The 71810-nt window shown below is 37.3% G+C and overlaps 9 protein-coding genes and 1 pseudogene across 10 annotated transcripts in view; 3 read left to right on the plus strand and 7 right to left on the minus strand.

Annotated features, from left to right (window-relative positions):
* LOC121762960 (serine/threonine-protein kinase STY46-like) overlaps window positions 1-817 on the minus strand; it is a 5003-nt gene extending 4186 nt beyond the window's left edge. The window contains exons 1-2 of the mRNA XM_042158987.1: window positions 236-817; window positions 1-89 (exon numbers count right to left, since the gene is read on the minus strand). The exon at window positions 1-89 is cut by the window's left edge and continues 26 nt beyond it. Coding sequence (XP_042014921.1) covers window positions 1-89; window positions 236-432 — 286 coding nt within the window. The 5' untranslated portion in view covers window positions 433-817. The remainder of the gene's footprint in view (window positions 90-235) is intronic.
* Window positions 818-17494: 16677 nt separating this feature from the next.
* LOC121763152 lies at window positions 17495-17629 on the minus strand (annotated as a pseudogene).
* A 2441-nt stretch (window positions 17630-20070) lies between these two features.
* On the plus strand, window positions 20071-22116 carry LOC121760726. Its single transcript, XM_042156352.1, has 2 exons — window positions 20071-20500; window positions 21347-22116. The coding sequence occupies exons 1-2, from the start codon at window positions 20071-20073 to the stop codon at window positions 22114-22116; spliced, it is 1200 nt and encodes a 399-aa protein (XP_042012286.1).
* Window positions 22117-24356: 2240 nt separating this feature from the next.
* Window positions 24357-25799, plus strand: LOC121760288 (acetylserotonin O-methyltransferase-like). The gene is made up of 2 exons (XM_042155944.1): window positions 24357-25166; window positions 25309-25799. The coding sequence occupies exons 1-2, from the start codon at window positions 24429-24431 to the stop codon at window positions 25603-25605; spliced, it is 1035 nt and encodes a 344-aa protein (XP_042011878.1). The 5' UTR covers window positions 24357-24428; the 3' UTR covers window positions 25606-25799.
* A 685-nt stretch (window positions 25800-26484) lies between these two features.
* On the plus strand, window positions 26485-27766 carry LOC121761845 (probable glycosyltransferase At3g07620). Its single transcript, XM_042157531.1, has one exon. The coding sequence runs from the start codon at window positions 26553-26555 to the stop codon at window positions 27588-27590; it is 1038 nt and encodes a 345-aa protein (XP_042013465.1). The 5' UTR covers window positions 26485-26552; the 3' UTR covers window positions 27591-27766.
* Window positions 27767-28280: 514 nt separating this feature from the next.
* Window positions 28281-29180, minus strand: LOC121760727 (GDSL esterase/lipase At5g41890-like). The gene is made up of 4 exons (XM_042156353.1): window positions 29154-29180; window positions 28909-29037; window positions 28593-28811; window positions 28281-28505 (listed from the first exon to the last, which is right to left on the minus strand). Exons 1-4 carry the CDS (start codon window positions 29178-29180, stop codon window positions 28281-28283), a joined length of 600 nt encoding a protein of 199 aa, XP_042012287.1.
* Window positions 29181-32698: 3518 nt separating this feature from the next.
* LOC121761846 (phosphoprotein ECPP44-like) lies at window positions 32699-34716 on the minus strand. Of its 2 annotated transcripts, XM_042157533.1 has the most exons (3): window positions 33685-34716; window positions 33226-33410; window positions 32699-33148 (listed from the first exon to the last, which is right to left on the minus strand). In XM_042157533.1, exons 2-3 carry the CDS (start codon window positions 33295-33297, stop codon window positions 32822-32824), a joined length of 399 nt encoding a protein of 132 aa, XP_042013467.1. In that variant the 5' UTR covers window positions 33298-33410; window positions 33685-34716; the 3' UTR covers window positions 32699-32821. The 2 variants fall into 2 exon arrangements, with proteins under 2 accessions (XP_042013467.1, XP_042013466.1); XM_042157532.1 differs by having other exon boundaries at window positions 33226-34716.
* A 12-nt stretch (window positions 34717-34728) lies between these two features.
* Window positions 34729-35990, minus strand: LOC121761847 (auxin-responsive protein SAUR68-like). The gene has a single exon (XM_042157535.1). The coding sequence runs from the start codon at window positions 35730-35732 to the stop codon at window positions 35316-35318; it is 417 nt and encodes a 138-aa protein (XP_042013469.1). The 5' UTR covers window positions 35733-35990; the 3' UTR covers window positions 34729-35315.
* A 1761-nt stretch (window positions 35991-37751) lies between these two features.
* LOC121760728 lies at window positions 37752-38534 on the minus strand. Its single transcript, XM_042156354.1, has one exon. The coding sequence runs from the start codon at window positions 38532-38534 to the stop codon at window positions 37752-37754; it is 783 nt and encodes a 260-aa protein (XP_042012288.1).
* A 9216-nt stretch (window positions 38535-47750) lies between these two features.
* Window positions 47751-48624, minus strand: LOC121761573. The gene has a single exon (XM_042157210.1). It carries the CDS (start codon window positions 48613-48615, stop codon window positions 47797-47799), a length of 819 nt encoding a protein of 272 aa, XP_042013144.1. The 5' UTR covers window positions 48616-48624; the 3' UTR covers window positions 47751-47796.
* Window positions 48625-71810: the final 23186 nt, after the last annotated feature.

The raw sequence follows: 71810 nt of genomic DNA on the forward strand, positions 1-71810 counted from the left end.
GCCTATTAACAGGATCACGCGCCAGATGCAGGAGCCTCTTGTGAGTCAGAACATCCTCCGCCCTCTCCAAGCTCACATCCATCGCATACCTACGCCATTAATTATAATGACCGAAATTCATGAGTAACAAGGAAGACTCAATAGCTAGACAATATCAATCAACAATTGGGAAAAAAGCAAGCTAAAGTGAATAAAATAGTGATGTTTTTGGTTTTGATGAGAGAGTAAATGTAACCTAGGAGGAAGACGATTGAAATGAGCCCAAAGCTGATGATCGAAATCCATTTCCTGAGCTTCCAAGTGGCCGACTTCCTTAAGCCGGCGCAAAACCTCATTGTAAACCTCCGCCTTTTTGTGCTGAAATCGGCTCGCCGCCGACGGTTTCTGATCCTCTCCCCTACTTCCGCAACTCCCTATATCTTCCATCGCCATGAGGTTTTCGCAATTTCCGAAAACCTCCTCCTTTTGTGGTGTAACCGACTCGACAGCTAACTCGCGATATGCGCAATCAGCTTCGGTTTACGTAGAATGAAATTTTCACCAGCGACGCGGATTTATACGTAGCAGATGCCGATTTGAGACGGCTGCGAACTGGAAATTATTTAACTTCATATTTACCACCAACTGATGGGGAAAAAAATTATTTATTTAAAAGGATTTCATGGATGAGCTATTTATATGTGGGCTTTGAATTGGTTTATTTCTTCATCCATATCTGATATCCGTCTTTCTCTCTCATCAAGTGAATTTTTTTACAAGGGGTTGATTGACGGTGAGTTGTTGACCAATATACCCCCCATCTTCCCGTAATTCTGGAAATCTATAATTAATTTGATCTTTTCTATTTGATGTTATATAGTATTTCTGATATCGGATTGATTATTGTTTAGTAATGGTAATGGTAATGACTCCTCTCCACGTGGAAAACACTCCAACTTTGGACCCATAATCTTTGCATGTGATTTGAGTGTCCTTTATTATGTAGGTGTCGTGTTTTGTACATTTTTGTAGTCTCACTCATTTCCGATCACTTTCTATATAATTGTCCCTATTACTACGATACAATTCACACATAATTAATGTGGACTAAATAAATCATTGCTTTTTCGTACACATTAACTTGCCTTCTCACTTCTCAACCTTTGCCGCATCACACGAATTAGAAAGTGCCCATTTTTATATTTTTATGAGATGGATGGAAATGAAAAGTGTACATATTTTTATTGGTTGAAGAGAGTAAGATGTTTGAAGAATTTACAAGATAGTAATGTTTTAGTAGTTTTAACTTGTGAAAATGTTTGGATAATTTACCTAAAGATGGTGGAATTATTTTATAAAAAGATTATTGCTTATAAGCTTTAGAAAAAAGAAAAAAAAAAGAGTTGTTGAAGTCATTTTTGAGGAGCTTGTTTTCATAGTATTATACTCCATATGCTCGCGATTTAAAATCTTATTTTGTTATTTTGAAAAGTCTATAAGCTTATTTTAACTTAGGTTAGATAGCATGGGAATCAATATGAAATTTGTGTCGTTTACACATACAATATAATAGTGTAGATGAGTTATATGATAACATCTGATATAAATAACATATCTTTAGTGAGAAAAAATGTGGCGCAGCTTTAGTAAGAAATATACTGGAAAATAAATGGCAGCTATTTTGAGAGGCATATTTTAGCTGTTTTATGTTAATAATTGGAAGTATGATGGAATTGAAGACGTGGAATAATCGTTGGCAGTGCTAGCGGCGCCTAGATGTTGCTCACCAACACCAGAATAGGCGCTGGAATATCCGTACTCATCAACCCGTGGATCCCACCTTATTATTCCTTTTTAATTCTTAATTGTTAGTTGACCATTACCCAGTACCCCCAATTTGGGATTGTTTAGGAAATTTAAAATATTTCTAAATTGAGTGATGATTTAGAGACATAATGGCTCCAAGCCATAATACCCTTATATCACTTTGCCATAAGCCAAATTATTATATAGACTATATACCCTTATTTTAAATTATAAAAGGAAAGGCAATTCATTTACTATATCATTTATCTAAAGTAATCAATCGAATTCATATCAAAAGTCAACTCACCATATTACACTCTTTTATCAAAATATACTCAATCAAAACTAACGAGATTGAACAATTGCATAAATCTCAAATATATTAATTTCTCAATCAAAACTAATGAGATTGAACTATTGCATAAATCTCAAATATATTAAATTCTCACTCCATAAATCTTAAAAATGACTACATGCATATACATATTTAATTTCTTAGTATTATCATCCAACGAAATAGTAATAATCATTGGAATTAAATTATTTTATTAGTATTAAATAATTACTAAAATTCTAAGTCATAAAAATGACTACATGTGTATACACACTTAATTTTTAATTGTTATCCTCCAACGAAATAGTAATAATTATTCACATCAAATTATTTTCTTAGTGGTATTAAATAATTATTAAAATTCTAAGTCGTAAAAATGACTACATAAGCATACATACTTAATTTCTTAGTCTTATTATCCAATGGTATAGTAATAGTCATTCACATCAAATTATACTATTAGTATTAAATAATTATTAATATTCTAAGTCTTAAAAATGACGACATGCACATACATACTTAATTTCTTAGTATTATCGTCCAACGGAATAGTTATAGTCATTCGCATCAAATTATTTTATTAGTACTCTATTAAATAATTATTTTTTAAACAAAGTATTAAATAATTATTAAATTCTAAGTTATAAAAACAACTACCATGTACATACACTTCATTTTTAATTGTTATCATCTAACGAAATAATAATAGTCATTCACATCAAATTATTTTATTAGTTGTACTATAAAATAACTATTAAAATTCTTAGTCATAAAAATGACTACATGCGTATACATACTTAATTTCTTAGTGTTATCGTCCAACGAAATAGTAATAGTCATTCACATCTAATTATTTTATTAGTACTAAATAATTATTAAAATTATAATAATTATTAAAATTATAAGTCATAAAAATGACTACATGCATATACATACTTTATTGCTTAGTGTTATTACCCAATGTAATAGTAATAATCATTCGCATCTAATTATCTTATTAGTATTAATAATTATTAAAATTCCAAGTCATAAAAATGACTACATGTGTATATACACTTGATTTCTAATTGTTATCATCCAACGAAATAGTATAATTATTCGCATCAAATTATTTTATTTGTAGTATTAAATAATTATTGAAATTCTAAGTAATAAAAATGACTACATGCACATACATACTTAATTTCTTAGTGTTGTCGTCCAACGGAATAGTTATAGTCATTCGCATCAAATTATTTTATTAATATTAAATAATTATTAAAATTTTAAGTCAAAAAAATGAATACATGCATTTATATACTTATTTTCTTAGTGTTATCGTCAAACGAAATAGTATAGTCATTCACATCAAATTATTTTTATATTAAATAATATTTAAAATTCTAAATTGTAAAATACTAGTAGTATACCTATGTTATATATTGTACTTTTTATCATCTAATGAAAGGATAATAGTCATTGGCATCAAACTGTTTTATTAGTAATTATTAAAATTCGAACTCATAAAAACGACTACATGTGTATATATACTTAATTTTTTAGTGTTATTATCCAATGAAATAGTAGTATTCATTCGCATCCAATTATTTTGTTCTTAAATAATCGTTAAAGTTCTAAATTGTAAAAGACTAGTATATATACGTGCATATGTATATCTATATATATTTAATTGTTATCATTCGACGAAATAGTAATAGTCATTCTCATCAAATTATTTTAATAATATTAAATAATTATTATAATTCTAAATCATAAATATAACTATATATATATATATATATATATATATATATATAGGGATGTGATCATATGATAACCCATATTTATGGTGATAACCTAATAACCTATCATTCTATGGACGAAATATATCATTTTATAAAACAGAATATCATTTTATGGATTAAAAGTATCATTTTATAAAACAGAATATCATTTTATGGATTAAAAGTATCATTTTATGCATGCTGAAAAAATATCATTTTATAGTGTATAGATATCATTTTTAGTAAAAATGATATTTTTGACCCATAAAATGATAGGTTATTAGGTTATCACCATAAATATAATTATCATTCTAACGCACCTATATATATATATATATATATATATATATATATTCTTATTTTCTTAGTGTTATTATGCAAGCGAAATAGTAATAGTCATTCACATCCAATGAAAGTAAGAGTTGTGAATAAAAAAAAGAAATTTCTTTATTGTTAAACATGACTATTAATTTTCTAATAGTTAAAAAAAATATTATCTTGACACCATGCAAGAATTTAATTTCAGTATACAAATTCAAATCATTGTTCCCTAACATTTTGTCCATTAATAAAATAAAAGATGTATAAATTTCAAATCTTAATTTTGATGCTCTAAGAACTCATGCAATTAAATTGATTTGTTACTTTTATAAATATAAATTCCAGATTCAATAATGTTTTGTAAAAATAAAATTAAGATCGAGTATTAAATCTATTAAGTACCTATAAGTTTAGAATTTAAAAAATATTGCATAAAGTATTATTTAAATAAAGGTTAATTCATTATATTAAATTAAATTTAAATAAACTAATATTACGTGATTGAAGTTAGAAAGAATAATTCAAAATTTAGCATTATTGGAGTAATTAAAATTTGGAAATTTATGTACAGTTCCTTAACAAAAAATAGAATTAAAGTCAATACTTTTGTTTGAAGAAATATCTACTGCAAATCTGCAATTGGGATGGAATTTGGAACATTTTGGTAGGGATGAGAGATTGGTGAGAAGATTTGAGTATATATTTGCTTAAATCAAGCCATCCATAAATATACCCACAATTTTCCTAAGCAAGTAATTCTTAAATACAAATAAATGTTTTATATGCATAAGGGTAATATGGTATATATACAAAACATAAATTTAAATAAAAATCTAAAACAATCTAAAATGACTATTTTAACCTCATTATGTCTTAGACATTATGTCTCCAAAACATTTTTCTTCTAAATTATACCAAATGTATTAATCAAATCTGATATTGGTTCAGTTATGGCACTACTATATTTGATTTGGTTATCAAACCTTATTTTACTTAGGTTTGGTTAGCACCTAATTACCATATATCGAAAGGCATGATTTAGGAGTACAAGTTTTTGCTGGAAAATAAACATCGAAGATATTCCCATGGAAGCTAATTACTATTTCTTAAATATTAATTCTTTCATATGTATAAATTAATTTCAATTAAATTAGTTTGCATGTAAACAAAAAAACCCAAAAAAATGTGAATGAATAAGAGAAAATGAAATGAGGAATAAAGGTACTTATTGAGAAAAAGTAAAATTAAAATAAAAAAGTCAAATGTTGTTGGTTTTAAATTTTTGGTTGTACAAATTTTTATAATTAACTTAAATCTGATTTTTTTTAATAATTTTTAAAATGGAAAAAGTCAAATTTCACGTTGAGATTGGCCAACATGCGATAAGCAAGTGTGCTTCATGCATGTACAAGTGTGCAATGTCCACATGCTCAATCACCAAATGTAACATAGTGCTCCGTCGTTGAGCATGCGTGCATAAGCCAAAGAGCAGGGGTTGTGGATGCCCTAAGTAATCTTTACTTTTCCTTATAGAGCACATATTCCTTATGTTAGTCTTTAATTAGATTTGATATTCAAACTGCTAAAAAAAGTTATTGACGTTAAGTGCAGCGCCATAATCACGTTTAAATTGTTGGGTAACTACTAATTTGAGCGCCATTCAATACATTTCTTTAATTAATTAGGGCCTCATCCCAAGATTTCCTACAATCTTAATTAATTATTTCTTATATTATGCCCTAGACATGATACGCATGTTTCACTGTTACCAAAATTTTTAATGTTTTGATTTGTTAAGCATGTAAACCATAAATTAAATCAGGGATCTGAAAGTTATTGCCAAGTATATTTTATGTTATCCTTGATCACCCTAGAGTCGGAAAAAAAAAGTTTGACCTTATTCCAACAATTAAAATAAAGAGAAATTTCAGAATAAGGGTTTAAATTCGCTCATCTTTCGTAATTAGGGATTCAATTCGCTGACCTTTCGTAATTTGGGATCGATGCATGCGTATTCTTCGTAATAAGGAATTTCTGATATTTTAGCTTATTTATGTGCTTTTTAATATTATTTTCCTATAACTATTTATCAATTGTCTAAATTATCCCTTCAAATTTTTAAGAATTGAATGATCCCTTCAGATGTAAAGTCAAAGATCTATGTGATTTTCACAACAAACGTGAGGGAAGTTTTGGCTACTTTAATCCTTTGTCATATTTCTTCACAATAAACTCGATATAAATCCTAAGCGAAAATAAACGAGCTCATTTCATTTTCATTAAATAAAAATGTATTATTAGGTTTGATAAATTCAAACATAAAGTTTATAATGTTTCAAGATCCAACTTTTTTAAACTCAAGTTTTAATAAATAAATATTAAGTTGGTCCCCATTATTTTCTCATATCTTATCGGTGCAAGTCTTAAAAAATTATTTGACTTTGTAAAGGAAATTGAGTGGAAAAAATTAGTGGATTGTGAGACATACTTTTACCTACCATTTTTATATTGAGTTAATAAAATATGAGATCCATTAAAACAAATAGTAAAGTGATATGTGACATTTGTTCAGGAATTAAAAATGAAATATGAGATATTTAATGGGACATAAATAATAATTTTATATGATGTGAAGCTAGAGATTAATTTGATCAAGTAAAATACATGTGTTTGTTGTTGATAGTTTTATTTCAAAAATATTTTGATTCACGACACAAAAGAGTTATGCGAATTTAACTAGAAATGAATTAATTGATGTGAAATGAGAAAAAGAAACAGCACAGTATAAAAACTGACACAGTAGTGGGAAGATGTTTGATATCATTTTTAGGTAAAAATTTGAAGAGGTTAATTTAGACGATTGATAAATGGTTATGGGGAAATAATATTAAAAAAGCACATAAATAAGCTAAAATATCATAAATCCCTTGTTACGAAAAATACGCATGCATCGATCCCAAATTACGAAAGGTCAGTGAATTGAATCCCTAATTACGAAAGGTCAGCGAATTTAAACCCTTATTTCGAAATTTCTCTTAAAATAATACTACTACTATGTTGGCATCGGAAATATTTGAAGTTTTATCTGAGCCATGTTTTATCTGTATTTTTTGTTTAAATTGAATTTCAGCTGTACTATAATCATTGTTGAGCTTGCGAATCAGGTTTGAGAAGTATAGTTAAAACCATAAAAATATAAAACTGTTTACCTTTTATGTCGTATTCCATTTCCGCATTTCGCTTTTATTTTTTCAGGTTTATAGCTAGGTTGCAAGCATTTTTCGTTTTTTATTTCCACAAGTCTTTATGTAAATAAGGAACAAGGGAGGAGTAATTTGTTTTTATCAAATTCTACTATGCCTTTAGATATGAAATAATCTTAAATCTTTGTATTGCTTATCTCATTCTTTAAAGCACCAATAAATCCGTCTGATAAATAGTTAATAGGTCCACAAATGATTACTCTAGGTTTAACAACAAAAAAAATTGTACTTCTATTGAATCTCGGACTTTTTTTTACCCCTACTAATTACTATTTCCTCCATTCATTTATAGTTTGAGTCATTTTTCCATTCTGAAAAATTCCTTTATAGTTGAGTCATTTTCATATTTAGTAAAAATTATGTGACACTTTTTTTTATCACTTTTATTCTATCCTACTTTATTCAATTTCCTATTTTATTTTTTCTACCTTTTTCTCCCAGTGACTTTTTATCTATCTACTTAACACACTAAACATCGTTTTCTTAAATTATGTGCCGAAAATTTAGGCATCAACTATGAGGAAACAGATGGAGTAGATGAATTAGTGATTACTCTGTATAATTGATTTTGTATGACCTCTCACCGACTACAGTTACATGGACAATTACTAAACAGTCAACGCAATTACTACCTTTTATTTTTATGAGAACTTGCATTTACTAAACTAATTTGTGAATTGAGTTATAGAGTTTTGTGTTTGGAAGACGATATATATTCCTCCCTCTGTCCTATAAAATTCTAGACTTTGGGGATGACATGAGTTTTAATATAAAATTGGTAAAGTAAGAAAGATGTAGAAAGAAAAAGCGATAGAGTATTATTAGTAGAGAATGAGATAAACCTCAAAAGAGAGAAAAACTTATTAAAAATGGAAGATGACTATTTTTATTGGACGACCCAATATAAAAAAAGAAAACTATTTTTATAGGATGGAGGAAGAAGTAATATATAAAGTTAATAGAACATAGTAGAGTTATAGTAATTTGTTTAATGTTGAATTTGGTACGTGTAGTCCGCTTGACATTAATTAAAATGATCCAATCCAATGGATTAAACAAGTGGATGAAAGTAAACCAAACATTTTGACTAAGCGTTTGATTAGGATGTGATCTTGGTAGACCCATTGTGTGAAGGTGATTGATTAATTAAGGTAGGTTGGACTTGGAGGATGTGATGTGGCAGCGTGCGTAAATGCAGACGTGTAATTGGCCTTTAGGTTCTCCAAAAGCCAGATTAAATTGCAATATTATCCATATTGAAGATAACATTAAATAGGGAAGAGACATATTTATTGGGGAACGGACATTGAACGTGGGAAATGTCAAGGACTTGAATCCGCTCCTCACTCTCATTGCCCACCTTCACGAGATCCACACTCTCCCGTCTAAACTGATACAGAATAGTCACGACCTTACTTGAACATGATCTGTTCTATAGGGTCGTACCTCTGTAGCCTTAATTTCTAAAAAGAAAAAAAACTAACTGATACAGATAGTCGGAACTCGGAATATGATTCCAAATTTCCCATCAAATCTCACCAAAATCAAGAGTAACACTAGTAGTATTAAAATAGGCAGCGTCTCTTTCCTTGATGTGATTATTAACAAGAGAAGTTCCTAGACTTTATTTTTCCTCGTGCCAAAATGGATTTTGATATAGGGGGTTTTGGTAAAATCACTACCTAGGTCAATAAATGGGCGGTTTGGTTTGGTCATATTCAATAACCGCAATTGATCAAGAAAATGGGCTTCAATCTATGTGTTGTATAGTAGTATCAGTTACCATTCAAGCGTGATCCACAAAAAAAAATTTGTTATTGAATAAAATTGGATTTAAAATGGAGTACAATTCTACTATTTTGTTGTTATTATTATTTGAATAAACATTAATTAATATTACTAATATTTCATTATTATTATTATTTGAATACAACCCCATGTGCTAGCTAGATTCTCTGTGTGGAAATTTTCCTTTTTCTTCTTGTTTTTTCAATGCTCACAGCCCAAATAAAATGTTAGAGTTACAACCCCCGTAGAGCTCATCTACTACTAATATTTATCCATTCTAAATAATAAGGCATAGACATAGTAACATACTCACACATGTATTAACAATTTTTATTTAGACATCTAGTATTCATTAATGCTATTTCACAAGTTGAAATAGGATTCTTGTTTACAATTACATCCAAAAACTAATTTCAACTCATTGACAAAAAACCAATTGAGCGCATGAACCACAACGTGATTCATACATAAATGCTACCAACTCTATACAAAAAACCAATTGTGAATATTTATGGCATTATTCGCATTTTATTCTTAGCTTAATTATCCAATAATTTATTTTATTACGGATGAAATAATGTGCAAGATTTACTGTTCATAATAATGTTAAGATTGGAGTGGATCGGATCAATTTCTCATCTCTAAAAGAGATTAGTCAGCGGGAGGGAGGGAGAGAAAGAGGTATTGATACATTCAACGAACCTGGACATAGTTTCAAATTTATATGAATCTAGACATATGGAGTATAATTACATCTCAATATAACATAACCAAAATGTAACGATTTTCAAAATCTTGCATGTTCAATATCGCCAATTCTTTTTGAAAGTTTGTGTCACATCCACTTAGATATTTGGATTGCATTTTTGTATTCCGCTACTTATTAAATAGTGCACTTATAATAAGTAGAGTAAACAACGATTAAATTCGTAATTAATAATTACCTCCAATTAGTTGACTTTGGCTATGAGACCATCCACAATGCCACCCAGCCGACCGCCCAGCCGACCGCCGGCGCTGGGCGGTCTATTGCAGTCGCCCAGCGGGCGAATGGAGAGAGAAACCGCGCAGCGCTGGGCGGTCGCGTGGCGCTGGGGGGTGCGCTGGGCGATCCGCTCGGCGCTATTGCAGCGCCCGGATCGCCCAGCGCACCGCCTAGCGCGAAATTAAATTTTTTTTTCCGAAACACTATATATACGCGCTTTGCTCGCTATTTTCATTCGCACCACTTGTTTTAACGAGTACTCTCTCTATCTTAATTTCTGTACAAGAGCAACAACGCGAAATGAGTAACGCTGGTGGTGGTAGTGGTGGTAGCGGAGGGGATGCTGAGTAGTACGAACGTCGAATGGCCGAGGCGTTGGACGCCTATACGACCAACGCGATAAACCAATGGATGGAAAGGGCCTTGCAGCCGGCGATACCTCGACCTCCCCCAGTGGTCCACCGCCGCAGTGTGATTGATCGGGATCACGTAGCTGCACATCAGCGCCTATACGAAGACTACTTCGCACAGGAGCCTCGGTTCAACTCCAACCTTTTCAGGCGTCGTTTTAGGATGAGCAGAGACCTGTTTATGCATATTGTCAACGCATTGGAGTCTCGATATCTGTATTTCCGCTTCAGGCACGATGTGGCTGGCAGACCCGGCCACACACCTATTCAAAAGTGCACTGCGGCAATCCGGCAGTTGGCCTACGGAGGCGCGACAGACATGTGGGACGAGTATCTCCACATCGATGAGACCACTGTCCTGCAATGTCTGAAGAATTTCTTTCTGGGAGTGATAGAAGTATTCGGTGATCAGTATCTCCGAACGCCTACCCCCGAAGACTGCCAAGATCTGTTGCGGATGCACGGGAGTCAGCATGGGTTCCCGGGTATGTTAGGCAGCATAGATTGTATGCATTGGGAGTGGAAGAACTGTCCCGCAACCTGGAAGGGGTTCTACACGTCCGGCTACAAGGGAAAGAATCCCACGATGATCCTGGAGGCCGTAGCTGATTACCGGCTTTGGATTTGGCACGCGTATTTTGGGATAGCTGGTTCGAACAACGACCTCAACGTCCTCAACTCGTCGCCACTTTTCAACGAGCAGTGCCAGGGCGTCGGTCCGGCCATCAGTTTTGTCGCCAACGGCAACCGACATGATATGGGCTACTACTTGGCGGATGAGATATACCCTAGGTGGCCCGTCTTTGTGAAGACGATCCGATGCCCAGGAGATGAGAAGAAGGCCTACTTTGCGGCACGGCAGGAGTCGGCGCGCAAGGACGTGGAGCGCGCATTTGGTGTGCTCCAGTCTCGATGAGCGGCAATTAAGGGTCCAACGCGTTTGTGGAATGTCCAATGCATTGCTGATATAATGTACGTCTGTATTATCATGCACAACATGATTGTCGAAGATGAAGGTGGCGAACTGACCAATTGGGTCAACGACGATAATGAAGCCGGTCCAAGCCACGGCGTGGCCGCCCCCAACGTACGGAGTGGGGTACCTCACGATGAAGCCGGCCTCCTACAAGCACATGCCGACATGCGCCAAACGACGGCTCATATTCGACTCCAAAAGGATTTAATTGAAGAGTTATGGGCGCGGAGGATTGCCCGCCGTTAGTTTTTTTTAATTATGTAATTTTTTTAATTAATGTACTTTTTAAATTTTATTAATATTAGTGAATTTTCTTGTTTTTGTGTCGTAAATTTAATTCCGTATATTGTGTGATTGTTAATTATTTCATTTTGTATATATTTGTTAATAGTGATGTGGATAGTATGTGGCTGGGCTGTTGCTGGACTATTTGCTTGTTTTGATGATGTGGCAGGAGGATTTTTAGTGCTGATGATGTGGCAGTGGCTAGGCTATGGCTGGGCTAATACTGGGCTATTCCTATTATGGATGGTCTGAATGTAACAGGACTATGCTTTTGAACGTGAAATGAACGGAGGAACCCTATATAAACTATAAAGTCATCTCAATTGATGGTTCCACTGGGTTGTACTTTAATGTCCACAGTCCACCCACCGCATTAAATGTTACTCGTACTACTTCTGTTCCATAAAAATGGTCTTCCTTTTACATTTTAGGATGTCCCACAAAATTAGCCACCTTCTATTTTTGACATTTTTTCTCTCTTATAAGGTCGGTCTCATTTTCCATCCTTATTTTTATGGGACGAGGGGAGTATTTTGTATGGAATTATTGACATACATTTCGTGATTAATAAAAAATCTTCCCTTACAAGAGAGAAATTACAGTTATTATACATAGACGTGATCAAAATATTCGAAATTGAATCCATTCGAACCAGATCAAAATTAAATATTCATTTTTTTAAAGATTTTTGATTCAATTTTGATTACCACCCTTATTTTTATTACTTTTGGTAATAAACCCCGAAATTCACTAATTCATTGCACTCACATTTTATTATAAATTAATATTAAAAATAAGACACATATTTCACTAGCTTTTTCCATCCACTTTTCTCTATATTTCTTAAAATTCATGTTAAATCAAACGATATTAGTTAATGAAAGACAGAGGGAGTAGGGATGTCAATGTAGCCCGCAACCCGTGGGCTGGCCCGAATAGCCCGCCAAATTTATAGGGTTAGGGCTGGAAATTTCTAGCCCGATAAAATTAAAACCCTATTAGCCCGCACCCGATTAACCCGCGACCCGTTAGGGCTAAACCCGAAAACCCGATGGGCTGGCCCGAAAACCCGATTTTATTAATATAATAATTGATAAATAAATTAAAATTTTCAAATTCACTTAAAAAAATATTTAAATTTCTAAAACATACATTAAAATTTCACAAAATATTTCAAAATTTAGTATTTGATCATGTTTATGATTGAGTTTGACAATATATCTCAAATTTATCATAATTAAATATTTTACATTTTATTAATATAACTAATTTTCATCATTATTTATTGGATTGATCGCATGTTAATCTTATCGGTAGCAACCCGATTAACCCGCTGGGCTAGCCCGAAACCCGAGCTTTTAGGGTTAGGGTTGAACTTTTACAACCCGAAAGAATTCACAACCCGATTAGCCCGCACCCAATTGACCCGCAACCCGAGTAGGGCTGGCCCGAAACCCGATGGGCCAGCCCGATTGACATCCCTAAGAGGGAGTATGCATCAATACGCATTTATCTAAAATCACTCCTACTTTTGTGAGTTTGTCTCCCAGTTGCATGAGATACGTACACTCATGAAGTACTACTCTCCATCAGTTTGCCATTAGGAATCTTATTTGAGTTCGACATAAATTTTAAGGAATATATAGGAAAATGGGTGGAAATAGGTAGAGTATGGAATGTGAGACCTATTTTTATATATTAGTTTTATAATAGAATATGGGTGGAATGGGTTAGTGGAAAGTGGGGTCTAACCACCATTTATAGGAAAAATGAATCGGGACTCCTAGTAACGGACAAACTAAAATGATAAACTGGAACTCCTAATAGCAGACAGAGAAGTACTTTTTTTCCTTTTATTTTCTAAGTGCATCCATTGCTTAAAGGTTAACGTTTTAATTAATTCACATGCGCTATACTAATCACTTGACAACTACTATAGCAGTTTTAATTTACTAGTAGTATAATTTTTTTGTGTGAGGATCCGGAAAAATAAATGTTACACAGAAGAAAGTAGATTTTATAATTTGCTTGTATAGAAACAAAAACACAAAAGATCAATATATTCTTTTATAAATTTAGAAATAATTCGATGCCTAATGAGATACTCCAAAGAGTATATTTCACAACATGCTGATAAATTTTGAATCCAAGGAATAATTAATTTAACTTCTTTAGCAACTTTAATCTAATATTAAATCCATTTTTTAACCCTCCCACGGACTAAATTACATAAAAAAAAGTAAGGGCGGGCAAGAAAAAGCTCTCTTTTTAAATTGTCCCCTATATATCTTTGACGAAAGTAGTACTCCCCCTTGCCCCTATTAAGAATCTTATTTGAATTCAACACAAATTTTAAAAAATGTAAAAAAAAGTGTGTGGAAAAAGATTTTATATAGGAGTATTAGTTTTATACTCTCTCCGTCCCAAGTTACTTGAGTCGTATTTCATTTTAGATTGTCTCAAGTTACTTGAGTCATTTCTCTTTTTGGCTTAAAACAAAACATCTAATCACACTTACTTTATTATTTCTTTTACTTTCTCCTCTCTCTTTATTCTATCTTCTACTTTATTTAACTCACTAAACACAACTTTCTTAAATCCCGTGCCGAAAAGAAACGCCTCAAGTAACGTGAAACGGAGGGAGTAATAATAAAATGTGAGTGAAATGATTAAATGGAACATGAGATCTACCTATCATTTATAGTAAAAGTGAACCGAAACTCCTAATGGCGGATGAACTAAAATGGTAAATCGAGACTCCTAATGATGAATGACATTAGTACTATGGAAAACATGGATATTAGTCCCTAAAATCATCAATTTTGACCAAATTTTGGTATTTTCCACGAATTTTAAAATGGTCTAAACTATCACAAATTTTACATTCTATTGTTATTTTCCAACTCAACCCAAATAAGATATCTTCGGCGAAAAACTTATTCTACACGACAACTGTGAAATGTTTATGATATTTTAGACCACTTTTAAGTTCGTGGCAAGTACTATAAAATGCCACGTAGAAAACCACATTGATTAGTAGTGTCAAATAGGATAAAAATATACGTAAGTTAGTCGAATATGGTGAATGATCTGCCGTGGGAAATAAAAATAAAATCTAAAGTAATATTTTAGACCAATTTTAAAGTTTGTGGAAAATAATAAAATTTCGCCAAAAGTTGATGATTTCAGAGACCAATATCCATTGTAAAAACAATGTTACTCCATCCGTCCCCTAATAATAGTCATATTTGGTTCGGCATGAGTTTTAAGAAATGTAAAGAAAAGTTGGTTGGATAAGTTAGTGGAACATGAGTCCCACTCATGTACAGGGACGGAACCAGAAATACAAATTAGCCGGTGCTGAAATGTACTAAAATAATAATATTATTAAATTATTTAAAATAATAATAGTAATATTTAAAAATAATATATATATATATATAATTTGATTTGTTGTTTCGTTCAATTATTTAAAGTTGAACCGAACCATAAATTAAAATATATCAATCAAATTGAGAAGAACTAATATTATATTTAAAATTTGAAAACAAGTGAGCATGGATATAGAGAAATTAATCAAGTTAAATGATGTATCAAAATCAAAATACATCTATAAAAATATGTATTAGAATCAAAACTAATATAACTGTTGTAAATTAGTTATTTATCTTTTAATTGATTCTATATTTTTTAAAATAATGAAAAATAATTTTAAATAATGAAATCTATGAAATCGATGAATTAATGAAGATGGTGTGCAAACGTATTGTACTTGAAATATTTTACCCATGAAATATTAATTTTAAGATGAGGAGATTGAAATTATTGTGCTTGCAAACTTTATATTCTTTTAGGAATTATAATTTGGACGATTTGGTGACAAGTGTCCCACTCTTCATGGAAAAAATGAAAAAAATGGATGAAAAAAGTAGTAAGTAAATTAAAAGAATAGAGAAAAATTGTTGAAAAAGAATTTCTCGGCTCGACAACGGTGTAATTGTTTACACTTGAGCTTGTTCAAAATTTAATACTAGTCCAGCAAACACAATAAAAGTTAAGGCCAAACGGAACTAATAATACTAGAAGCCCAATTATAATCATCTTCTTTCTCAAATTTTTGTGCGCTGCAACGTCTAACTGTAAACATTTTGGATTCAGTGCAACGGCGACGGGGCGCCAGCGCAGAGGGAGACCATGGGTGGGAAGTCTCCGGGACAGGCCAAGCCCCCGCTGGAGCGGTGGCTTGGCCGTTGGTGGTTCCGTCCCTGCTCATGTATATTAGTTAGTGGAGTAATAAAACGTGAGTTTAATAAGTTGTTGGAATGTGGGTCTACTTACCTTTTATGATAAAAATGAAATAAGACAATTAATATGGGACAGACGAAAATAGTAAAATATGACTCTTAATGTAGGACAGGGGAGTAATATATACTCTCTCTGTCCCACTTAAGATGACACATTTTTATTTTTAGTTTGTCTCAACTAAGATGACACATTTCCATTTTTAGAAACTTTTTCTCCCCAGTTAATACACTTAACCACTTTTTCTTACTCCTGTTAAAATATTTATCTTTCTCTCTATCTATTTTAATACTTACACCTACTTATTCTCTCTCTAATTAAACACATTAACCAATAACTTCTAAAATCTCGTGTCGGTCAAGAAATGTGTCATTTTAACCGGGACGGAGGGAGTATCTATAGTCCCAGATTGATCTTTTATAGCTTACAACTGATCGGGTCTGAAATTAGAAATTGAACCAGAACTGAAACTAAAAATTCGGTTGTCAATTAACTTATAATCGATATTAATCAATTTAATTATCGGATAGCCGAATATCCATCTATCTCTACCTGCATCTTCTTTCAAAACAAAATTTATAAATGAGTTGTATCGATCGAGATTTCCCTCACAGTTTCAATTAAGTTGCTCTAAAACTGCTGCTATAACAATACAAACAAACTAGTGCTTACACGTACTCTTTAACTCGGGGCAGTACTCATACTAGATCCAAGCAAAACCAGTCAGAAGCATATAAAACTTATTGTTCAAACTCAAAATACCTCTGAGCAGTGAGCAGCATAATCAACGAAGCTATATAATGGCAACCTTGTCACCATATTCCCCTAACTCTTTCTTTGCTCAGACTCAGCCACCTCCATTGCTTTTCTCACATATTCCATTCGTTCCATAGTAATGGAGACATTTCTTTCCAGCATGGAGATTAAGAAAAATATTTATAATATACTAAATAAAATAGGAGAGAAGAAAAAATAGAGATAATAAAGTAAGAGGGGGAAAAGTAAGCATGGGACAATGTGTTACTTTTTACTAAAAAGAGAAATGAGTCAACTAATATGAAACGCCAAAAATATAAAAATTACTCTACTACTATGGAACGGGGGAGTAATATATAACTTTTAGACTTAAACAAGAAATTGAATAGATGCAAAAGAAAAGAGTGAGAAAATTCACCAATATTCGAAAAGTAAATGGAACTAGTTATAATTTCTCAACTCCATACATAACTACATGAGAGGCTGTAACACTAATAAAAATAAAGATTTAGAATTTGAATTATAGGGCCTAACTTAAAAGGAAGCCCCTTTAGAAATTTTCTACAGACCAAAAAGGGAGTTTGGAAGTAGTTTTGAACAAGCAATAGATTCGCTTAGGTTGTAATCCCAGTAGCTATGTCATTGCTCCAAACGCAAAGATAAGTTTTGTCTGACACGTTGCTCTTTCCTTTTTTATTTAGGTTCTCCCTCTAGCAGAGTCTGCTAAATGTGCGACGTGGGACTAATTATTGATCGAGAGTCGCACATCAATTGCCATTGCCTTATATGCTAAAAAGTGTTTGTCAAAAGTTAAAACCAAAGATACACTTAACAAACTTATATTAACAATTAAATTTTTTTTACTTCGGGTGGATTGTGACAAAATACATTCAACAATATTTAAATTTTATATTTCTTGATGTATATAGATATATTGAGTCTGAGACCCATGATTAATTCGGTTTGGAGTAATTTAATAAAGAATATATCCGACATATGAGGCGAGATATGATTGTTTCAAAGGCCCAAGGCTTAATGAGAGCCCTCTTAGAAAAGTTTTAATGCTATTATTAAATTGAAAAAAAAGGTGGCGATATGATTGTTTAAAAGGCCCAAGTCATAAAGAGAGCCCTCTTAGAAAAGTTATAATACTATTATTCAATTGAAAAATATAAAAGGTGAGATATGATTGTTTAAATGGCCCAAGCCTTAAAGACAGCCCTCTTAAAAAAGTTATAACTGCTATTATTAAATTGAAAAATAAAAAAGGTGAGATATGATTGTTTAAAGGCCCAAGCCTTAAAAGACAGCCCACTGAGAAAAGTTATACTACTACTATTATAATATGGTTAAAGTTAATAATTAGTAGTAGTATTTCTTTAATATTGGTTTGGACTCGTACGTAGAATAAGAAACAAGGCTGTAGAGGTGGGCTATGATCTTGATTAGTACTTCATTCTTTGTTAGTTAAGACATTTCTTTTCAGCATAGAGTTTAACAATTAATGTGTTAAATGGATGATGTCGAGAGCCTTTGTTCTAGCGCCAATGAGCCTCCTTCATATATGAGTTTATTTATAAATTCCTCCTTCATATAGGATTTAATTTTTTTAAAAAAATAAATAATGTGTTAAATGGATGATGAATAAAGTATGAAAAATGAAGAGATAATAAAGTACTTCTTGTCAAAAATAAAAATGACTCAATTATCTTAGAACTTCCTAAAATAGAAAACTGTCTCAATTAATATGGAATGGAGCATGGACGGATCTAGTAGGGGAGGACAAGGGGCATTTGCCCCTTGTCAATATATTTTAAATTTTTGTTGATTTTCTTTATAAATGCCCCACCTCAAATTTTTAAAATTTATTCTTAATATATATTTTTGTCCCAATTGAATTAAAATCCTGGCTTAGTCCTTAGAATGGGGGGAGTATTATCAATTAATTAAGTTGGAAGTGGGAAGTGATTATGCGTTGTATCCATCTTCAAAATAACAATACAATATTTAGAGGATTTGAAGCTGCTTTATTCGGAGAGAGAAAAATTGACAACTAATAATGGTTTGGTTCTCATTAGACTACTTCCATCGGTGACTATGTCACCAATGTCACCCATATAAGACAAAAAAGCCATAAATAAAAATAATTATAAATGAAATTTAATGGCCCAATCGTCCTATTTCAATGTCACCCTGCCGCCCTTGGAAAAAAGTGGGAGTCAAGGACACATGTCATCTTCTTGTTGCATGTGGGATATTTAATTAATTTTAATTTTCTTTTACTACTTTAATTTGTTAGTATTATTTTATTCAATTACTTATATATCTTTTATTGTACTTCTTTTATTTTAATTACTTATATTTTTTATTATTTCTTTATTATTTGCTACTTTTTGATTGTGCTTCATTTTTTCTATATATATCCCACTAAGCATGCAAAACTCTTCACAAACAAACTAACTTTCTTTTCATTCTTGTTTTGATAAATTTGGTTTCATGGATCCAAATTATCCACACTATCGTCCTTGTTTCCCAAACCATCAAAATTTGTAAAATTATCAACAATTATCAGAATATCCAAACTCTCAATTTTCTGCAAATCCATAGTATTCACAAAACCTTGAATTTTCTCAAAATCTAAGCCAAATTCCTACATCTACTGAAATTCCCACGTCTGGAAATATCACCCGCAATTTGTTCGGAGATGTCCAACAAGCGAACAAAAATCAGAGGAGCTCAAAAAATGTAAGTTGGGGTGTGAAAGAACATATAACACTTATGTCTTCTTGGGTCTACGCAAGCGAAGATAGTGTGCGTGGTAAAAATTAGAAGGGAGATACCTTATGGCTAAATGTCCATAAATTGTATCATGAATGCCAAGCACAAAATCCAGATGAAATTAACAAAAGAAATATGGACTCTTTGAAGGGTTGATGGAAACGACTTAACGGAAACGACAACAAATGGGTGTCTGCTTGCAGAGCTGCCAACGCCCGAAAGAGGAGTGGAATGAGCGACCAGGATGTTGAGAATTAAGCTCATAGCATCTACAAAGGCGACGGAGGCAACGCCTTTCAAGATTTGATAGTGTTTAATGAAGTTATGAGTAAACATGAGAAGTGGAGTGTTCATGATGCAACACAGATATTTCCTGACCATGAAAATTTTGCTAATGAACAGGATGGTAGCAACTCAAAGAGGACAAAGACTTCTGAATCCGGCGAGTATACTATCCCTTCAAATCCGGAAACTCCCACATCTAGACATTCAACTAGTTCCCGACCTATAGGCGGAGACAAGGCAAAAAGAAAAGGAAAAGGCAAGGTAACACAATCTGATTCTATTAATGCACAATGCGTTGCAGATCTTCATGCACTTAGGCTAGCTAAAGATAATGAAAACGAAATAGCAAGGGCTCGACTGCAGCTAGAACGTGAAAAGCTGGATAAGCCCTCTATGAAGATGTACCAAAAATTGTTGCTTAAGTTGTTGGAGAAAGAGCACTTGTCCCCAGAAGATCAAGACATGAAAGGCAACCTAACGGAGATTGTGTTTGGAAAATGAATGCTTTTAGTTTGAGATGAGTTTGGTGTGAGAATAAGTTATGTAATATTAGTTTGGTGTGATCTTAGTTGTAGTAATATTTGTATGGTGTGCTTTTAATTATGTAATGTTAGATTTGTGTGATCTTAATTTGCTTCATTTGGATCTTTGTTTGCACTTTATGTAATATAAATTTATGTAATATAAGTTAGTGTCACATGCATTTTCTGCAAAAGTAAGTGGGATGTCACAAACATCATTTTTTAACACATGCATTTCCAGATATGAGTTTGATATCTGTGCATTTACCAGTAAAAATAATTATTAAGATGTCAGGAACATTACTTCTCTCTCACATGCAAAATTAAGTGGGATGTCAGAAACAATATATCACATGCATTTTCTGGCAAATGTGTTTGAAATGTCACAAGCGCATTTTCTGGCAAAAGTGATTGATATGTCACATGCATTACTGCAAGCGTGTCTATCAAATTTCTTTATAAAGTGATTGATATGTCACATGTCACATGCATTACTGCAAGTGTGTCTATCAAGTGATGGAAATGTCACAAGCGTAATTTTTTTATACGCCACTTGTAAACACTATTTAGTTTATAAATAGCTTGTGAATTCTGTTTGAAGATAACACGAAATACTCACTCCACTTCCAAAAATATATCTTCTAGTGAAAACTCATCACTTTCATCAGATTTAAGTTCTGATGATTCAAATACCATTGCACTCAATCAATGGGAAGAACGAGTTTCTCAACAAAATCATCAAATTTATACAATTGTTGAGAATATGTTATCTAACATTCTCAATCTAACTGCAGGGGTCCAAGCTTCTAGAGTCAGAAAAAGGTATTGGGAAATGCAACGCGAGATTGGTGCTGAGCGTTTGATCAATGACTATTTTGGTCCCAACCCGACGTACGGACCAGAGATGTTTAGACGCGGATTTCGCATGCACAAATCCGTATTCCTTCGGATAGTAGAAGCTGTAACTGCTAACGATGAGTATTTTCAGGAGAGACGCGATGCTGCTGGGAGACAAAGTTTGTCCTCTTTACAGAAGTGTACAGGAGCTATGCGGGTGTTGGCGTATGGGACATCATCCGATGTCGTCGAGGAATATTTGCGGATGAGTTCAACGGCGACAAGAGATTCTCTAATGCATTTTGTTGATGGTGTTATTTCATGTTTTGGTGCCACATATCTTAGAAGACCTACTGAACAAGATATGGCTAAACTTCTATATGTAGCAGATCAACGTGGTTTCCCAGGCATGATAGGGAGTATAGACTGCATGCATTGGCAGTGGAAAAATTGTCCTAACGCATGGGCTGGACAATATACAGGGAGAAATGGAAAACCAATGATCATTTTGGAAGCTGTGGCATCATACGACTTATGGATATGGCATGCATTCTTTGGGACTCCAGGTTCGTGCAATGATATTAATGTACTCCATCGGTCTCCTGTTTTTGATGATGTCTTAAAAGGTCGAGCACCATATGTTAATTACGTAGTGAATGGTCATCAATATAATAGGGCATATTATCTTACTGATGGCATATATTCTGCATGGGCTACATTTGTCTAGTCAATCACTTCTCCACAAACTCAAAAGCATAAGTTGTTTGCTCTACACCAAGAGTCTATTAGAAAAGATGTTGAGCGAGCATTTGGAGTCCTACAAGCACGTTTCGCATTTTTGCGAAGGCCGTGTCTTGTATGGGATAAGATTTTCATGGGAAAAATTATGATGGCTTGTATCATCATGCATAATATGATAGTAGAAGCTGAACGTGATAGATATCAAAATTATTATGATGCCACTGAGTTTATTCAAGATACGCATACAAGAGTACATGAAGAAAATGTTGAAGCCTTTTGCTATTCCACTCAACGGATCAGGAGCTTGTCATAATATATGACTAATCGAGCTCAACTCCGCAATAGAGAAGCTCATATTGCTCTTCGAGAAGATTTGATTGAGCACATTTGGATTAAATTTGGCACAAACAATTAAATATGTACTAATGTTTATCTTGTTTAAGCTAGCTTTTTTTTTCACTCTTCTTTTGTATTTTGGTTTGTTTATTTCTATTATCGCCTTGTATGTTTTAATGTGTGTAATTTATTATTATATTGTGCTTTAATTATTTAAATATCTAATATTTTCTGTTTTAAATTTGAATCATAAACTTTTTTATTATAATTTTTAGACATTATTTAATATATCTAAATTAATTATAAATCAAAATATTAATATAAAATATATGAAAAAGAAAATATTTAATTGGGTAGGGTTGGGGTCACTGATGGAAGTAAAAAAAATTGATGTGGGTTGAATTGAGGGAGGGTTGTGTATGTGGAGGATAGATAAATGAATATTTTATTAAAAGGTTGATTGGGGTTGGGTTGGGTGAGTGTCACTGATGGAGATAGTCTTAATGTCTACTCATCCAAATGTTTAGTGGGTATTGTATAATATTATAGCGATGCACATACGTTATTTTGTACTTAGTTCATCCCTCTGTAGTAGAAGCATTTCTTTTCGGTACGAGATTTTAAAAAAAGTCGTGTTAAGTAAATGAATAATAAAGTAGAAAAGAAAAAATGTAAAGAGATGAAGGGAGAATAAAGTAAGAGAGAGTAAAGTACGAGAGAAGAAAAGTTGTTGTTTTTTGCCAAAAAATGAAATGACTCAGTTACAATGGGGCAACTCAAAAAGAAATATGACTTAGCTACAGAAGGACGTTGGGAGTACTTTTTATTTACATACTAGTACTATAAAGAATGCGTTTGGATAAAAAAAACTATAATTGAAATTCGTTTAGTACGATGTGTTTATTATGAATAACAAATACTCTCTCCGTCCCTCATTAATTGACATCAGTTGACTTGACACGAGTTTTAGGAAATGTAGTGAAAAATGGGTGAAAAAACTATTGAAATGTGTGTCCTACTTTTATAAGAGTATATCAATTTCATAATAAAATATAAGTGGAATAAGTTAGTGGAATGTAGAGTTCATTACCAAAATAGTAAAACATAAGGATGTCAATTAATTATGGACGAATATAAAAGGGAATTGGTGTTAATTATCGAGGGAGGGATGGAGCAGGTGTTAATTACTCATTGTGTTGTCCCCCTTTATACTCCCTCCATCCATAAAAAATAGGGTACATTTGCCATGTTTGGTTGTCCACGAAAAATAGGGCACATTAAAAAAAAGAAAGTTTTCAACAAATTCTCTCTTACTTTTTTTCCTTCTCTCTTACCTTGCCAATTTTACATTAAAATCCGTGCCATTCACAAAGTGCCCTATTTTTTTTGGACAGAATAATTAAGAATTGAGAGTGGAAGTATAGGGAATGAGATCACCCACCGCATTATTTTGATGTCCTACTTGTACAGTATTATAAAGTAAATACTCCGTCACTAAAATAAATAAATGATCATCTACTCAAATTATTTTGAATAGTATATAGGACTATAAGAGTCTTACTATAGTACTCAATCTCTAATTATGATTCATGTCTCAGTATTAAAATTACTAAAAAAATTAAAAATCACTGTCAATATTTGTTGTATTTACAAAGTAAATGACATTGGAAACAATTATAGTTTTAACCAAGTTTACTAGGTTAGGTCATAACACATCCACGATACCAAATCTTCGTTTTATTTTGAACACCTAACTTATTTTACATAGAGTAGTTGCATGGTGGCCTAGCTAAGGACGAAATACTGTGATTAACGACACAAGAAAACATTAAGTATGTCTCACGATGGTATTATTTTATTGGCTGATTGTTGTTAGCATTATATAATGCCTATGCATGTATGAATAATTAAGCATCACCAAACAACACCTCCTTCTCCTCTAAAATCAGTGGATTGATAAAAATGGATGTTAAATCAATCAAAGAAGCAGAGAAGGCGCAGGTGGATATATGGCAGTACGTATTCGGCTTCACTCCAATGGCGGTTGTCAAATGCGCAATCGAGCTCCAAATAGCCGACGTCTTGGAGAGCCACGGCGGCGCCATGTCGCTGGTCGATCTCTCCTCCGCCGTGGCCTGCTCTCCCTCCGCGCTCCACCGCATCATGAGGTACTTGATCCACCGCGGTTTCTTCAAGCTGCAGGAATCCACAAACCAATACGCCCACACTCCTCTCTCTCGCTTGCTTTTGAAAAATGAAGCGAATAGCATCACTTCGTTTGTGTTGCTGGAGAGCAGCCCCGTGATGCTGGCTCCGTGGCACAAGCTGAGCTCGCGCGCCTCCGTCGATGGAGGCTCGGCCTTTGAGGCCGCGCATGGAGGGGATGTGTGGGAGTACGCGGCCCAAAACCCGGCCCACAGCAAGCTCATCAACGATGCTATGGCCTGCCACGCTGGAATCGCTGTTTCCGAGATTGTGCAGCGTTACGGAGAGGTGTTCGAAGGGATTGGCAGCTTGGTGGATGTTGGCGGCGGGGATGGAACTGCACTCCGCCGTATCGTGGAGGCGTGTCCGTGGATCCGCGGGATTAACTTCGATCTCCCCCACGTTGTCTCGGCCGCACCACCAGGACAAGGTGTGGAGCATGTTGGTGGGGACATGTTTAAACAAGTCCCCATGGCAGATGCTGCTTTTATCATGGTACATATATCATTTTCAGGATGCTAACTATCTTAAATTGCTAACAGTTAGCAACTGATCACATTCCTATCTTTTCATATTCTCATAAATCATTTATATCAATTGACATTACAAAACAGACACTGATATAAATGACATATAGTGGGTGTTGCATGATTGGAGCGATGAGGAATGTGTGGAGATACTGAGGAGATGCCGAGAGGCGGTCCCAGAGGAGAAGGGGAAGGTGATAATTGCGGAGGCGGTTATAGTCGAGGGAGAAGAGGACAAGTACAGCGATGTTAGGCTGGCGCTGGACATGGTGATGATGGCCCACACCGATAAAGGGAAAGAGAGGACTATAGAAGAATGGGATTTTGTGATAAAAGCAGCTGGTTTCAGGAGCTATACCGTCAAACATATTTCCTCCATTATCTCTGTCATCGACGCCCATCCATGAAATTCTGCATATCATTCATTTCTTTACTGTTTACTCTAATAATGCATTTTCAACTTTATTGGTTGCTGTGATTGTGATTGATCATATATAATTTGACGATCACTCATGTTGACCATAATGAAATGGTCATTTCTATGTTTATTTTAATGATTGTGAAACATAGTGTATAAGTGTATTTTTATTAGAGATCATTATTACGGATACAATTTATATTATCATTAATGAGGTGATGCATGGGAGTTATTTCAACCGTATTTCATAGGTTATTATTCCATTTGGGCCAAAATTTTTTACTCCAGTCCATAATAAATTATCAGAATTACCTTTCCGATCTGTCTACGGAAAATTGAATATTGGAAGGAGTCGTTTAACAATCAACAGTACTATTTGAATTGAAATTTATATACATTATTTATTTTATTATAAAAATATTTTGATAACTATAATGAAAATTTTCATTATTTTATTTCAACTAGAAATTACTCTATTTTAGAAGTCAGGATCCGCCACTATTTACGATCGTCAATCTCACACTCTTCCTATTTTTTTTCTCAATTGTTTTCTTTTGCTTTCATACTAAAATTTTGACTTCAAGCTGTCCGATCAAAAACTTAAATAAAAAATTGGTGATGCGTGTATAAATTATTTACTCATGACTCCCAAAATGATGATCATCATATAACATAAAAGTTGGCAATGAATAAATAGTCTACGTTTATGGAGACTTGATTGTATTGATTGCTCTGTTATTTAAGTTATAATCACAGTAATGATGAGTTAATGATAGTAATAAAAGTTTAAAAGAAAAAAAGGCGACCAACTTAATTCCATGTTTGACAGTTTGACTTAACAACACAAATATCAACTCAGAAAAGTAGCACCTGGCTTTGATTAACCAAACAATAACCACACAAAAAAAAAAACAAAAACAAACCACACCACCTACCATGGCAGCGGCGGCAGCAATACTCCCCATCTTCCTCGCCCTTCTCCTCCTTCCACCTTCCACCGCCGCACCTTCCCCCTACCTCTCCCCAACGACACTTCTCCACAACTACCAAAACATGCTAACAACTTTCAAAGTTTTCATCTGCACCCCTTACACCCCTTTCGAATTCCCAGACGTCCCCGCCTCTCTCTTCTACAATTCCCTCCTCCGCAGCCCCTTCCTCACCCACAACCCCGAAGAGGCGCACCTCTTCTTCGTCCCCTTCTCCCCCGACATCTCCACGCGCTCTATGGCGCGTGTCGTCAGAGAGCTCCGCACCGACTTTCCCTACTGGAACCGAACCCTAGGCGCCGATCATTTCTTCCTCTCCCCCGCCGGAATTGACTACTCTTCCGACCGCAACATTCTCGAGCTCAAGAAGAATTCCATCCAAATTTCCGTTTTCCCCGTCGTCTCCGGCTACTTCATCCCGCACAAGGACATCACCCTGCCTCCTTCCGTCCGATCGCCGCTCGACCTCTTCCACGGCGCGGAGAATTCCACTAAGGCTTCGATTTTAGGCTACTTGCGATGGGACGGGGAGACGGAGTTGAATTTGGTCACCGAGTTGAAATTGGATTCCGATTTTGTGATCGAGGAGAAAAGCAAGCAATTGGAGTCCTCTCGGAGCTTCAGAGAGAGTAAATTCTGTTTATTTCTGTATCACGGGGAGGTGGACGGGATAGTGGAGGCGATGGCGTCCGGCTGCGTGCCGGTGGTGATCGTGAACCGTCCGATTCAGGACTTGCCGTTGATGGATGTTTTGAAATGGTCTGATCTCGCTCTAGTGGTGGCAGTGCCGCACAGCGGCGCTAAACGGCTGAAGCAGATTTTATCGGAGGTAAGCGAGGAGAAGATTGCGGAGATGAGAGAAATGATTGTGGCTGCGAGCAAGCATTTGGTGTGGAACGAGGAGGCGCAGGCGATGGATGCTTTCAACATGTTGATGTATCAGCTGTGGCTGAGACGCCATGCGATTAGGTATGCGCGGAGATGATTTGATTCATCAAAGATCGTATATGTATTCACAGACTAGTTCTATTGTAAGTATGAATAATAATCCTTGATTATCCCCTTTCCCTTTTTATTCGTGAAGATATACTTCCAGCTATCAGAAGATTACAGCACTTTATTCAATAGTCCAACTAGTCATAAAAGATTTGCTCTTTTCTATGCCCAGAGCTTGTACATTGATATTATTCAAAGTTACAGGAAATTGTGTAATCAAAACAGATTTCGATTCAATCATATATGCTAACGAACATTAACACCAAATCACGGCATCTTTGGCAATGCTACTTATTATAAACACATACTGGATATACATGTAGCTAGTTGTCCTGTTCCAGCTGACTAAAGCTGATCGGCGACACATAAGTTGAGCCGTTATAAAGTTTCTTGAGCAGCGAGGTACGAGGCTTCCTGAGTCGGGTGGAACATGTCCCAGAACAGATACCTGCCGCGGTCTGGACAAAGCGATGCTGATTTGTTGCAAGGCCCTTCAGCGTTCAAAGTTCCATGCCCGCAGCATGCTTTATCCACTGTTCTGGATAGTGCTACAGTAGGAGCAATAGAAGATGTTAGACTTGTCCTCAGTTCTTTCTTACTTTTATGCTTGTTTTTTTAAGTTTGAAGATGGCAAGAATTTGATGTCTTCTTACAGAATTTTATCGGCGCGTTAATGACATCAAGAGTCATATTGAATGAGTTCTTTCCTTCCCGGAAGCTGTGAGCTGAGGTTGAGTAAAAGGCCGTCGAGGGCTACATGGAACGCCTGAGCAATATCATTCATGGGAGGGAAGCAGCCGTTGGTGCCAGTGAAGTTCAATTGAATTAGTCTTGAAAACACACAACAACCTATTGGTGGAATGCTTATGATTCCGAATTTTCTTGCTCCAAGTTGGTACAACGTCTGGAACCACCCCAATGAAATCAGTTCAAAGTGAAACGATTGATGATTTGTTTGTATATTTGGAGACTGATATACCAAGAAACTTACAGTGATGTGTTGGGAATATGCTGATAGCATCATGGTGATGAAGGTGCCTGGAGGTGTCGTATCACTTCTGTTTAAATAACCAAAAATGTCATTGCTCCCGACACTGATGAAGAACAAAGACTTATTGAGCATTACTTCAGTCGCATTTTCGCCTTTCATGGCAGTGAGATTATTGCGCACTGTAGTGAACTGATTGATCTGTTCCGATAAGGGCACTGCCTGTTGATGTTCCAATGCAATGGGGGCATGAACAGAAAATATCAGAGATTGCAACATTAAAACTGAATCCTCACAATCAAGCAAGTAAATGCCTTACATTGTTAATATTTGTTATGTCTAGGAGTCCAGCACCCCCAGAGGCAAAGTTTACGCCTTTGCAGAGTTTCTTCTGGAATCCAGATCCAAGCGTAAGAAGATACAGAAATGGAGGTGGGCTCATCTTCAACTGGAAAAGTTTTGCTGAGGCAGGCAATATTAACATAACACGACATGTTAGCAGATGTGCATGCATTTATTCTGTACAAAAACTTAGGATACGTAGTTATCTACGTTTAAACTAACCGAGTTCATCAGCACTGTTGAAGCCATTGCTGAACCTCCCGGTTGCTTGGCTCTTGGGGAAATCAACGCCGTTTTGGGGGAAATTTGCTCGTAACTTGCTTGAAATATAATTATTAGTTCCAACATCAACTGTTGAATCACCAAGAACGAAAACAAGTTTTTGGTGGCATCAGCCAAATGAGGCATGAAATGGGCATAGATGATCAGCAGGGAAAAACAAAGGGGCATGCTTATTGTGGCCATAACAGGACGAGGTTGAATAGTAATCTTGACTTTATCTGTGATCAAACTTATTTCTGTGCATGCTGACTATCTTGGCATTATTTATAGGGCTTTGTGCTTAAATGTTTGGTGAGGCCTAAGGAGTTAAACTTTTCTCTAATACCAAAGAATGATTTGTTTGGATGGAGGGACCTATTAAGATGTCTAGATTTTGAAGTTTCAGCTGATTGTGATATTGCATGAATGTCTGAATTAATTCACATTTTAATAGAGTTAGTGCTTTATAACAAGTGAAATGGCTACAAATAGAGTAACAGAGTATTGATGATAAAACAAATGATATAATAGGATTTGATCTCTGATAAGGACAAAATTGCTGGTTACTGATTATAGTAGCTTAAGTTTGTGTGACAATGATCTCCAATTCTATAACCGAAAATATTAATGTTTTGGTATATATTATAGTAGTTACTAATGACCTTCGGTAAATAGACGAGATTGTGCCATGGGTAATACCTCATTTAACGTTGAAAACAAAAATATCTCCAAACCTGAAGCAGGGATATCCCCAAAATTGAGATGGTGAAAGCTCTTTTCAGAATATACTGGCGGCGATCCATGTTTTACATTGCCAGGTAACTTACAGCTACTTCCTTGTTAAATCATTGATATCCATTTTTTAATTCTCAATATAACATAATAAGTCCAATAGGATACTCCAAAACATGAATCTATCATATGTTCTTTTAAAAAGTAGATTCCTTGGTTTACCTATTACAGTAGTAACTGGTAGGGTCAGTTACTCGAATATGTATGACTAATTTAGTTGCATATATATCATCATAAACGGTTTAAGAAAATTTGAATGACTTCTTTACACTGCAACTTATTCCTCATCTTCTGCTGAGATGTGAGGATTAGGTCTTGCATACAGTTTGTTTGTGAGAGTTCCTTTACATGTTTATATATAGTGGAGAGGCGAATCAAGTGATTGCATTTTCTCTGTTAATTAATAATATTCGTTGATTGGATTTCAGATCTTCTATCATACTAGTTCTTTCTGAACACATGAAGAGCAAACTGCAGATCGGTTGCCATTTATAATGTACTGGATTCCTGACTATTAACTATTAAGACAAAAATGCATTGGTGATTTCTAATTTTCTATGATAATCTGTATTACTTCTATACAATTCCACTGTTGATCTTCAGTTCTTTGATCACAAGTTCAAGCCGGTCGGGGTTGCTATTGTTCAGTTCCAGTTGAAAAAAATAACTCAGTAATGGTCCCGTATAGTGTGCTTCAGCTGCCAGATGGACAGGTTTCTCGAAGGTGGTATCACAGTTCGTGTATGGTACATAAATATACTCCCGAGTGTGATATGATTTTATACATAATTCTTGTATGGTACATAAAGGTACTAAATTGCAAGTTGCAACTAAGGAGATTCTAATTTTGTATGAGCTCCAAGTAAGTTTGAGCCAACACAAATCATAGATCAACAAGTTTGTATGTTAGGGCTATTGGTTTTCACATATGGAGATTAAGTTATCAGTTCTAAATTTGTTTCTACTATCCATGTGTGGAATCAGAGCTAGCCAAACATTAAAAACTGAAAAACTCAGGTTGCAGTAAGCAATCCTCCACCGCATAATCATGATTTATGTGTCAATTCACTTATTTCATACAGTTCTCTAAACACAAATCCATGCTGGTCTGCTATTTTTTGAGTTCCGATAGACCAAAACTAATTGGTGAACATAAAATGGCCTCAGCTGCTATAGAGGAGGCTAACTGTGTTGGGTGGTACATGTCCCAGAACAATTAATTCCGACGGTCAAGGCAGCATAGCACTGTTGAATTACAAGAGCCTTGTGTTTTCAGCTTTCCATATCCGCAGCATGTTTATTCAACATCATGAAATTATGCAACAATTCTAAGAAACCAAAAGAGTAGTAGTACGGCTACAGCCATAGCCAATTCCTTTACTTGTAATATGTGCATGCATTCAGTTTTTTAATTAGACTATAGTTTGGTGTTGCTTACCTTAGGATTTTGCAGTATTGATGGCATCATAAGTCATTTGGTATATGTTTCCAAGAGAGAGAGTACTTCATTCCTGGAAGCTGGGAGCTGATATTAAGCATAAGGGTGTTGAGTGCTGAGTGGAACGCCTGAGCAAGATTGTTCATGGGAGGATCGCAACCAGTGGTCCTGTTCTTGTTGAATTGGACCAGTTTCAAATGCGGACATCAACCCACAGGTGGAACACTTATGACGGCAAATCGCCTTGCTCCCAGTTCATACCACATCTACAAGGTATGATAACAGATCATATTGATCTTATTGGGAAGTGATTTTACCAAAGAAATTATTTAATGGGAAGAAAGACTGCTCATACTGTGATGTGCCTGTAATATGATGCTATCAGAAGGGAAAACACGTCTCCTGTTCCATATTCGCTGGGTGAGTGTCATTGCTCCCGATACTGATGAAGAACACAGACTTATTGAGCATTGCTTCAGTTTAAAGCGCTACTATCATAGCAGAGATATTACTGCACAGTGAAGTGAACTGATTGATCTGTTCTGAAATGGCACAATAGTCTGTTGACAGTGCAGCATAACGCAGAGAATGCAAGATAGACTAAAGGCCTTGGCATGTCATCAACCAGTTGAGGGACGAATTTGGTGTGGATGGTGAGCAGACGCTGACAGAAAGGAATGTGTTGCCATAGCAAAGATCACAGGTTAGTTTACTGGTTGATTTCTTAAACTTTTTGTAGTTCTGCAGAACTTACTGAAACTGCCCAGATTATAAACCTTAAATTTTTTTCATGTGAGTCAGTATTAATTGACATTGGATTAAATAATTCACCAATCAACTAACCTTGTAACAAGGCAGTGATTAGGTGAAACTAGATGACAAAAACAGAAGCTCCTTTGACAAGGACAGAGTTGTTCCCATCCAGGTTTATTAGCTTGATTTATGTGTCAGGGATTTATGAAAGGGAATGTCTATTTTTCGATTATATATGTGTAGTAACCTTTTTGCAAGTATAGACAAGACATGGTCCTGTAGGCTGATCTAACGTTAGAAATAAGAATATCCACCTATATTGAGGTCAACAGGTACACCCCATTGTTTAAGAAATTGCTGATTCGGTGGGGGATATACTGTGAATCATGTTTAAAGTACGATTGCTTATTATCAGTAAATTAGTGTATGATCAACTTGTCATTTCAATCACAACTTAATAAATGAAAATGCTTTGGATCATGAGATACTGTTGAGAGAAGACCCAATTCGAAGACACAAAAGCTGAAGAAAAGAAGAGTACAAATAACTGAAAAACAACTTACAATGGAAACTAACAAGCCAGAAGAGGAAATACAGGAAAAACAAATGGGATTGGAGGTTTCTAGTAACAGGTACATTGCCTGGATCAGTTCTTGACCTCATTTTCACTCTTCTTATGGTGTCCTGGTAACTTCTCCTTGTCTATTATGCCCTTCTTCTCATTATTCTCACATCCCGGCTCATGCTCTGTTGCAGCAGGAGGAGTTTCTACGTCACCATTCTTGTGCTGCCCTGGGAGTTTCTCTATCACCTTCTCCAGGAATCCCTTCTCCTCTTCGGGTTGCTCCACAGCAGCATTTCCTTCTTGGATGGGGACGATGTCTTCTCCCTCTTTTTTGCTAGATAGTATATCCTTGATCTCCTCTTTCAACCCCTTTTTCTTCTTCCTCTCTCCGCCTTCTTCATCACTAGACTGAAAGACAAAGAATAACCAAAATGCATGCATTTAGGAAAGTCACATTGTTAATGAAAGGATGTAGTGAAACATACGCAGCTGGATTGGCTGTGAGTGCGTCGAAGCTCATCCATGAGCGTGTGCTTCTCCTCTTTGGGATCTGTCATTACAACATCTTCAGTCTTCTTCTCTCCCTTGTTTGTCAGAAAATCGAAACAACCGTGGTCTTGGGTCTCCACCGGAGAAACTCCAGTGGGGGCGTGTGGGATCTTCTTCTGGTCTGCCATTTTGGTTAAAGTAGCAATTTGAGCAAAAGTTGAAACAATGTGGGGAGTGGAATAAGTGTAAGTGAGTGTCTGTTTATATAGTTGAAATGAGAGTATTTAGTATACACTATGTGCTTTGATGTTGTATGAGAGAAACTACATCGGAGATTGAAATATAGATGCCTAATGTCGGACCTCGGATGAAGATAACTCGAAAATATAGGTTTGGATTTGCAAATTTTATCGGACGAATAACAACTAAATGGATCTTAAAAAGAAGCAGATTACCATTTCTTATTATTTACTATGAAATTGTTAGTAGCTGTTTCTCATGCAGTAGTCGTGACCAGGAAGAGGAATCATTCTACCGACCATATGTTGAGTCAAACAAGAAAAAGTGCATACTTTAAAATTGTGGATTCTACGAGGTTTCTGTCTGTAATGTGTACTTGTGAGAAGCCACTGCGCATATGTGGCACCAAAAAGAAGGAAAACAATAATATTTTCCAAACTTGAAAAAGGGGGTAATTTTAATTTGATGGTTGAGTAGAATATTTACTTTCTTACACGTCACACATTCATGAAACAAAATGTTGATCAATATTTGTGTGTGAGAGAAATGAGCATGTTAGCTGTCTACTGATACATTCAATTGCAGACAAAGCATTGAATTTTAATTTTTTCAGTTCTGTTATTTAGGGCTGCAAGGCCATGTGCGGTTTGGGGGAAAAAAGGAGATGAGAGGTGGATTTTGTAGAGAAATTTGAGTTAGATTGCAGGAACTTATGAGAGCCACAAGAATGAAAAATCTGGACATGGTGAATCTTATTCATGGTGGTGGATGCATGATAGTTAGGATGCAATATCCTTAAATGAGGGGAAATTTGGCATATGTCAAAGACAAGGCAAGTTCAGACCCAGCATGCCAGTTGAGGGAGGCTACCAAACAGGCGGGATTTGTGGCTCAAACCACCAAAGCTGAATTGCTACTTTTGTTTTTTGTATAGTCAAGCACCAACATGTGGCCACACCTGCCTGGAAGCTTACTATGGTGTTTTAGGATACAGAAAATATTTCTCATAACATGATCATATACTGCAAGCTTTTCATGATCATGTAGTGGCGGCCATGCCGGTGTTCTATTTATGTTATTACCTTGTTAGACTGGATTAAAGTTAGAGACAAGGGCTCTAAAATGTGTTGTTGCTAAGGACTCGAGAAGGGTCTCTTTGTCTGTATTTAACCATCCATGTTGTCTTTATCTTCTTGCCCACATTGTGGACAAGATGAAGTAGTAGCGATAGCCAGCTGGTTACTGGTAAGGTAATAGTACATTATATCATCTGCTGGTTGAAAGATGACTCATATTATACCATGTGCTAGTTGGATCACCTTTGTATATATGGTGTGCTTGAAGGATGACTCATTTCATTATGTTATTGTTTTGATAGCAGAAGTGGCCTGATTAGGTTGACTGTCAGCTCACTTCACTGCTCACCACAAAATAGAGGAACTCGTGATTTTTTTCTTTATTTTTGGCAGAAAAACGTAGAAACTCACTGTACAGTCGATCAAGCTGGTTGTCTCCTTGAAGAAGCAGAAAAACATCATCTAATTTTTTCAGTCAAACATGAAATTCTTGTTCTGTAGATTTCTGAATTTACACATTGAAGCTGACAGATATACTCAAACTGCAAAGGCGAAGCCATTGCTCGTTGCTGTGTTCAGTTTATATTGGCTAAATTCAGAAGAAACATAAATGAAGTATGCAGGTGATGAATAAAGAAGATGACAATATGAATAAACATTACAACTACAAATCCAAAGCCAGGGGCTCGCTATATATGCATAACCGCTCATTGATCTTGGAATGTTGTCTCATTTTTTCACAAATTTTGATGGTTTACTTTTGCAGGCAATCAATGAATGAGCATGTGGTGGTTAAGCTGGGATTGATGCAAACACGATGACGAGCAGCGGCTTCTGGCAAGGGACTCGAGCAAATCTCCAGCGTGGCCTTTGCGGATGAGGCAGATGGCGTAGTCCATGAAGACCGAATCACAAGGTAACACAATAGGGCCGTTACAGGGCAGGCCGTACTCCTCTTCAGACATCTCAAGCAGATGTCGGAACACAGGGTCATTGAGATAGGCCAACGGAACCACAAAGCGCCTCTGGTCAGCAGTGTAGACTGCAAAGTGGCCCTTGTCCATGTATGAGGATGGCGCAACACAGCAGATGTCGCCGTTTCTTGGGTGCAAGACTCTCCTGCGGCGTATAGCAGCGAGCTTGTGCCACTGGTGGATCATCTTGGAGAGGTTCTTGGCAGTAATCATGGTAGATGGAGTGAGTTTTGGAAGTTGGATTATGGTGCAGATGAAGTGGGATTTTTATACGAGGAAGGTGGAGACAGAGTTTCAGTTGATGCCTAAAATCAAGGGCTTCAGCGTCGGTTTACATGGGACCTGGATTAGATAGATAGAAACGTCTAATGCCAATGTATTTAGGTAAAATGTGCACAGTAAGTTCCTACCTTCCAATTTGTTAATTTTCTTCAGACACAACTGCAAATTAATCACTCCACTCAGCATTTATCATATTGGCTAACCTTGTTTGAAATCAAACTAACACTACTACCAAAATCAGACAATACAAGATAAGAGTTGAAGATTCATGAAGCAGCACCAAGGTATTAATTCATTAGACATGCTTGGGCAAGTTTCAAAATTTTCCATTAAACTATCACTAACTCAAGATTTGTAATGTGAGAGTTCAGAACTTGTCCGTTGCTAATACATATACTAATGGGCTACGAATGTTGAAATCAGGCTTGAACAAATAGGCCCAAAATTATTATGGGCTACTAGAAGATAGATTTATTTGGAGACATATGTAAAGCATCCATATATATATTCTTACCAGTTAGCATACTCTTCATTTTTTGAGAATTTTCATGTACACTCTAAAATAAAATCTCTAGTCAAAAGCTTTGATCCGTGGATTACTATCTTTTTGTCACTCAAATCATCAATTTTTTTTGTTGCTCTAGTGGATATATTGAATTATGGGTTGGATAAACTCATTTGCATTTGTATAGTTCCCACTTCTCACTGCATTATTCTTAATATGCAAATAGAATAAAGTCTTGTACTATAACCCCTCTAATTGATTATTACTACAGGCAAGTTTGGTGATTAGGGTATCAGCATTTGTGGGCTACACTTGGTGTAACTGGTAACATTTACAGTCTCTTAATTACCTCTAATTTCCTCTCCAATGATAGCAAACATATGTGAGAAAATAGACCATTGTATTTATAATCTGTGCTTGCTCCTTCGTTTTGGGCTACTGATTACTTAAAAAATTAAACACCAACATAAACAACAAAACAATTATTTTAAGAGAAGTAAAGTCATGCAATCATTCATGTTTATGTCTTCACTGACAACATGGGAGGTTCCATGAAATTCCTAAGAAATCTACTAAGATACTAAGTTGTTAAGAATTCAGACATCAATGAAGACTCCCAGAAATTACACTAGTGACTATGTACATCTCCTTATTCTGTCTCCAATAGCATTTCCCTTTCCTCTTTTTTTTTTAATTTGTTTTTGGGCTCAAGCAGTGCTATTTTGTGAGAATCAGGTAGCTAGCTAGCTAGATTCATGGATATTAGACCATATAATTAGACAAAAGCAGTGAAGACACCTATGAGCCAAAGTGCATTAATTTTATTACTTGGATTTATTACATCTAACTGCGGTATAAAATTAAATTTATTATTTTGCTTTACATTTATTAATTAATAGTACTACATTATTAGCCAGAGTTTATAAAGTAAAGAGATAATTCTATATGTTAATACACAAATTTAGTTATGTAAATAAACGTTAAAATTGATAATGTATAACTTTGTTTATTACTATATACTAGTACTTAAATTACAACAATAATGAGGTTAGCTAATTGGTAATTCATGTTTCAGAATTTCGTTAATTTACTCAAATTGATGTTGAGTCTTAATTGTTTAGAATTTTGTGACTGAAAGGACTTTAATAGAATTGAAAATTAATCATTATTATTTGAACTTTTCAAATTTAGGATATAAATAATATTTTAGTTTATTCAAAATTGGAGCGTTACAAAGGTTGGAGATGCAACACCGGCCTTTGTAACGTCCCGATTTTTAGAGAGAACCAGTAAGAAAACGTATTATGGAACTGGATAAGTTTATAGTAAAATGTAATTTGGCCTTCCTTCTAAATATTTGGCTACTAATACACAAGTAGTATCTTTCTCTATCTATATGAATAAATGAATTTTCTCATACAAGCAAAAAATGGATATATCCGTTACTAGTAACTAAGAATGTTGAGGAGGACAACTCTGGTTTTGATCAAACTTCTGAACAAGCATTCCAGCCCTTCTTCCACAATCTGAATGCTGCATTCCATGCTTTTCAAAACATCAGCAAATTTGACACCATCATCTCCATTGTGCATGAAAGACATTAGGGCAGCATCCACCTTAGTAAATTCTGTTTCTTCGACTCTCTTCGACTCCATGATCTTGGCTACCAAAGACCCACAGCTGTGTGCCTTTGTCCCCATCATGTAGAAGAAGAGAGAGCTGATCATGCCTAAAGTTGCTGATTTAGCATCCATCAGCAACTTCTCCACCGGCCTCATCTCGTATCCCTTTCCCAAATTTTGTTTCTTCCTCAAAAATGAGGCTTTTTGAACCATCTTTCTCAACTTCCTTCTTGATGAGAGATAGGTGGAGGCAGCCTCCGCGTGCATCCGTCTTCTCACACCGGAGAGAAGCTCCTGCGCGTCTCTCTTTGCGACTGAGACGACATCTTTAGCAGCTGCGCAAGCATCCAGTAACATGATATACCCCTCCATCATTTCATCCAAACATTTCTGTGGACATTCATTTGCGATGCTTCTTTGAATGTGAGGCAGCAGAAGCAAATCATCGATGCTCTCGTACAGATTTTGGAGACCCTTTATTCTGTCAGCCAAAGAGGACAACGATGAAGGGGTCGACTCAGAGAGCAAACTCTCATCAACTTTGACTATGGCAGCTCCTTGTGATCCACAAGGAAAGCTACGAGAACGCGTATGCTGAAGGGCCATTTTAGCTTTCTCTGTTATTCGAAGAGGCTTTTGATGTTTTCAAGAAGGGAAGTTGGTTTATATATTGCTCAAGAATCAAGTTGAGGAGAAAACATGTTGTATAAATTTCTATACATTGTCTCTTACCTTCACAAAACAATTATGTTGTCTAAGCTTACTTGGATTTGGACAATAAACATGATTAAACAGTCATTATTGTTCTGCCTCAACAACAAAGAAAATGCCAGCCTTGCTTCTTTGCAGTTCGTTGGAGCTACATTTCTTCAACTTCTACATAAAATATTTTCACTTTAAGATTTCCATTTCCTACCTTAATACGGATGTTGGATAATTGTACAAAACTTTGCACGTAAACCTCAAATTCTAACCTCAGAGATTTTTTGTTTCTCTTTTTTCATGCAATTTTAACAAATGGATTGACTTTTAATTTTGTCCTTTCTGCAGGATATTTCTATTAGGCCAACAATCTTGGAGATACTAATTATCTGCAGACAAGTTTTGTCCCATCCATTAACAATAATGGTTAATTTACTACTGATAAGATCTGATATTAGAAAATGTTTCATTGGGAAATATCAGAAATTAATTGTAAAATAGTGTGGTAGGATCTGCATTATCTTTCAGATTATGCAGATTGTTGATGAATAGTATTTTATTTGCACGTATAGGAAAATTGAAAATAAAATCATAAAATTTGGTCGAATTTTTAGTTTGTCTTACTCCTTCCACAATTTGAATGGGAAATCATTAATTGTTAAATTTTCACAATTGTTCCACAACCATTTTTTCCACGGCATGCATGTATTAATTTCAATGAGGTGACACTGTAATTTTGATAATTTTGGGGACTAGTAGCCCAAACATGTACTAAATGTGATGATTTAGATGACTAAATGATATTGTTTTGATTTAAAGTTATTAAAAATTAAAGGATGATCCGAATCAAAGTTTATGTTGGATTTCAGAAATAACAACATTAAACTTTCTCGTAATATATGTTGAATGTAATCTTATAGTGCAATAAACTGTACATTACCATAATACCATCTCATAATGGTGCAAAAATACTAAGAAGCCGATTTGGCATCATTAAAAAAACAAATTACATATGCAAAACTAGTTATTGGAAATATTTTTTAGTTAGTACTAGTATAATCCTTTTCCGGGTCATTTCAGCCCTCTCCTCCACATTTCTTCGAAGATCTCAATTTCCGCAAGCTAGCCGGAAAATGCTGGAAGTGAGAACAGTTCCATCTTCGGGTGATATGTAATCGACAGAGTAAAATATACAGCCTATACTTGTAAATTTTTTAAATTCCTACTTAATGCCCCTAGATGATTAAGGTTCAGACAATCAGGTATGAGTAACCATTGTGTTGACAATGCTATCAAATCAGGCAATTTGTATGATGATAAAGTAAAAACTATGTAGTTTCTTTTCTAGTCAAGTATGTTGTCATATACAAGAGAGATGATGTACACAAAATTTCCATATCCTAAATGCCTAGTTGTTAAGAATGTTTTGGACTGGTCCTGATAAACTATCTGAACAAGCACTTTAGCTCTCCTATAAAATTCTAAATGCTCGAGTCTATCTCTTTTGAAACACTCATAAACTCTTCTCCTTGTACACTATTCTGTAATTCGAATCTGCATCTTTGAGTTTCTTGGAAAGTCACTACGACTCACTCTGCCTAGTCCAACCAAAGAGGACAACAAAGATTTAAGCATGGAAATAGTGATTAATTCAGACAAATCTATTTTTTTTAAATCTTAGTGGTAAGAATGCTATTTTTTTGTTTGTTAGAGTAGCAAGTGTTGGTTAATGAGCATTAGAGTTCCAAGAATAGAACATGAATAATGTCTAGTTCCAATAGTAGTCTTGTTCCAAGACACATTTATTGTTGTATCTCAAGAGTCCCCAACACCCCTATAAATACATGGGTGTTGGGTATCATATTCAATCAATCCAATACAACAATCTTCTCTACAATAACCTGTTTTAACATGGTATCAGAGCAAGATTTCGATCCTTTTTTTTTTGAGAACTCAGAGACGTTCTAATCATCGTTCCATACCCCTTGACTAAACCAAGGCAAAAATCAGTCCCTTCCACCACACATTCCCAAGCCTGAAAAAACAACCAAGACCAAGTGAGTAACAATCAAACCAAATACAAAATGTCAAAACAAATTGAATCGGTATCAGCGGGATTCGGGAGCCGAATAGGCGGACCACCGCCACCGCGTCGGAGCCACACCAGACCGCTGCCGCCTCCGAGAGATCGAGGCCAGTTGCCTGATTCCTTCTCCAATCGATCTCGGGTGGACAAATCCAAGCTGTTTTGCAGTCACTGCGGAAAGCCGAAACATACAAAGGAGACGTGTTTCGAGGTGGTCGGCTATCCGGAGTGGTGGGAGGACGGCCACAAAACCAACCGGAACCAGGTCGTAAAAGGAAGGTCTGCAATTGGGAGAGACGAGGGGGTGAACGATTTGCCGCCCCGATGGACAGCCAAGCGGCCACCAGCACCGAGGGCGACGGCGGTAGACCGGCGCGAACTCCCTCCAGCAGCGGCGAACCGGAGACGGCTGGCGGCGGGTGGTCGGCGACAGGTCTGGAAGTCGACGGGCATGGAGCAACAAGGGCACAATTCGCCCACTCCATTGAAGGTAAAGGGTTTGGGGATTTATCCCCAAACCCTTCCAATTTTGCTAAATACCATATAATACCCCATCATGTTGCAACTACACCCCCGAGAACCCCTAAATTGCAGATAGACCCCTAGACTCATATTTTTACACGAAATTGCCTAGTATCTCCAGAAAAATATCATAATGCCCTCGAAATTTTGTGTAAAATTCATTTTTCAGCCTTAGACGTTGAGTCTGAAATTTCTACTGCATGCAATGTCAAAAAAGGAAGTGTAGATAATGATAGGAGTTGGATATTCAGCTGTGGGGCAACCGACACTATGACCTATGACAGGTCGGACTTTGGTGAATTATTTAGGGCAAAACGAACATATGTTGAAACTGCGGGTGGTGATTTTGCCCCAGTCGAGGGGGCTGGCACTGTTCAAATATCCCCTACACTAAAAATATCAAATTGTCTTTACGTGCCGTCACTTTCCCCAAAACTAATGTCTATTAGTCATGTAACACGAGAACTCAATTGCACTCTTCTGATGATCCTAAATTTTGTTTTCTTCAGGATATTCGGACGGGGACGATTATTGGGCGTGGCACTGAACGCCGCGGGTTATACTATGTGGACGAGATAGCTCAAACTGGCAGAGCAATGTTGGCTCATGGATCTTCAGAAAGGGAAACATGGTTATGGCATAGGCGGTTAGGGCATCCTTCCTCTAGTTATTTAAAACTTCTATTTCCGCATCTTGTGAAAAATTCTATTTTTGAGTGTGAAACCTGTGTTTAGGCTAAAAGCCACATACAATATTTTAAATTCAGCAACACTAGAGTTGACTCAGTTTTTTCTTTGATACATTCGGATGTGTGGGGCCCTTGTCCAATTTCAGGGGGGAACGGTTTGAAATACTTTGTCTCATTCATTGATGATTGCACTCGCATGACATGAGTGTATTTTTTGAAAAACAAATCTGACGTCTTCTCTAAATTTTCTGAATTTTATGCCATGATCCTCACTCAGTTTCAAACAAAAATCAAAATCATTCGATCAGATAATGGGGGGGGGGGGGGGGGGAGTTTGTCAACACAAAAATGAAAAAATTTTGCACTGAGAAAGGCCTAATTCACCAAACTTCTTGTGCCTACACGCCTGAATAGAATGGGGTAGCTGAACGCAAAAACCGAATTATTCTATAAATGACTAGGGCACTTCTTTTTTATTCAAAGGTCCCAAAATATTTTTGGCCCGAAGCAATTGCTACGTCAGTATACCTCATAAATCGTCTCCCTACTAGAATCCTTAATCTCAAAACCCCACTTCAAGTTTTATCTACCTTAATCAGTGTCCCTCCAGCCTTATCTCTTGAACCTCGAATTTTTGGATGCTCCGTGTTTGTTCATGTCCCGAAACATGAGCGAACGAAATTAGCCCCTTGTGCGATTAAATGTGTTTTCATTGGGTATGGGATCAATCAAAAGGGATATAGATGCTACCATCCACAAAACCGACAGGTTATCACCACGATGAACTGTAATTTCCTAGAAACAAAATTCTTTTACAACACCCAACTTACCAGTCAGGGGGGAGGGAAATAAACGAGGTATCGAATGTTGACATGCTAAGTTGGATGCCTATGTCCCATGATCATGAAGGGGTTGGCAGCGGAAGCGTGCATTAAACGGATCACATGAACTTGATCTATTTAGCGGATTATTTAGACAAATTCTATTCGTATAATTATCTCATGTATCATGCTCATAACTTGAATTATGATCATGCTTTAGAACAAACAATCCCTAAAGCATGCATACTACGGAGTTAGCCAATTTACCTCGTTGATTCACTTAAGAATCGAAGATGGCTTGCGTTTTCTCCATGTGAAGATCTTCAGAACTCAACCTCGGATCTTCTGACTGGTGTCCCGGACTGTAGACTGATATTTGTGTGGGCAAATCTCACCAGTGTACTAGGACTTAAATAATGAAGACAGAAACCTATTCTCGGAAGGAGAGAATTTCGATCCTCTCACAATAATGAGGCTGGACGAAAATTGTGATGGAAAAAAGTATATATTATGTCTCATTTATTCTCCTATTTATATTAAGTCTCATATTGGGCCCAGTCAGGAATCTAAGGAAGAATTTGGACATGACCTCACCCTATTAGCTTTTTACTAATTAAATTGAACCCACAATTTAATACAAGCTTATATTGGAATATTACAAGCAGCCACTACAGAAGTAATATTGCACTGCCTTTCCAAATCCGAAATTACAAGTATTCCGGGTTTCCTTTAATTTGTTTAATTCATTTCCCGCGCTTAAGATAGAAACATCCATTAAATAATCAATGTCTGCTATGAACTTAATTAATTAACATATTTTAATCTCCAAGAGTGGACTTAGCAAGAAACTCTTATTTATTATTCATAGAGTAATGAAACTCCAACTAGCTAGGTTCCGAATAATAAAACCTCGTTTCGAGCTCCTCTTGTGGATGTTATCAAACGACACTCTCCTCGCGCACGATTCAATATAATAACAATTCTAGCACCGCCAGATAATGATCACCACTACCCAATATACCTGGATCGTTGGGTGACGAAAAACCCGCACCTTTGGTAAGTCAAAGTAGTAGATACTCAATATCGTATGCTCAATGCTAACGTACATTGATTAAGAAATTAATTATCAAGACCTCGTCTTTCAGTAGATAGCATAAAGACTCGTCTTGCTGTTAGATCCATTCAGTGCTATACCACACCAATGTCATCATATTTCAATAAGGCTTAGAAATAATCAGACTGATATTGCAACCTTTCACGATAGGTAGTCTAGGTCTATCTGGGTTGTGAAATTCTTATTTTTCTTTGTTCAGGACTGACCGCGTCCCTTAAATTGAGCGCAGCCCACAACCGGTGTACTAAAACAAAGACTTAGACTTTAATATGTTCACTTATACATTTAAATATGCAATAAACATCCATTAAATGTAAAACATAACAACATTACGACAAAAATAATCTGTTGCATTTATTGGAAAATAATAATTAGAGTTTTACAGTATTCAATCACTCGAAAGGTGATTTCTAGTATACAAACCCTAACAGATCATAACCCCAATGACGGTCAACCCGAGCCAACTACTTCTGTCGCCGAGCAGGTCTTAAACACAAATCAACCTGCGGAACATATTGTCACCCCAACATCTCCCCATCCGATATTCGAGGTAAATAATTCTATTGAGAACTCTGTTATTGTTACTACTGACAATATAGTTACAGAAGATGAAGAGAGAGAGAGAGAGAGATCATTGATGAGGATACTGGACAATATATTTTGCCACCTCGGAGTACTCGGGGAATTCCACCCAAAAGATATTCTCCGGAAAAGACAAGCGGAAGACAGTCAAGATATCTGGTGTGTAGTGTGGCAAAAGCAAACTTGACAAAACCGGCCAGAGCATTTGAGACAGCTCTATATGGAGAAGAAGAAATCCCACAGACAGTAAGAGAAGCCCTGAAAATCAAACACTGGAGAGAAGCGATGATGGTCGAATTAAAAGCCTTGGAGAGAAACAAGACTTGGAAGAAATGTCAACTGCCAAAAGGAAAGCGTACTGTTGGCTGCAGATGAGTCTTTACGATCAAACGAAGGTCAGACGGAACTATCGAGAGATACAAGGCCCGTCTTGTAGCTAAATGATATACTCAAACCTATGGGGTGGACTACTCTGAAACATTCTCACCAGTGGCAAAGATGAATACGGTTCGAGTGCTGCTTTCCATTGCAGCAAACAAAGACTGACCCCTACACCAGTTAGATGTGACTAATGCATTCCTGCATGGTGAGCTAAGAAAGAAAGTTTACATGGAAGCTCCTCCAGGATTTGAGAATGACTTTGAAGACGGAGAAGTATGTCAGCTGAAGAAAACCCTGTATGGGTTAAAACAATCTCCGAGAGCATGGTTCGGGAGTTTCACAGAGGCAATGAAGAAATACGACTATCAGCAGAGTAATGCAGATCACGCTCTATTTCTGAAAAGGTGAGGGGATAAAATCACATGCCTAATAATCTATGTCGATGATATGATCATCACAGGAGATGATTCTGAAGAGATAGAGTAGCTCAAAAAGAATCTAGCGACAGAGTTCGAAATGAAGGATTTGGGGACACTCAAATATTTTCTGGGCATTGAAGTTCTGAGATCGAGAGAAGGGATCTTCATCAATCAGAAAAAATACACTTTGGATCTTCTAGCAGAGTCTGGCATGATGGAATGCAAGCCAGCAGACACGCCAATTGTCGTTAACCATGGTCTCCAAATTACAGAAGGAGCCCAACTTGCAGACCGAGGGAGCTATCAAAGGTTAGTAGGGAAATTAATCTACTTATCACACACTAGACCAGATATCGCATATGCAGTGAGTGTGATAAGTCAGTTTATGCACTGACCCCAAAACGACCACCTTGAAGCAGCATTAAGAGTTATCTGATACCTCAAAGGAACTTTTGATCATGGAATTATGTTAAAGAAGAATGGACATTTGGAGATTCATGATTATACGGATGCCTACTGGGCTGGAAACCCAGTGGATAGAAAATCCACTTCTGGGTATTTACATTTGTTGGGGGAAACCTAGTCACTTGGAAGAGCAAGAAACAAAAGGTCGTAGCATTATCAAGTGCAGAGGCAGAATTCAGAGGGATCAGAAATGGTTTGACAGAGATATTGTGGCTTAGAAGATTAATGGAGGAATTGAGTCTTTTATCACAAAAAACATGTTGACTGTTCTGTGATAACAAAGCCGCAATCAGCATTGCAGAAAATCCAGTCCAACAGATCGAACAAAACACGTTGAAGTAGACAGACACTTCATCAAAGAGAAAATCGAGGCAGGAATTGTTGAATTCTCATTTGTTCGATCTAAAGATCAACTTGCAGATATTCTAACAAAGGCAATTGGAGCAAAAGATTTCTCAAAGGCTCTTAGCAAGTTAAGTATCGGAAATCCCGTTAGTTAACTTGAGGGGGAGTATTGGTTAATGAGCATTAGAGTTCCAAGAATAGAACATGAATAATGTCTAGTTCCAATAGTAGTCTTGTTCCAAGGCACATTTATTGTTGTATCTTAAGAGTCCCCAACACCCCTATAAATACATGGGTGTTGGGTATCATATTCAATCAATCCAATACAACAATCTTCTCTACAATAATCTGTTTTAACAGCAAGAAAGTTATGGTTGCCTCAGATTATAATTTTGGTGACATTTATAGGGGTGAAGGAATTTATGTTAGAAAGAGAGAGTAATGTGATTATGATCTAGATTTAGAAATTATTGAGGCGATGTTTGTGCAATGTTTCCCACGATTTGGACCAAGTTGCTGCACCTAATAGTAGTTTATAAGTGAGGAAAATTTCGAGGGGTATTAGATTAGTTAGCACACGAGTGGCATTTGTGTTGTGTCTTGTCTAGGAAGAAATTGTAATAATTGTATGTCATCCACATGAGCACCGCCAGCTAATATCAAAGATAAATGAGTTGGAAGGAAAAAAAGAGTTGTGGTACTATAGTACTAAAATGTATGTAGTGTTTTGTTAGCTTGATTTCAAATGCAGAAGTACATTATTTGGCAGGTTGAGTAGTCGCAGGCCAGGACAAAACCAAGTCTCCTTTTTTCATATAACTTAAAAAATCCCAACTGTATCTCATAAAACAATTGTATAATAAGATTAGCGATCTTGCATAGCTGCACACGAATGGTTTCAACTTGTCGATTATCACAAACGACAAATTTCCTGCCTAATTTTTTAATCCTTTTATACACACATTGGCATTGAAGTTAATCACCTTGCTTGTCTTTTCTGAACAGGCAACTGGAATCTTCACAGCTCCTATTTCATTTAACTATTAGAATCCACTCGTGTGGCGTGGTTTCCTTCCTCCATCTCACACCCTTCCTACTTACATCATTCAATTTAATTAATTACACCACGTTTTTTCTATGCACTCATCTCATATGAACTTTAACAAAATCATGCCTACATACATATTTTCCGATTTTATGTTTGTGTTACTATGGGCATAAATGAGGAACCATTATTGAGCATTAATTAAGTGTTAACTTAATAGTGATGGCTCTCACGGTGCTTGTATTCGACCTAATAAACTATACAGGTAAATTCATTATTAATACTCATATTTTCAATAGATAACTGAATGTAATATGGCCTGGTAGGATATGCATAATCTTAAATCTTTAAACTTATGCATAATGGTGTCTGGTTTAAGATTGAATAAATTTTTATTTCATTTTCTGTTCTGTTCTGTTACCAATTCAATTTTTAAACCGAGGTTTGATTATTCTTCATAATTGTATTTGAGATCAAAGTTCCTCCATATCAGTCTAGTCATAAAAAATATTTTGCTTGTCTAGAAATATACACTGTTCCTTCTTATGTTTTTCATCATTGGCACAATAATCAGAAAAAACTAAACGGGCAATGAGTTGGATGATTTGAAATTCAGGCAAAGTCAACGTAGATGAAATCTCTATAGTTTTTTCTATTCCAGTAAATTGAATATACACATTGTTGATATACAAAATTTGCTAGTGGTTGAGAATGTTAAGGAGTAACACTCTGGTTCTAATCAACTGTCTAAACAAGCATTCCAGCTCTTGCTCAAGATTCTGAATGCTGGAATCCACCTCTTTAGATAGAGTCATGACTTCCTCAACTTGCACACCTTCTAAGCTGATTTGCAAGAGGGCTTCCATCTTCTCAAACTCATTAGCACCATGGAAGTAATTGCTTTCTTTCTTGGAGTGCATCAGCTTGGCCACCAAGGACCACCCACTCTGCATCCTACCCCCAATCAAGTAGGCCAGCAGAGATTCAAGAGTTGCAACGGTGATCGACTCTGCATCGCTCAGCTTCTGCACGAGCTCCCACGCTTCGCTTCCCTTCTCCACGGTTGCAACAATGGACTTGCTTCTGAAACTCTTCAAAGATTTCTGGATGATCTTTTTTGACTTCTTTGTGGAGCTGAGATAGCAGCGAATGCCATCAGCATCCTTCCTCCGCAGCGCAGAGAGCAGCTCTTGCACGTGCTGCTTCGTGCTTGAGATGAGATCTCTGGCTGTGGAGGAGGCATCCAAGAGCCTGATGTACCCATCCAACACTTGGTCAATCCATTCGTCGCGGGAGATGATCTGTTGGATGTGAGGAAGCAGAAGCAAATTGTCGATGGAGGTGTACAAGTTTTTGAGGCCTTTGATGCTGCTCTCCATTGATGACAATGAGGAACAGGAGGCCTCGAAGCCGGAGATGTTGACATCAAGATGAGAGGATGATGGTGATGATTTGGAAGGCAAGCTAAGAGAGCGGTTGTGGTGGAGGAACTTTGATCTCAAAGGTGAGAGTGCCATTTTGTTTATGTTTTGGTTTTTGTTGATGATGCAGAAGGGGAAGAAGAGTGTGTTGTATATATAGTGGTGGAGAGGGGGAATGTGATGGTGTTCTGGATTGACGAGTAAAGTGGCGTGGTTTGTGCAATGTTTCCAAGCGTTGAGACAAGAGGGCTATTTGGACAATTTTGAAGTAATAAATGTGGGTGATCCACATTATTAGCAGGAACAGCACACGCGCACGAGTGCCATTTGTTGTCTGTGAAGAAATTATTGCATTATAATTCTGACATCATTGACAGCTAACATGAATGAGCTGCCGTTGCTGTTTAACTCCTCTAAATGAAGTGAAAGAAGATGCATAAGAAGCTGCAGTTGAATCAGGGCTTCAGTGTTGTGCACATTCATGATGCCGAATCGCTCTCGAGAATAACCGAACATAAGGGGCAAACGAAACCAATTACCAACACATAAACACCACTCGTTTATTAAATTCTCCAAATGTTACTATTAAAACTTACAATAAGGCAACAAAAATCCTATTACTAATTGGAAACGAAAAGATCAACATATTCCTTAAGGGGATGGAATTTGACACAAACAAAAAAATTGAAATAAAATTAAAGAGTAGAAAACAAATTAATACTGTAAAAGATAAACTTCTACTGTATGTATTCATCTTCATAGCAGAAGGCCTCACACCTGCGTCAATTCGGAGTCCACATTTCAACGATAGTTCAGCATGCACTTGAAAATCCCTGCATGCTTTGTAATTTCGCATTGTAACTTTTATTTTAGTTCAGCACTCTAGCGTAACAAGTTAAAGTGTGCATTTTTACTGGTGCAAGAAACTCTTTTTTAAAAAGGGAAAGTTGTGCGTCAATACCTCTGATATTGTAGTTGTACTACATTTTTTTACTTTACTTCCTAAGCATAACTTCACATGCAAGTGCGCGTTGCACGAGCGGCATGACATTATTAGGCACTTCACGTCTATTAATTTGCAGAAGAAAACGCATATTTAATTATTCTTCAAAATCTGAGTGTATCTCAAAATATATAAGCTGGTAGGATGTGAATCCACATCACGACCCACACGAATGGACTGAAATTGTCGATTAGGAGAAAAGGACAAATTTCATGTGCATTATTGCCACAAGCGTGGGTTTACATTGAAATAAATCTCCTTAATGATTTGGTCAGTCATTGTCTTGTTCATAGAGGCAACTGGAATCTCGATTGCTCTGCTATCGTTAATCTTTGTAAAAACCCTCGTCACACCACACGATGAAAAAACAAGATCATTGCATTTTTGGTCGATTGATTGCATTTTTATTAACATTTTTAGTTTGGTATAAAAAATCACAAACAGAACGATTCTTATTTATACACCATTGAACAAAAATAAAATAATATATTGGGTGCATTATGGTGACATCATAGTTAAAATGACAATCTTAACAAACAATCTGTAATATATAGGTCAACATCTTGGCATATGGCTCCAAACAATCCGGGATACAAAATCAGAACACTATGGTGACACTATAGTTAAAATGATAACCTAGGCAAGCAAACTATGATACCAAACAACTCGTCATATGTTTCCAAGCAATCTATGTTACGAAATCAGAAATAATTAAGCAATTTGCGATACATAGGCAAACAACACATGCCACATGGTGGATAATGTTGAATCTGATCTTAAATCTAAGGGTCCTTATAAAAGTAGGTTGTCATTTTAATTTGAATTGTCATTTAGTATAACCATGTATATACATGTACATGTATAACATATTTGACACATTGGTTGAATCTTATAAGTGATAAACTAACGTTTCAAAAATTCCTAACATCTTGTTTTCCAGAGTTATAAATATATTAAAATAAAAATTAAATAAAGTTGTCCTATGTTGTAAGTTACTATATCTTTTTAAGATATTTGAAAAACTTATAGTGTGCACGTGACTTAATTAGCATGATTGAGGGAAACTATCAAATTTTTGAGTGGATACAGACCTTTCATTTTGATGGGTTGTTTTAATTTTTAGTTTGGGAACACTTTTTATTAAATATTGTAAACCACTACCAAATTACTACTATTACTAAACAAAAGACTAACCTAAATTTTTTATTGGTGATTTAATACCCCTAACTAAAATTTTAATTAAAGATTAATTATTAAGTTATGAATTATCTGTTGTGTTAAATAAACACAACTAGGTTGTCCATTCCCCATTAAAAATGAAATAATATTAATGGAGTATATGTTTGACACTATATTTTTTTGAAAAAATTATTTTCAATCGAAGACTATATAATGAAATTAAATTTAGTATAAATAACAATGCTTATAATTTTTACGATGTTTTCGGTGCTCATAGTTTAAAGCATATTCTATTCTTTGAATACTAAAAGCCAATCTTTTTTAATGATTTCAGATATCATAATTTTATTATCTCATTTATTAAAATCCATAATTCTTCCACACAACAAGCAATTAAGTAAATCACGTAATGCAGGTAACGGCGGCGACGGAACCCGGGTTGGGTCCCAAATCAGCCATTAACCAAAACATCAATTATTCTTCAACATAAAAGAAGGAAAAACTTAAGTTCCACATCGGTTGTAAAAATAACTGGGGTGTGGTATATAGAATAAATGGGCCGTTTAGGCTGAGTCCTCCGGTTTGGTCCCTATCAACATCTAGGGTAACAGCTCGGCGGACGTGGTTTTGGTGGAGGCTCACTTTCTACAACACATGCCGATGGTGGCAGCGGTGATGGTAAGCGGCTGGTAGCCAACATGTCGATGGGGATGTAGCCCAATGACCTCTTGTGAAGCATGAAACGGCTGGAGACGGCGTTTCCTCCTGGGTATCTGGCAATGGGGAGCATGAGGCCGTCTCCACCGGAGATATAGCTGTGGCTGGAGACGGCGTTTCCTCCCGAGGATCTGGCGATTGGGTTGTTGCCCAATGACCCCCTGGGGAGCATATATAGAGCGTCTCCACCGGGGGAGTCGCCGATCCCGGGGATGTATAGGGGATTGTTCGTGGGGGGCGTGAAATGGATGCGGCCGTTTAGGATGATGGTGTGAACTCTGATGTAACGCGATCAAATCTCGAACACAGTCAAGATCAACAATAGAACGAATAGCAAGATCGACAACACACACAATTGATTGAAATGAGTTTAACGAAGGAAAACCAAGAACTCAATGAGAAAACGATGAGGAATCTTTTGTTCAATTTCTGTGGAAGATTACAAACTGATTGGATGAAAAATCTTTCTCTCTCACTCTGCTTGCACAGCTCGGTTATGCACTCTATTTGACTAACACTAATCTAACAACCAAAACAAATCCAACGGCTGTCATTTAAGCTAACTAACTAATCGCATCCGACGGCTCACGTTTGTCTATGCATCAGTTAATAACAACGGTCAACACCGAACTCGACTAAGTTCGGCTAATGCCGAGCACCAGCAAGCTCGGCTAATCACCGAGCACGATTAAGCTCGGCTAACACCGAGCTGCAATCAATCACCGAGCTTTACTGATTGTGCAGTTTTGCCCCAATCCTCATAACAAATCTCCACCTTGGGACACAACTGGACAATCCACAGAGCATATCCATCTTCCACAATCACTCCAGCTGAATCAGATTCACCAAATCCATGCAATACTTCAACTTAAGTCCGGGTAACACCTTTGTTAGCATATCAGCTGCATTGTGCTCAGTAGCCACCTTTTCAATCTTCACCGAGCCCTTTTCAACTTCATCCCTCACAAAATGTAGTTTGACATCCACATGCTTACTCCTCTCATGGAATGTCTGGTGCTTCGATAAACATATGGCACTATTTGAGTCACACAGCAATGTCACAGCTTCTTGATCAACTCCAAAGTCAGAGCAGATTCCTTTCAGCCACATGCTCTCCTTCACAGCCTCAGCCATGGAAATGTACTCAGCTTCTGTCGTTGAGAGTGCCACTACAGACTGCAAACTGGATTTCCAACTCACTGCAGCACCATACATGCAGAATACATAACCCGATTGGGACTTCCTTGTATCTATATTAGTTGCAAAATCAGAATCACAATATCCCAATAGAGGCTGCTTTTCAACCTTCTTACTTCCATCAAATAGAATTCCATAATCATGAGTACCACTGAGGTACCTCAACATCCACTTCAAAGCATGCCAGTGTTCCAGACCTGGATCAGCCATGTACCTGCTTACAACACTTATTGCTTGGCTGATATCTGGCCTTGTACACACCATGGTGTACATGATGCTTCCCACTATGTTCGCATATGGGATCTTGTCCATTTCTCTTCTTTGATCATCATCTTTGGGGCTTTGATTCATACTGAGTTTGAACTGAGAACTCAGTGGTATGCTCACTGGTTTACTTTGATCCATCTGAAATTTCTTGATCACATTACTGATATAATCCCTCTGAGTCAGCCATATCTTCTTGTGATGTCTATCTCTGATAATTTCCATCCCAAGAATCTTCTTAGCATTGCCAAGATCTTTCATTTCAAACTCAGATTTCAGATCAGATTTTACTAGCTCCACCTCTTCCTTATGCTTAGCAGAAATCAACATATCATCTACATACAATAGTAGATATGCCACAGCAACTCCATCTCTTCTCTTGATGAATACACAGTGATCATACAAAGATTTCTCAAACCCAATCTTCTGCATGAACTCATTAAATCTAAGATACCACTGCCTTGAACTTTGTTTCAGCCCATATAAGCTTCTCTTCAGTAGACAGACCTTTCCCTCATCCCCTGGTTGAACGAAGCCAGGTGGTTGTTCCATGTAGATCTTTTCTTCAAGCTCTCCATGAAGAAAGGCTGTTTTAACATCAAGTTGCTCTAATTCCCAATCTCTTTGTGCAACAATTGCCAGCAAAATTCTGATGGAACTGTGCTTAACCACAGGTGAAAAAATCTCATTGTAGTCCACCCCTTCTTTCTGTGTGAATCCCTTAGCCACCAATCTAGCTTTGAATCTGATTTGGTTGTCGTTGAAAGCTTCAACTTTCTTCTTGTAAATCCACTTACAACCCACTGTTTTCTGGTCAGTAGGTCTCAATACCAATATCCATGTGTGATTTTTGTACAAGCTATCAATTTCTTCCTGCATAGCCAGCAACCATTGATCCTTTTCTGGACTCCTCAATGCTTCTTTATAGGTGGAAGGTTCATGATAATCCATCTCCTCAGCCACTGCTAGAGCATAATGCATCATATCATAATCATTAAATCTGGTAGGGAGCTTGATATTCCTTCTTGCTCTGTCTCTTGCAATTACTCTTTCCGGAGTTCTGACTTCAGTTTGGCTTTCAGTAGTTCCACCACCAGTGGCTTCACATGTAGGACTTGGATGAGTCTGAGTTGCATCTGTACGTTTTCTCAGGTTCTCCACCTCAAAATGAGTTCTCTGAGTATCTCTGTTGAGGAAAGGCATTTCAGATTCTTTGAAGATTACATCTCTACTAACCACCACTTTCTTGTTCCCTTCCTCACAACACCATAACCTATAGCCCCTGACTCCCTTCTGATAACCGATCATGACACATCTGAGAGCCTTAGGCTCCAATTTGTCCTGCTTTATATGAGCATAAGCTCTACACCCGAATGGCCTTAGCCTTGAGTAATCCCCAGCACTGCCATACCATCTGCTATCCGGGGTTTCACTCTCTATAGCAGCTGATGGAGACTTGTTGATCAAAACAACGACAGTTGAAGCTGCTTCTGCCCAAAATGGCTTTGACATACCAGAAGCTATCAGCATACACCTTACCTTCTCTAGGATAGTTCTATTTGCCCTCTCAGCAACTCCATTTTGTTGTGGGTTGTGAGGGACTGTTCTATGCCTCTTAATCCCTTTGTTTTTGCAGAACTCATCAAATTCATGGGACAAGAACTCTAAACCATTGTCAGTTCTTAGGCATTTCAGTGGCCTTTCCTTTTCCAGTTCAACCTCTGTGCACCATTGCTGAAATTTCTGAAAAGTTTCTGATTTTTCTTTCATAATCACTATCCATATCTTTCTTGAGAAGTCATCAACAAATGATAGAAAATATCTACCTCCTCCAATGCTGTTTATTGGTGCAGGGCCCCAAATGTCACTGTGAACATATTGGAGAGGCTCCTTTGATATATGTTTTCCCTCTCCATATGGCTGCTTTTTACTTTTGCCTAGGATGCACTCTTCACATGATCCTATATCCACTGGTGTCTCAGACTTAGGCATCTTAATCACACCTTGTTTTAAAAGCTGTCTTATTCCAGTTTCTCCAATGTGGCCTAGCCTTGCATGCCAATTGATGGATTCTTGAGTTGAGTGAACTGATCCATTAATTGCTTCAGCCTTCAGGTAGTAAAGAACATTGTTTCTGATAGCTTTCATAATCATCTGGCCATTCTTTGTCACAAGCATCTCTCCACCATATAGAGTCAACCTATAGCCTTTCCTTTCAAGAAGGCCCAAGGAGATCAGGTTTCTCTTGATAGATGGAATATATCTAACATCTGTTAGTGTTCTTAAACATCCATCATCCAATCTCAAACATATATCCCCCACACCCTTGACTTCGCATACATGATCATCTCCTAGTAAAACCGAGCCATCTGACTCTCTCATATTCCAGAACCATTCAATATTTGATGACATATGGAAACTGCACCCAGAGTCCATGATCCATACCTTGGAAATTGGGCTGTTTTTAACCACATTTAGGGCTCTTGCTTCTTCAATTTCTTCAGTGATAGCAGCTGTACCCTCCTCTCTGTCATTCTCAGCTTGCTTCTTTTTCCAAGCAAAACAGTTTTGTTTGATATGGCCTGGTTTCTTACACCAGAAACAGCTCCTGGTCTCTTTCTGATCTGCACCCTTTGTGGTTGGAGGCTTCCATTTCTGAGATGAGGGTTTCTTGAATTTAAAAGGCTTCTTTGATGCTACCCTAACACTCAGACTCTCAGCAGCCTGATCAATAGGTTTATCGTTTGATTTCTGCGTTCCCTTCAATTTTAAAGCAGAGGATACCTCTTCCAAAGTTACCTTCGAATCTCTCCCCAGTAGTATTGAGTCCTTAAACTGCTCAAAGCTTGGAGGCAGAGCATTCAATAACATCAAAGCCTTGTCCTCATCCTTCATGGCATCATCCACACTTTCAAGATCGTCTATACACTTTCTGAATTCTTCAAGTTGACCCCCAAGATTCTTGGAGTCAGAGAATCTGAAATTGAACAGCCTTTGCTTAAGGTGTAATCTGTTCGAAATCGACTTCTCCATATAAATCTTCTCCAATTTCTCCCACACCCCTGCGGCATCATCCTCCTTTTGGACTTCCCTGAGTACCCTGTCACTCAGGCACAAGACGATGGAGCTATAAGCCTTGTATTCCATTTCTTGTGCTTTCGCCGCATCAGCCTCCTGCGTTCCCTTCTTATCCGTCTTGGATTTCACATAATCCCAGACCCCTTGCTGCATCTAAACAGCTCTCATCTTCAATCTCCAAAGGCCAAAATCATTTTCGCCAGTAAAACGCTCAACATCAAATTTCGCAGTAGACATTGTCGAATGTGTCGTCTTCTTCCGTTCCCACAGACGGCGCCAATTTGTGAACTCTGATGTAACGCGATCAAATCTCGAACACAGTCAAGATCAACAATAGAACGAATAGCAAGATCGACAACACACACAATTGATTGAAATGAGTTTAACGAAGGAAAACCAAGAACTCAATGAGAAAACGATGAGGAATCTTTTGTTCAATTTCTGTGGAAGATTACAAACTGATTGGATGAAAAATCTTTCTCTCTCACTCTGCTTGCACAGCTCGGTTATGCACTCTATTTGACTAACACTAATCTAACAACCAAAACAAATCCAACGGCTGTCATTTAAGCTAACTAACTAATCGCATCCGACGGCTCACGTTTGTCTATGCATCAGTTAATAACAACGGTCAACACCGAACTCGACTAAGTTCGGCTAATGCCGAGCACCAGCAAGCTCGGCTAATCACCGAGCACGATTAAGCTCGGCTAACACCGAGCTGCAATCAATCACCGAGCTTTACTGATTGTGCAGTTTTGCCCCAATCCTCATAACAGATGGTGCGCACTGCAGCCGCCTTGGTGAATAGGGATGAGACGAGGATGATGAGAGAGAGAGAAGCGAGGCTGAAGAAGGAAGATGAGGAACTCATATTTCTAACCGGTTTGAGTATAGTACACACATGTCCTTATTTTAAAGATAATCTCAACACCCAGATTAATACGCCTTTGCTTTCCTTTCATTTATTTTCTCTCTGCCTATTTAACTAATCTTAGTTTTTCACCCATTTTGTCTTCTTCTCTTTGGTTTCCACTTTACTTTATCAGTTTGTTGCAAAAAAAGTGAATTCATTACATTTATACTCTAATTTGATGCAAACAAAATTTATTTCTTGTACATTCTAATAACTTCATGTGATTCATATTTTTACTTACTCACATTGAACTACACTAAATCACAATACGAATAGTGGTTGGAACAAAGATGAGATTTAAAGCCCCTGATGAAGAGAATACATGAGAGAAGATAAATACATTGGTTCCCAATGATTTTTCATTAGAAAAGTAGAAAATATAAAAGATGAAAAAAATTAAGAGTAAAGGTCAAAACTGGTCCTGAACATATGCCCATTTTATGATTTCGGTCCTATACTTTATCTTTTGAATTTTTGCATCCTGAACTTTTCAACTCAGATTACAATTGGTCCTACACTAACAATTCCCTCAAATTTTAAATGATTTTAACCTTATTTTGACCGATTTTGATGGTTTTAACAGTCTCAATCGGGTTTAAACCGTTTAAAAATCGGTCAAAATCGGGTTAAAACCGTTTAAAAATTGACGGAATTGTTAGTGTAGGACCAATTGTGATCCGAGTTGAAATTTTCAGGATGCAAAAATTCAAAAGATAAAGTATAGGACCGAAATCATAAAATGAGAATACGTTCAGGACCAGTTTTGACTTTTACTAAAAAATTAATAAAGAGGAATTATAACCTTGGACAATATAATGATCAAACCATCTTATAAATAAATATACATAAATTATAACTAGTACACACTACTCTTTTTATAATAATTTAAGAAAAAAATTAACTTTTCAAATTAAATATCTATAAATTTTATTAAACATTATATCGCTATTTCCAATTGATTTCAAAATCATGTACTGATCTTTTTATAAAAACTTCAGATCATTCGTTCCTAACTTTTATAAAATAATATACCTAAAATAAAACTAATTTATATTAATTATAAATATAATGCAAGTCAAAGTATAAGGGTATTATGAATATACACAGGTCATTGCCTTGACCAAAGAGGTCATCTGTGTACTCAAATTGTAGATTTGAGCATCCATAGTACTCATCATTGATTGGATTGTACCAATTTCTCTTAGGCTCTATTTTGGGAACATGGAATTCTATTATGTTTAATTTGATTCCAGAAAATGAGTTGTCTACCTTTTTGGTGATTTGAAATTAGAACTACACCAATATAATCCGTAGAATACATTCTTTTACAGTTAAAAAAATCTAACTCAATTTAGAGTCATGCTATTAGGTCTTCTTTATCCCCAGAAATGAATTATAAATATTTTGGGGGTAGGAGGTTAGGAACTTGGGACACCTAGAATACAGAAAATGGGTCATTTTCCTCTCTTCTTGGGGTAGCAGCTGGACTGTTAATTGGTTTCCATGGGAACGGCTTTATTTAATTAATTTGTTTACAGTGACAGCCCATTGTTGGCATTAGAAAAACATTATAGATTAAATTTTAAATTAATTATATAAATATCAATTATAAAATTAATTTATTAATTAAGTTAATACTCCCTGCTCCCACCATTTAGAGCACTCACAATAGCAATGCCCTAGCCACAGCCCAACCACAATCTATCCTAAAATTCTTCCTGTCATATCATCATCACGCAATTCCATAGCCTAGCTAATGCCCTAGCCTTCCCACAGTCAAGCCACATGCCTATCCCTTCCATTTAATTCATTTTATCAAATTAATAATAAATACAAAATTAATTGGACAAAAAACTGAGAAAATTCGAACATACTTCAATAAAATAAAAATAAAATAAAAAAACTTCTATTACAATTCATAAAAGAAATCCTTCTTCAAGCTTCAACACGCGACCTGGCTCACTCGTAAGAGACCTCTCCACCATCTCCAGTGGCACCCCCATCCCCATGCTCAATGTCATCACATGGCATCCCCATGTTGCGCTTCATCTGATTCATCAGGAGATACAACTCTCTCTTGTATATGGGGTTGGTTGCCTAGTTTCAGTCTCTAACGACATCGTACAGGTGCTTCGTCACTTGGATCTTGAGGCCATCGGTCATCTTTGGAGTTTGAGCTCTCGAGACGTGGACCCGCTGGAAACTCCTCTTGACATCCGCATCGCCGTTTTCTGTCCCATCAGACGACGGTAGTGGGGAACTTGGGTAGGCACCTCATCGACATCGTAGTTGAGGTCGAACGAACCGCCGCTGCTACTGTAGTCGCTGGAGACACCGGGCATCTTCTTCTTTGGGAAGCCTGCAGCCATCCCTTACAGGAATTTGGAGGAATCCTTCCGGACCACACAGGTATCCCAATACTTAAAACGCGCGAATTGTCTGAGCTCGGGGAACTGTTGGTATGACAACTCTTTTATGTCGTCCATGGTCTGCCCACTGGTCATCGAGCGAATGTTGTTGTCGTAGATGTCGCTGAATCTGAAGACGGAGGACTTTATCCGGCCCCATTGCTTCTGGAGTTTGTCATGCTTGTGGAACTTCGCACCATCCGGCTTAAATTGTTCATAGCTTAGCTGGATATGATTCCATAGCCCATCATTTGTCTGATATTCAACCAAACGGGATCATCTATAACAGAGACCCACGCCTTCGCAATAGAAGTGTACACCTCTGCACTGTAAACTGTCCTCTTGTCCTCTGCACCCTCCCCCGCCGCCTGCGACGACTCGCCGGCAACGTCCCCCCATTCCCCTCCTAGTCCCAGTCCCCGTGCCCCTCCCCGCCGGCTAAGGAGTCTCTCCCATGTACGAAGGTAGACCTAACTCCTCCAGCGAGAAAGAATAGTTGCTGAAGGAAGGCTCATTGCTCCACAGAGTGGGATAATCCGCTCAATCGGCCAACCTTCCAAGTTGAGCCGATAGACATTGTCCCCAAACGGCAATTGGGGGTACAGGTCTTCCGTCTTCAGCGTTGCCACCGCCAATGGAAGGGAACCCGCCGAAGATGCCAGGAAACCCCCCCCCCCCCAAAAAAAAAAAATTTGGTTGCCGCCGCCTCCGCCGCTATCGTCGGCGTTTCCCACATCCGCCGGCATTAAATCATCCACCACTCCAGCCGGTGTTTCCCAATCCGCTGGTGTTTTCCCCATATATCCCACTGGGAACTGCGTCCTGCACAAGGGATATTGTGATTTACCGGTGTTGGGGAAGTGGCTATCGTGATTCATTATCTAGAGAGAATAAGCGAGGAATAAAATTTTACTCGGTAGAACGAGTGGTGTGAATAAAATGAAATGCGATGAACCGTATATATAGAGTTGAAATAATAAATAAATTAAAAAAATTATGGCACGGCGGCTGCTCCACACGCATTAGGCGCCGAGAGCTTCTCGGCCATGCCCGACCTCAAGGGAGCCACTCCCTTCCCCTCTCATCTGGCCGGACACAATAGCTCTCAGCCCGACCGCCGAGCCACACGGCAGTGGCTAGGCGGTGGGTTGGGCGCCTATTGCTAGTGCTCTTAAAGAGTCATTTTGCCATTTTTGATTGTCTATGTTTGAAAGAGTCATTTACTTTTTCCCCTTTTTGGTATGCGGACCCATATTCCACTAATTTTTTGCACCCACAATCTATTATAAAACTAATATTAACAATAGGTCTCATATTCCATTTACTTTTTCTACACACTTTTTTTTCACATAGTCGAAGAATTTATTAAAACTTGAGTCAAAATGATTTTTAAAAGATGGAGAGAGAGAATAAATTTAATGCATATGCTACATAGTGAAGTGCGTATAGTCCAAGAAATAAGCCACACAAGTTTTAATAAAAGTAGTTGATCACTTGATTGTACTAGGAGTAGAGAGTGCATAGTGTGGTATTTAGTGTAGCGATTAGAAGTAATACGACTATATTGTTTAGAAATAAAAATTGACTACTTTGTATACCTAATTAGCAAAAATGAACGAAGAGAATGAATAAAAATACAGAATAGAATCTCATTAATCAAGACAACATAAGTAATCATTAATCAAACAAAAAACCTAACAGAAATTAATTCTATGATTTCAGTTTTATCTCTTCAATTTTATTGTCAATTTTTCAACTTTTCAACAGCTTTTATTTCCGATTTTTGCTTAAAAATTACTCCATGTCTAAACAGTATAATGATTGTATACCTATTTTGCATATAAAAAAATTATTGTTCCTGTTTTTATTAGTATAATTTTCCTCTTGTTTCAGATTTTGTTACTAATATTAAATATTCATCTCATAAATTCAATTGTCTTACATATTTCTTAAATTTAATTATTTCATAATTATGTCACAGTATATAGTTTCTAATCGACCCTTTTACATGTTGGAATCGTAACGCAATTGGACCGGATCGTACAAGTGGCGGATTATTTAATTTTGAAACAATTAAATAATTTATAATCAATCTACGCTCCGAGTAGATGATTGTGGTATATTCACTTTCTCTAAATCGATTCCCGTGAGTGAGAAATAATATATTAAAGTATGTCACGATACATGGAGATATGTAATCAATTAATTAAGTAATTAATTAATTAATCTTATTTTGGACACGTAGACAAACAATGTGGCAAATGAGCATATGGAGAAAGCTTCGTAAAATGCATGCACATTGATCGGGTCGTCCAGATACATTTGTGGAATGAACAAACAACGTGAGAGGTGTCTAGGTACATCCGTCCAGGTTCATGCTCCATGATTGACGTTTGTAACGTCTGAAACGTTTGTAACCGCCAACCGGTACAAATTAGCCTTAATGGCATATATGACTCACTATCCTCCACATGGACTATAAATAGTGATGCATACTCTTGCATTCTCTACACCAAGACATTTCAAGATATACTTGAAATCTCTACACTCAAAGCATTCTCTGCATTCATAAGCTCCATCTCACTTTTGTGCATTGTTCTTCTGTCGAAGATCTGCCCTCACCTCCATCCAGTTCGTCGGAGCTCTGCTGATAGCGGTGCGGCTTCATTAGAACGAAGCCGTTTTATCTTTGGGGACGACCCATCAATCCGAGAGCACAACCGGAGAGTATCTCGTCTTGCGGAAAGAGGACTCCTTAACTCGACTTACTACTGCTTTTACGGTTTATTGTTTCGAATTCTTCATTGTAATTTCATTTCAGTTTACCTTTTTTTATTCCTTTCTTTCGGGTTGTATTACGCCCAGTTTATCTCTTATAATCCAGAAACCAACATTACCTTGGTTATACTCCCTCTGTCTCACTCTGAGTGGAGCATTTCTATTCCGGTTTGAGACTTTATGTAGTGTTGTTTTATGAAGGTGGAGAGAATAAAGTAAGAGATGAGAAAAAAGTAGAGAGAATGATGTTTCTATTTTTAGAAATGTGTCAGTTGGAGTCGGACATCCCCAAAAGGAAAATGATTCACTTAGAGTGGGACATAGAGAGTAATAGAGAAATACAAATATGCAAGTAGGTTTCTTAATAAATACACCAAAATACTAATTTCAAATAAAAATAACTAAATTATAAAGCATAACTAGAGATCATATTTCAGTCATTAGATTAAAAATGAAAAGATGATATTAAAAGTGCAAAGGTCATCTATAGATATTAATTAAATTAGATCGTTTTAATTCATACGAGTAGTATGAACTCGTATGAACAAAAACGATCTAAAAATAATCTCTACTTTTTATATTATTTTCAACACTACCCTATATATGTGTATAGTGCTATTTAATTTGGAGAAAAAAATCATAAAAATGAATTCTAAATTCTAAAATTGATAAATAAAAGAATAACACATTTTAAAAAAAAATTTACCCTTCTAACTTCTGACATGTCGACTTTTATTACTCCATCTGTCCCAAATAATTCATCTCACTTTGACCGGGCACGAGTTTTAAGAAATGTAATGAAAAGTGAGTTAAAAAAGTTAGTGGAATGTGGGTCCTACTTTTATATATTAGTTTTATAATAAAATGTGAGTAGAAATGAGTTAGTGGAATATGAAGTTTACTACCAAAAATGGTAAAAAGTGAAATGAGACAAATTATGTGGGACAAACCGAAATGGGAAAATGGGACAAATTATCTGGGACGGTGGGAGTATTTGACAAATAATTACTCCCTCCATCCGGCAATAGTAGTCCCGATTTTCCATTTCAGGACGTTCGCGTATAGGAGTCCCGGTTCCCTTACCATATTTAGAAATACCACAAAAAATATACCCAACCCCCCCAAACCCACCCCGTGACCGGCTAAACGTAATCTTACTCTAACTCTCACTCTCACTCTCTCCATCCTCTCACTACCTCTCTCTCATTCGGTAACCCTAATCGCCACCGACTCCTCTTCTTCAAACCCTAACCGCCGCCGCCCAGATCTGTGAAATGGACTCCTATTCTGAACCACCTCCTTTTATCTCTCGCTCGGAGACCCCTAATCCCCTTCCTTTTCCTCCTCCTCAAACCCTAATCGTTGCCGCCTCGCCTCACTCACAGGAATGGACATTCGACCAACCCTCAGAGGCGTCGATTCTGACCCCTATTGCAACCCATGACTCTCCAATCCCCATATACTCATGGGAGAACACCGATTCCATGTACGCCATCGTTGTTCCTGAGACGCTGATGGTCGAAGCTCTTTCGTGGATGGAGACTGATTCCATCTCCACCAACTCTCTGAAACTTCGGTGACTGCGTCGCCTGAGTTTGATTGCATATCTACTTTTGTCCCTGAAACGCCGTCGGTCAAGCGAGCGAAAAAACGCCCCATTGGGGAGGATGAGTGGTTCAAGGAATATTTGGTGTTTCCCTTGCCTACCATGGGGTTCAAGGAATATCTCCGCCGCCTGAGTTTGATTGCATGTCTACTTTTTTCTGTCAATTTTTCCTTAGAACCACTCCCTACATTCATAGGGTTTGGAGGTTCATAGGGTTGGGGATTTATAGGTTTCCAAGGGGGTTGGGGATATCTGGCTCTATGATGAAGGGTTTAGGATTGTTGGGTTTAGCCACCCCCAGTGTTGGGTTTAGAGGCTGAGTATATCCTACTCTATAATTAGACGTCACCACTGTTCGGAAACCGGCGGTTCACGGTTCGGAACTGCCGGTTCCGGTTCAAGAAAGGCGTGACCTGAACCGGCCCGTCCAAGGTTCGACGGTTCCGGTTCCTGAACCGTGAACCGCCGGAACTGCCGGTTCCTATCCAGTTCCGGGCAGGTTCGGCCAGTTCGGCGGTTCATGTTATTTTTTATTTTTTTACATTGTAAATTCAAGTAAAAAATGTAAATATACTTGCTTAAATAAAAATAGAATAATGCGATTTACAAATGCAATTTTATTGATACAAATTACAACTTTAAAATTACAAATTACAACTTTAAAATTACAAATTACAACTTTAAAATTAAAAATTACAAAAGACTTAAAGTCTTGATTACAATTTACAAATTACATATTCGAAACAAAGGGGAGAAAAAAGAAATAAAGGAAAAGGACTTGAGCTCAACTTAAATTTAAAATTTAAATTGAGATGCCTACGTATCCTCAATGCTCAATTGCATTTTGGAATCAAAGTCCACGTAGTTCTCTTACCTTGCTTACCTATTTGGCTTGATCGGAGGAATTAGCCTACTCTTCTTCGTCGGGGAAGTAGTCTTGGTCGGGTTGTACTACTTGATTGTCCCAATCCAGTTCTTGGTCTCTAATTTCGGCGGAGCACCAATCATCAAGTAACATGGTGGCTTCCATGTTTTGCCCGGTGAGTCTACTTCTTCTGTCGTCCAAGACGTTGCCGCCAACACTAAAGGCTGACTCGACGGCGACAGTGGAAGCCGGAACCGAAAAGATCTCCTTGGCCATTGATGCAAGGATGGGAAAATCTTTCTCGTGTGATCCCTACCAATCTAAGACGTCGATTTGTTGGGGAACGGGACCTCCTTCTTCTTCATTGAATGAAAAGTGTGAGTCAAAATATAAATCTAACTCACTTGCCGAATATGCCGTCCTTCCTCCGCTGCTGTAGCCGTATAGGTCCGCCAATTGGGATTGGGCGTCGGGGTCATTAACTTGGAAGAAGCCAAAGTTATGTGTTTGACGGGGGAGTCTAGGTCTCACTTGGTGGGTATTGTTGTACTTGGCTTCGTAATCGTGAAAGAGAGCCCGCAAGTCGAACTCAAAACTTCTTTGCAGGGTTGGGAGGTGGGGGAGGTTTATTTGGAATGTTTAGGCTAGGTTTATGTAGTTGTCGTCGTCCTCGTCATTCGATTGCAAAGCTCAGAGTGGTTCAAGATGAATAGAAGCCAAATTGTTGTAATAAAATTCTAAAATTTTTAAAGTACCAACAAGTTTCCATTTTGGATCCAAAACTTTTGCAAGTAAAAAAACCGTTGGGATCTCATTGAAATACTTGAGCCATTTTTCAACCATGTAATATAAAACACACATTAACTCAAGATTATTTGTGGATTTTTTCATTGCAGTTTTAAAACTAAGCGATATGTACATGCAATGTTCTATAACACGAACGGATATGCAATAATACACACCCGATAACTCAACGGTGGCATTTCTAAAACCTTTGAATAATTTAAATAAACTCATGCTTTGATCCCAACAAGAAGAGGTTAGATATAAATCATCAATAGGGAAAGTTTTATAAAAATCAACCAAATATTCTATATGCTCTAATGTCGAATGCAACATATCATATGTAGAGTTCCATCTAGTAGACACGTCTAAAGTAAAAGTTGTGTACCTTATTTTCTTCGAATGACAATACTTCTTCCACGCCTTGCCAATTTGAGGCTTTCAGTGGATCAAGGATACAATTGTTGTAATAGGTTGAATATGTCTTTGCCATAAAGACAAAACATCTTGTACACATAAATTTAAAATATGACAAATACATCGTTGGTGAAAATACTTACCACTTATCACCGGGGAGCAAGCCGCAATTAAATCGGGTATACTTGCGGTGTTAGCGGTTGCGTTATCAAAACCAACCGAAAATATTTTATTGCATAACGCATAATCATTCAAAACTTGAATAATTAAAGATGCAATTGCTTGTGCGGTGTGTGGTGAAGGAAATTATCTAAAACCAATCAAACGTTTATTTAAAGACCAACTATTGTCTTTAAAATGACATGAAATTCACATGTAAGAATTTCTTTGGAAAGAATCCGTCCACACATCGGAGCAAATATTAACACTGTGCCCCAAGTTGGATAGAAATTTTCCAACCTCTCTTTTTTTTATCAAAAAACTGCCGGTTGTTAGATCTTTGAGCAGTTGAGGGGGGAATTCTTTTTGTAGCAACATTAAAAGCGGTTTGCATAGTAACTTCAAATTTTTTGTCATTAAAAAAATTGAACGGCAAATGTTTCATTGCCGCCATCTTACCATAGCATCGGTAACATTTTTGGGATCATATTTAAATAGAGGCGTACCTGTTTGAGACGATGAGCCGGCAGTGAAGTTGATTTGGCTTTGGGACTTAGTATGCCCATATTCCAAGGGGTTTTTGTCTTCAAATGGCGATGGAGAGTACCTTATCCCCCACCGATTCCAAATGGATAGACTTTATCGCAATAGTTGCAATATGCTTTGAACTCATTTGTCTCCACGGTAGTGGTCGGATCATTAGGATTTGAAATTACCACCGGGACCTTCTTGTAATGTTTGGTGAAAATATCGGATTTCAACTTTGGAAGCATCTTCTTTTGTCGTCCCGAAGAAGGAGGAGCATCGGCATCCTCATCATTTTCGCCAACTTGGCCGGTGCTAGAAGGGGGAATTGATGCGATCCATCATCGCCTTCGTCCGATGATAGATTCACATCGTATTCGAAATGCGAAGCCGAATGTGAATGCCCCCCTTGTTGGTCGTCGTCGGCGAGGGCAAGTAACAAGGCGACATTTCGATCTTCTTCTTCCTACGAAAATTATACAACTAAGTAAAAATACTAACACAAAAATAAAACACATAGACACATAGATGTTGAAAAATGAAATTATGAATTTACTAAAAATGAATTAACAAAAAACAAAAACATATTAGAACTTACTTGTGCTCGAAGAGCGGCTCGCCTTCCCACCTCCTCCGCAACTTGTGCTCTAGTAGGGGCACGACGACGACGAGTATCACTTTGATCTTGGGCAATTCCCTTGCCCCGATCACCGCCACGACGAGATGAAGACATGATATTTATGGAAATTGAAAGTGGAGAATAGAGAGTAGTGTGATTGTGTGAATATGATAACGTGAACAACGTGAGTAAATTATGAGCGCAAATAACGTAAACAACTTGAGAGAATGAGGATGAAGATTAGAGAAATTGAGATTGAGAAGAGAAATTCTTATTAACACAAGAATGAGGTGAGTAGAAATGAAGAGGAGGGGGGTATTTATAGGGGAAAATTGTGATTAAATAAAACAAATTCAAACTTTTGAAAATCCGGCGGAACCGCCGGTTTACCACCGGAACCGCCGGTTTTCGGTGGATTCAAAATTTCAATTTTTGAAAAAAACGGCGGAACTGCCGGTTTTCGGTGGAACCGCAGGTTTTTCGGTGGAAACCGCAGGGTTTCGTCAACGGTTTTCTGACGAAAACCGGTGGTTTCTGAACCGGTTTCTGCAAAGGCTAGGGGTAGGTCGGAAATAGGCCTGAAAAGTTGTCGGGAACCGCCGAACCGCCGGTTCGGAACCGGCGGTTCCGGTGAAACCGGCGGTTTTGAACCGCTGGTTATGGTTCGCGCAAAAATTGAACCTGAACCGGCCCGTTGGAACTGGCGGTTCCGGTCACGGTTCAAACGAACCACCGCCGAAGGTTCCGGTTCCAAACCGCGGGTGACAGTTCCGGGTCGGTTCGGCCGGTTCGATTCGGTTTGGGGACCTCTAGTGGTGTGGTGTGGTGTGTAAACTTAATTGACAAATTATTGCTCACTCTGGATCATATATGTTTCCATCACTTACAACATGCAAATTTAATGCCAACCTCCAATAAATAATGAAGTTTGCCCAACCCGGGTTCAACTTCAAACTTTTGTCTCGTTGACACGAATAAAAATTCAGTGGTCCGGACATATTGACACATAGAAATACTACATCTTGAAAATTATCTGAAGTCCAAATACTCCATATGAATTGAAGTCACCCAAAATACTAGAACAAAGTACTCTCGTCCGTGAAAAACTGGCCATCTCATTTTGTCATTTCGCGATTTAAAGTCTCATTTACTATTTTTTTCATTTTACGAAATTGAAACATGCATTTAACTAAATCATTATATTCATATTTTATTATAAAATTAATATATAAAAATGGGGTTCACATTCCACTAATTTTTTTCCATTTTCTTCACAAAAGCCAAACAATTTCTTAAAATCCGTGTTGAGTCAAAATTAGACTATAATTAACCGATGAATTAGAATTTTATTTATAGACCTAAAAGAAAGTTACGCTCGTTTTAGAACCACAATCTTTTGTCGATCCTCTACCAATACTAGTAAAAAAATCAAGAGATACATTGTCTCATCTTTGTATTGTATACATATACTCCCTCAGTCCATATAAATGGGCTAAACTTTCTTTTCCGTCCATCTTATATAAATAGTCAATATACATGTATGAAACATTTTCTCCTCTTTTAATTTACTTTATTATTTATGGACCTTATCATCCACTACACTATTTTAATTACTTTTTTTATATTCTCTCTTACTATATCAATTAGTATTCATTAAGCATGTATCATCTCCAAATGGTCTATTTCTATTGGACGGGCTGAGTAGATGTAAATAGGGATGTCAATCGGGCCAGCCCACTGGGTTTCGGGCCAACCCTATTCGGGTTGCGGGTCAATCGGGTGCGGGCTAATCGGGTTGTTATTTTTTCGGGTTATAAAAGTTCAGCCCTAACCCTAAAAGCTCGGGTTTCGGGCTAGCCCATCGGGTTAATCGGGTTGCTACCGATAAAATTAACATGCGATCAATCCAATAAATAATGGTGAAATATGATAAATTTATAAAATGTAAAATATTTAATTATGATAAATTTGAGATATATGCGTAAACTCAAATATTAACATGATCAAATACTAATATTTGAGATTTATGCCACATAAAACATAAACATCAAGAAATTTTAAAGCATGTTTAGAAATTTAAATATATTTTTTTAGTGAATTTGAAGTTTTTAATTCATTTATCTATTATTATATTAATAATAACTTGATATATAATTTATATATTTAATATATAAAATGGAAAGTTATTTTTTCAGTAATCTGTATTATAAAATAATCAATGAAGTGTCAAATTAGAGTTAAACAAATAGAACAATATAAATTTTATCGGGTTTCCGGGCCAGCCCATCGGGTTTTCGGGTCTGGCCCTAACGGGTTGCGGGTTAATCGGGTGCGGGCTAATCGGGCTGTAATTTTATCGGGCTGGAAATTTTCAGCCCTAACCCTATAAATTTGGCGGGCTATTCGGGTCAGCCCACGGGTTGCGGGCTAAATTGACATCCCTAGATGTAAACTTGGGAAAATGGCTCTGTTGATTCAGCTTATACTCATGATCAACCAATATAGAATCAAGAAATGGTAGCAAATATGTATACAAAACTGATGCGACACAAATGTAATTCTTCATAAACATGTTTAATTACAAGCAGAATACACCAAGGTCTACAGTGATTAGTGACTATACATTACAAATATATAGGGTTTGAATCAATTATTTCATACTCCTGTTTCCCTAATTGCTGTGCATGTTGAGTAGTGAAACTCTGGTTCTGACCAAACGCTTAAACAAACCCTCGACTTTTTCCTCCACAACATCAAGGCTCTCCTCCATCTCTCTCAACTGCATCCCAAGTTCCTCAACCTGCACCAACCCATCCAATCTCACAAGCTTCTCCAAGGCAGCATCCAGCTCACTAAACTCCAGCCTATGTTTTCATCATCTTGTCCCGAGCATCTTGTCGAGCTGATGAGCCCCGACACGAGAGACCATCCACTCGATGAGCTCCTGGCGCCCGGAGACGCTGCACAGCAACGACTCGATGAGGTCGACAGTGGCCGCCTCAGTCTCCTTCAACATGCTTATCACAGAGATGGCCTTCGCGTCTTTATCTGCCAGAGCTAAAATGGAGGGTTTATGCTTCAAGGAGGTGATGTGTCTGAGTGTCTTGTGGATCATCTTCTTGGCTGTTTTTCTCGAGGTGATGAGATTATCAGAGTCTCGTCTGAGGCGGAGGAAGGAGTGGAGGTGGTCCTTGGCGTGGGAGAGGATGTCTTTGGTGGCACAGGCGTGGACCCATTTGTGGTGGGAATCGCGGGAGAAGAGTTGGTGGGTGTGGTGGAGGAGGAGCAAGTCGTCGAGGCAGTTGTAGAGGTGGTGGAGGGTGGTTAGGTTTTGGGAGATGGAGAGCAAGGAGGAGGCGGTGGTTGAATTGGGGAATGAGAGGGTGGGAATGGGATCGAGAGGGGAGGCTGGAGGAGCGAGTGTGGCCATGGATTGTAGGAGTGGAGATCATCATCATGCTCATGATGTGTTTTTTTGGAGGGGGAATTGTTGGTTTTAATGGGAGGGGGTGTTAAGGAAAAACTCCCTAACGTGACTCCGCGAACAAGATTAGGAGTCCCGGGAGGCGAAATCCCGTCGACCACTAGGGTTTTGCAAAGAACGAAAATAAACAAGAAGAAGTAGGCGAAATTTTTCATGCTCATTTAATAAATTCACGCCTATTTATAATCTAAGGACCCTAGGGTTGGTTCGACTTACGGGTCGGGAAAGAACCAACAAAGAAAACCCGGCCCGGAACTTATAAATTGCTCGACCCAATAGTTCAATCAAAAACAATAAAATTAAATAACAGAATTAAAATATAAGCAAAACCAATCCTACTCTACGCGCCATCTTCTCGCGCCTCATTTGGAAACGTACTCCCCGAACCTCAAGGGCGGCTTGATTCTCCTCGCCGACTTCCTCTGCTCCCTCCTCTCTCTCGGCGATGGCCTTGCTCTTTCCAACGTCTCATAAGTCATTGTCGGGGCCTGCATATCCTCTACTTCCTCCTCCCGCGTGGTGCCGGCGTCTGGCTCCGTCGGGACGTGGGGATTAACCGTATCAACTCCCCCCCGACAAGATCAGCCTTGGCCTCAAGGCTGAGGCCTGGAAAGCGTCGACGGACGACCCCCATTGGTTCCCACGTCGGATTGTCTCCCCCATCATCATCCCACTGGATCAACGCTTCCTCCACGGCTGCCCCGTCCCTCCAAACCGTGCGGCGCCCCACCCATTTCAGTGGTCTCGACACCGGGCGACCGCGAGCAAACAAGGGGGGCAAATTCACCGTCTCCAAAGACCCTCCGCTCACAAAAGAGCGAAGCAGACTAACGTGAAACACGTCATGTACCCGACTGCCCTCCGGCAACCGCAGACGGTACGCGACCTGGCCAATTCGCTCCAGAATCTCGTACGGTCCAAAGAACCTGCGTGCCAACTTCGAAGATAGCGGCTTGGCGACAGAATACTGACGGTACTGCTGTAACTTCAACAAAACCCGATCTCCCACCTCAAACTCCACGTGCCTTCGATGCTTATTCGCTGCTGCACGCATCCGCTGTTGTGCTCTCTCCAGGTTCACGCGCAGCCACACAATTAATTCGCCCCTCTGCCGAATCAAGGAGGCCACATCAGTAGGGGTGAAATGCGACGGTTCCGCTGCCACCAACGGGGGCAGTTCTCGCCCATACAAGGCCTTAAAAGGCGACGTCCCGAGCCCCTCGTGAAAGAAACAATTCAATGATAATTCTGCCCAAGGCAAGAAATTGACCCACTTGTTCGGCTTATCCGCCA

The sequence above is a fragment of the Salvia splendens genome, chromosome 13, assembly GCF_004379255.2.
Source record: "Salvia splendens isolate huo1 chromosome 13, SspV2, whole genome shotgun sequence".
Classification (NCBI taxonomy): domain Eukaryota; kingdom Viridiplantae; phylum Streptophyta; class Magnoliopsida; order Lamiales; family Lamiaceae; genus Salvia; species Salvia splendens.

Bases quoted from the DNA above. Each gene is read 5' to 3' on its own strand.
- LOC121760726 (XM_042156352.1), top strand. From the start codon at position 20,071: ATGAGTAAACATGAGAAGTGGAGTGTTCATGATGCAACACAGATATTT. The intron at 20,501-21,346 runs GCAACCTAACGG...ATCTAACTGCAG, and splicing joins AGAAGATCAAGACATGAAAG to GGGTCCAAGCTTCTAGAGTC.
- LOC121760288 (XM_042155944.1), top strand. From the start codon at position 24,429: ATGGATGTTAAATCAATCAAAGAAGCAGAGAAGGCGCAGGTGGATATA. The intron at 25,167-25,308 runs GTACATATATCA...AATGACATATAG, and splicing joins CAGATGCTGCTTTTATCATG to TGGGTGTTGCATGATTGGAG.
- LOC121761845 (XM_042157531.1), top strand. From the start codon at position 26,553: ATGGCAGCGGCGGCAGCAATACTCCCCATCTTCCTCGCCCTTCTCCTC.
- LOC121760727 (XM_042156353.1), bottom strand. From the start codon at position 29,180: ATGGCTTCAACAGTGCTGATGAACTCG. The intron at 28,812-28,908 runs GTAAGGCATTTA...GAACATCAACAG, and splicing joins ACATAACAAATATTAACAAT to GCAGTGCCCTTATCGGAACA. The intron at 28,506-28,592 runs GTAAGTTTCTTG...GGGTGGTTCCAG, and splicing joins CATATTCCCAACACATCACT to ACGTTGTACCAACTTGGAGC.
- LOC121761846 (XM_042157532.1), bottom strand. From the start codon at position 33,417: ATGGCAGACCAGAAGAAGATCCCACACGCCCCCACTGGAGTTTCTCCG. The intron at 33,149-33,225 runs GTATGTTTCACT...TTTGTCTTTCAG, and splicing joins CTCACAGCCAATCCAGCTGC to TCTAGTGATGAAGAAGGCGG.
- LOC121761847 (XM_042157535.1), bottom strand. From the start codon at position 35,732: ATGATTACTGCCAAGAACCTCTCCAAGATGATCCACCAGTGGCACAAG.
- LOC121760728 (XM_042156354.1), bottom strand. From the start codon at position 38,534: ATGGCCCTTCAGCATACGCGTTCTCGTAGCTTTCCTTGTGGATCACAA.
- LOC121761573 (XM_042157210.1), bottom strand. From the start codon at position 48,615: ATGGCACTCTCACCTTTGAGATCAAAGTTCCTCCACCACAACCGCTCT.